General features: G+C 40.0%; 2 protein-coding genes across 2 annotated transcripts; both read left to right on the top strand.

The window, feature by feature from the left end:
• Positions 1-32,526: 32,526 nt before the first annotated feature.
• pfdn4 (prefoldin subunit 4) lies at positions 32,527-36,308 on the top strand. The gene is made up of 4 exons (XM_080535339.1): positions 32,527-32,566; positions 33,327-33,434; positions 33,527-33,667; positions 35,356-36,308. Exons 1-4 carry the CDS (start codon positions 32,540-32,542, stop codon positions 35,485-35,487), a joined length of 408 nt encoding a protein of 135 aa, XP_080391465.1. The 5' UTR covers positions 32,527-32,539; the 3' UTR covers positions 35,488-36,308.
• Positions 36,309-50,703: 14,395 nt separating this feature from the next.
• Positions 50,704-51,947, top strand: LOC308159847 (N-acetyltransferase 8; the record flags this gene model as incomplete). The annotated part of the gene is made up of 2 exons (XM_080533665.1): positions 50,704-50,722; positions 51,184-51,947. The coding sequence occupies 2 exons, from the start codon at positions 50,704-50,706 to the stop codon at positions 51,945-51,947; spliced, it is 783 nt and encodes a 260-aa protein (XP_080389791.1).
• Between the last annotated feature and the right edge of the window lie 20,142 nt (positions 51,948-72,089).

The raw sequence follows: 72,089 nt of genomic DNA, 5'->3' as shown, positions 1-72,089 counted from the left end.
TGAAATGGTGAAAGTGACAGGTGCTGATAAATGAGACCCTGAGACCAAGAGAGGTGTGGGGAAAATGAGACACGCCAAGAGAGTTCTTCACTAATTTACCTGAACTTCTACTGGTGGTGCCGCCTCCACTATCTGTTGGAGAGCAGAATGATGTTTAACAGATATGGGCTGCATGGTAAGGTGTGCAGAATCACAGTTCCTGCACAAACTCAACATGTATGAAATGTTGAAATGAATTGAATGGTAGGTTCTGTGGTTATAATGACAGTTTCCTTGTTTGGTAAGAAAACAGATGTGATTGAAATGACTGAATTAGTTCATTGGGTTTATGGGAAGTGTGAACATGCTGTTATGCTGTTCATGTTTGAGAAAGTGAATGTTTTGTATTGTTGGTAGAGGGAGGTAGTGGTACATACATATATTTACACCTTGCACTTGAAAAAAGAAAAGAAAAACAATACTGCATGATTTTGTTGGTGGTACAGTAAAATCCTTTTAAAAGTTATCATTCTGACCCAAAAAGGTCATAAATAACAAATAAAGCGGGCCAACAAAAACAAAACAGTAAACAAAGCATAAAATATTCAATAAAAATGTGCAAGCCATTTACAATGTTTAAATCTCGTGGAGACCTCATAAGAATTGTTTGATTTCAAATTCAAACTTTTGGAGTATAGAGCCAAAAGAAGAACACATGAGCCCATTCTCAACAAGCCATACTGTACAGTAACATAGTCCCTTTGAGGATTGATTATATTAGCTTGTAAGAGGTACTGTACAGTAACATAGTCCCTTTGAGGATTGATTATATTAGCTTGTAAGAGGTACTGTACAGACATTAGTGTTTTCTAGTATGAGATGATGTCACATTCTGGTATAATACCAGTTATAAAACAGCATGGAATCACACTGTGTACAAAGTGTAATCTCAGGACAACCTCAAAAGCAATTTAAGAGTGAAGAGATGTGGGTGTCAACGATGTTCTCTTCTCGTTAGGTCTCTCTATTGTGGTTCTGCACATGTGAGCAGTCTGTGCAATGGTTGGTATTAATAACGTTAAGTGAAATGATTGATCTCACAGAGTGAGGTATGCTCTGTTAATATCATAATGGCTGACATGTATTTTCATTTACCACTGCAGCAGGCTTGACAGGGGCACTGGCTCCACTTGTTGCGACAACCTTGGCTTTAGAGGCCTTGAAACCTAGCAGTACCTCAAATTCACATCAGTCTGTTATAATCTGTTATATAAGACACATTACATTTACATTAGCAGACACCTTTATCCAAAGTGACTTACAACAAATACAAGTACGTAAGTATTATATATTATATTTATTATTTATATGTATTCTTTTTACATTTATTTTTAGATTTATAGTAGATTATACTAACCACATACTGTAAACCAGACCTGGGTCAAAATAGTATTTGATTTGAGTGTTTGCTTGACCTGGGGGGTTCCATCAACGCCGCTAAACGAAAATCCAGGATTATTTTGACAAGTCTCGCTAATTTAAGTGAGAGTTCCGTTCCATTAATGTGGCTTAAAGGAATCCCTGCTCAGTAACCAAGGTAATGTATACCTCAGAGGTAACAGGTCTGTAGCAGGCTAACTGTCGAGCTTAATTTAGCTGTAATAAAATCACAAAGGACAGTTCCGTCTAATGTCTTTTCGTGATCCCATCACTTTTGTCATGCCTGTATTCATAAACATAAGGTCACACCTTTTTCTCACAATGTGACAAAGCATGACTGTATGTCTTTACTTAAGTTACAAAGAATGTATTAATGAAAATAAACAAGTTAAGAAAATTACCACTGTGACTGTCTTCAAAAGCCTATATATATATATATTAGAGAGAGAGAGAGAGAGAGAGAGAGAGAGAGAGAGAGAGAGATAGAGAGATAGAGAGATAGAGAGATAGAGAGAGAGACAATAGAATAAAATAATAACAAATAAAACACACATCTGAAACATGCGTTTCACCACAACCCCAAGGGTTAAACAGCGTTTACACCACCAGCCCCAAGGGTCTTCAGAGACAGAAGTAATCCACTGGGCTTCCCTGGTGAGTATCTGTGGGAGAGGTACAGGTTCAGTAGGCCCAGCATAGATTACCTAGTATGTAGTCTGTTGGAACCACACATAAAGGAGCACACTCACCGCAGCCACGCCTTGACCACTGTTCACTCTGCATGACTTTGCATGTGGGGCATTCTTGTACAGTGTTGGTGGTGCAGAAGGTCTTGTGAACGCTACTGTATTGCTCTGAAGCAGTTCCTGAAGCAGTAGGCCCTACCACACTGGGCGCTCTGACTGAAAATACGGTTATTCCGAGCTTCTGAACATTCCAATCTAAAAATGTTGGAGCAAGGCGTTGCAATATGGTTGCGGCTTGATTGGTAAAGTTAACAATCATGTTCATACATGGGATGAATTAACGTTCATTTGAATGATTTTTAAAGATGAAATAAATACCAACATTAGTTGTACGTTAGTTTTACTGTCAACATCAGTAAAGTAAAGTTAACAACAGAAAGCTACCTAATGTTAACAGTACCTAAAATTGTTGGCCGCCAGCAAAATGATGGTAATGTTATCGTTTGTGTCCGCCATGTTTACAGTTAGTTTGTAAAGATAAATTAACAGAGCGCTCTATGACATTGAAACCAGATTTCCAGAGCGTATTTACGAACGCTCCCTTACGACAAAAGAATCTGTCAGTCGTTTTGAAGTTCTTTATTCAGTCACTGAAATCATTTTCAATCTGTAAAGACAAAACATAAATAAACATTAAATACATAAATAAACCACGATCTTCAGCTGTTTGAATGTATACTTACATCCTTCTCCAATTTCTTTATTTCCAACTGCACCCTCTTAATTTTTAATTGTTTGTACTGAATGTCAAGTTTTTGACATTCAATGGCAAAAAGCAGGTGGCGCTTAATTGAACGGACATCCTGTGAAAGAGGATATGTGTCAAAGGGTAGCAGATTATTTAGATGTAATATGAATAGTTACTTACTTCATTCCTTGCTGATCTGATATTAGGCTATCTAGCCTGCTGATAGCCACAGTAGTGACTGTTCATTTATTAAAAAATGGAAATAAAATAATAGTAGGCTAGTATAACTTACGCATTTAATCTGTCAGCAATTTTCTGCCAAGCCATCTCCCTCGCCTTGTTAACTGCGGCAGTATTGCCCTTTTTGGTGATTACTTCTTTGTATTCTTCAGTACAGCTCCATCAGCAGGGTGTGTTCGGCTGCTGAGAAGAACACTGCTCTCGTTTTCGCTTCTTTTTTCGCCATAGTATCTTCTTTTCAATCGGCTCTTCTAGGCTGTTTGTGTACACTGTGCGTGCGCCCAAAGCCAGACTTTACAAGCCTAGCTGGAGTTAACGTTGACGAGACACGGCTGAATTGTGTTAATGGAACGGCTTGAACCTTAAGTCACAGTCGACGTTGATTTAGTTAGCGACGTTGATGGAATACCCCCCCGGAGTGGCAGATAGGTGGAGTATGGACTTTTTGGGCTATTCCATTGGTATCATTATCAAGCACAGCTACTGTATAATTTCAACAAGTTTGATCCCAGGTCTGCTTCATATCCTTATTATTATTATTATTATTATTATTATTATTATTATTATTATTATTATTATTATTATTATTATTATCATCATCATTATTGTTACTGTTGTTGTTATTATTATTGTTGTTGTTGTTATTATTAGTTATTATTATTATTCTTATTATTATTAGTTATTATTCTTATTATTAGTTATTATTATTATTATTATTATTATTATTATTATTATTATTATTATTATTATTATTATATACCGTGCCCTGCATAAGTCATGGGACAGTGAAGCATTTTTCTTCTTTTGGCTCTACACTCCAAACATTTGGATTTTAAATCAAACGATTACTATGAAGTTAAAGTAGAAATTCTCAGCTTTAATGTGCATTTTGTGTACATATTGGTTTCACTATTCAGAAAGTACTGCACTTTTAATCATAGTCCCCCTATTTCAGGGTACCCAAAAGTAATGGGTTTCACAGATGTGGTGGTATGCTGTAGATCCTTTTTCCAAATGTTCCTCTTGCAATCACTCATCTTATCTGTCCACAATACATTTTCCAGACCTCTGCAGGCTCCTTGTTAGCAAACTGTAACCTGATGTTTGGCTGGTGACGTATTCTGCGGATGGTAGTCTCTGACACCACTCCTCAGACACCACTCCTCAACAACATTGTTGATCTGTGAGACAGTTGTTTTGGGTTTTTTCTTAATTATGGTGAGCAATCTTCGATCATCCACTGTGGAAGTTTTCCTTGGCCTACCAGCCTGCTCTCTTATGCTTGCACACACCTGACTTCCAAAAACACCTTTCAAGCCAATTGTCCCATTACTTTTGGATACCCTTAAATAGGGGGGATATGCATAAAAAGTGTTGGTGAACCAATATGTACATCAAATTAAAACTGAGAATCACTACTTCACCTCATAGTGATTGTTTGATTTAAAATCCAAAGTTTGAAGTGTAGAGCTAAAATAAGAAAAATGCTTCGCTGTCTCATTGCATATACTGTAGGCCTATATACTTTTTTGGGGGGTTATTATTATTATTATTATTATTATTATTTTTACAACATCAATTGGATTAGCAAAACAACAGCCTCTTGTCACCTTTTAGTATAGGTGTTGGCTTACCTTTGGACTGAACAGTTTGCTGAATGGGCTGCCCTTTGCAGATTTCACCTTGGGGGCCTCTGTCTCCTTGGCAGCTTCCTTTGGCTCCTCTTTCGGTGTGCTCTTCAAAGCTGGAGCTGCTGGCCCTCCTTTGCTTTCCATTTTTGGTGGCTCAGGAGGTGGGGGTGGTGGAACAGACATTCCTTTGGGTACTGCTGGAGAATCCACTGCTTGTGTAGCCTATTGAGTTAAGCCACACAATGTTGAGTTAACTACCCATTACCACCCACATGTGTCACTGTAGACTAGTATGTTTGCAAGCATCATCACAGGCATGTGCTGGAGGTGTTTAAACAGTACTTTATTGAATATGTACTCACAGAAGTTGCTGTTGCTGTTGTTGCTGTTGGTTGGGGCTCCTTCTGGGACTGTTTAGTAACAAGAAACTGTTATTGTTAGTGTTCTAGTTTTAAAACAATATTGTAGTCATAATTACTATTCTAGTTCTGCTAAGAGCCTCTCGTAGATGTTTTATGAAAGACTGTATTTTGTGCATTATTGCGTGCACAGAATAAACAGTAGTGTGTTGAATTGTGTTCACTACATTGAATGACAAGTGGTGTGTTTTGTTTGGCCGTGTGCACCTGGTTTCTGACTGAGTTGGCCCCACCAGGCCAATTTTTGTGTAAATGACCCCACTGCTAAGAGATCATGTATCTTCTGTCTCAATAGGGGTGACCTGTAATGGCATTGTTTGCACAAACAATCTCTTTAGGATATGTAGCTAAGAAAGAGGCCCCCTGGCCGGCAGAGATTGTCTCAGCTGGGGCCTCGACCAGAAAATGGAGGCCAGTCATAGTAGGCACACTAGTACTGGCTCTGGTTCAGAATGCATTAACTGAAGGTGAAGTAAGGCTGCAAGAAGACACCAAAAGTATCGGAAATTAGTGAGGTTATTGGTTAGGTCCAGTTTTGAAGCTGCACCCACTATATTGCAGGAAGAGTCACATTTTTCATGACTTTTCAAACGGCACATAAATTGTATTGGCATTAAATTAGATGTTGTGCTTTTGAATATGTATAATTCATCAAAGTTTCATGAAGATGTGCTTACCTGATCTTTTGTAACATCTGGAATAGCTGTTTCCTTTTTGGGTGTTTTCGGAGTCACCTGTGTAACATATAATATATGAATATACAAGACAAAATCTTGGGTGAAACTAGTAATCAATTAAATTAATGTTAAAGTGTATCATCATTGTGTTGTTATGTGTAGCAAACAGCAATGTAAAAAAACAAGCAATGGATATTTTGATCAGACAGTGGCCTAAATGTAACAGGAAGAATGAATGTATTATTTTGACAAGACAGATGCCTTTCAGTTACATACTGTAGACATTGCCATCTATGATAGGTTAACTGAGCTACACAATGTACACACAGAGGTCTCTGGCAGAGCACATACAGTACATGCGCTCTCCAGTGTGATGACCATTGTGCTCCGGAGATGGCGTAGGCCTGCCCTCGCTCTATCTTCACACATCTCAACTTCCAATCGCACAGGCCTCCCTTGTGAGCTCACACTAAGGGCCGAACAATAGACCACCACATTCCCGCATGTTCAAAGGCTTGATTAGCATGGGGCTGGGGCTATGTTAACTCTTTAAAGAGGCATGATTCCAAAAAGAAAGGCATGATGAAGAGGAAAACACAATGGCTGCTTGTGTCGTCCTCTTCCTTCAGTCACGGTCACCATCGCACAGATTTCTTAGGGATGGCCTCGTTGCCCTGAAACTGCCTCTACACATACTTTCACATACAATGAGTGCAATCACTGGACAGCACTATAGCCTACAGCCTAAAGACAATGACCACTGATTAACCACTGTCCTATCATTTAATATCTATGGCCCCTTCCTTATTAATCTGTACGGCAAATCAAGCAGATAATGTCTCTCTAATTTGTCATGTACTGAATGTGTGATTGACACATTGATTGTGTCAATAGATTGATCTATGGCATACAGTACAGTAGGTGTATTTGTCAAGAATCTAGACACTTTCATTCATGGTTTCAGAGGATATGTAGGATTTTGACAGCAGAATCATATTCAACAATGGTCCTTCGTCGTCATATCACAATTAAACGTAAGTCATGAAATAAAAATTACAAATGACAAATTAGGATCTTCTGAAGTTCCATCTCTGAAATTCATTCACAAAACCCTTTGATAGCAGTGTGAAAAGCAGTGTGAAATGTTATATTAATACTAAGAAATAGTTGAAAGCATCTGAACACTGTAGCACAAAAATAATTGAAATATACTCACTAATGTTTTGAAGAAGTTCATAACTGGATTCTCTTCTGTCTCCTCTTGTTCTTCCACAAGGTGATTGATATCCTCACCAATGTCAGGTGTTTCGACTTCCTCGGGACTAGGGTTGATGACAGGCACACTATCTGACTCCTTGGACGTCTCTGTATCCCCCTTTACGTCAGCTGGAGACTCCTAAAGACAACCTCAAAGAATGAGCCGTTGGAAATGTTGGAGCTGTGGAGCCGATATGCAGCACTGAGTCTCTTAATCGCAGCATTGAGATGGCAGCACAATTCCAACCATGCCTCTGCCTACTCATGGCTCCACCAACAATCACCCTTTTATTAATGTCTGTGTCACCCCCCACACTCATTGATATTCAGCAATGTTGGACTTTTCTGGCTCTAGCCTCTGAGAAATGTCAGGAAACTTGATTATTTTATGTTTTGTGCTATGTTGATATTGTAATGAAAATCACCACCATTCTTAGTTAGCTGTATAATTGGATATGCCGTACAAGTATATGGCTAGAATTTAGCTTTCACAATGAGACAATGCTCATTCATCATTAAGGCTTGGTTCCAGTCACTGAACAAGATCTGTTCAACCGGAACAAGAGTTCACTCTATCCAATGTATTTACACATTCCATCACTCTGCATAAATCCTTATAACTGCACAGACCAGGAGTTCTAGCTTAGACATACAGATGTCCTACTCTACATATTAGATATAAAGGGAGGCCAGAGCTGGAGGTTGTTGTGAGTTGATTTTTAGCGAAAACTCTACTTGTGATCAGTTGCCCCATTTAATTTGCTTTATTTAAAAAAATGTTTCAGGCCATTTTCTGATAAAGTAGTTTATAGTGGCATCCAATCCAATATGATTTGCTAGGTCCCAGTTCATAGTACATGACTCCTATGTAATAAGAGTTACAAGAGCTGGTGTATATTTTAGTGCATTGGAAAAGTGAAGAATGGCCACAAAGTACTTACAGATTGGATGACATCAATCTCTGTCACAGGAGCTGTCTGATCTTCGGTGGAACTCTCCTCCACCGTCTCCTCCACTGTCTCCTCCACCGTCTCCTCCACCGTCTCCTCTTTTGGTGTAGCTTCCTTTTTCTTCTTGAAAAGTATGTCAAAGAAGTTAAACTTTTCCTCTGAAGTTTCCTTGGGTTCTTCTTTTTGGAGAGTTGGATCAGGGTGGAGGGTGGTTTGAGGCTCCTCTGTATTTTGGTTCTCTTGTTTCTCTTCCACCTTCTCAATGACAAGCATCTGATCCTCAGGCCTGTCAACGTGATTATTAGCACTGCCCTCTACCTCATCCAACCCTGGGTCTGTGGTGATTAGTGGCTCACTTTTCTGCTGCACTGCAACTTCACTGACAACTGCAAGTGAGAGAATGGCCAATTATTTGGTGTGACAATAAAGTATGAATTTATCATCAGGTTAATTGTGAATGAAATTACCTACTTGTCTAAAAAGTGTCCATGTCCTCTGCTAGGATTTAATATTTGTAGAGAGACAATGCTTTCCTATTATGACCAACTGGCTGTCTGGCATTAAACACGTCATTATTTCCTATCCGTACAGGTATGCAAGTGCAATTCCTCTATGCCAAAGGATTTCCTGATTGATATGACCATTGCAATGCTAGGATCATTCCATTAGCTGCAACTGTTTGGTTCTAGCCAATGATGAATGTAACAATAGCCTAACAGCAGATGGGTGACTTCAAACAACTTTCACCTCACATTAGTGAAAGTGATAATGTTAATAATAATGATACCTACCACCATTTTCCAAGTCCTTGGAAGAGATGACTACATGACCATTACATCCTTCATTTTGCTGCTTCTCAAGACCTTGCTCAGCCTATGACAAACAATATTATTGGTGTCAGTTTCCCTTGTAGTTGTTCATCAATCAACATAACACACACAACATACAGTAGGCTAATGTAAATAACACTGCTGTACCTTAGTTTTATGTTTTGTTGTATGTTGATATTGTAATGAAAATCACCACCATTCTTAGTTGGCTGTATAATCGGATATTGCTTACAAGTACGTATATGTGACAGGGTCTGGTTAAAAAGTCCTCAAGTAAGGCATGGTAATTTTTCAGTGTTTTCCAGATTATGAAAGTGCAGATTGTAAGCTTTCAAATGATGTGCCATACATTGAAATCAGTTGAAGAAGATATGGTTATTTGAATGTTGGTACATCTCAAACCAAATAGTGACAGAAACACACTCTGAATCAAAACACACACAAAACAGCAGCTAGTAGGCTAGCACTAAAAAGGAACATTGCTATGAACATCTAACTTCATGTTTAGCATATCACAACATGCTGCTGTTCTCCCTGAGTTAGTGTTGTGTTTTCAATCAGGGTGACGTCTGATTCCTCTGTTATTGTGACCTCTGCAATCACCTCAACTTCAGTCTGCTATGATTCTTGTGGGACACCAACAGAAACCTCAGCCTCTGTTACCTCCAACTCCACAGGTGAGACTTCACTGATATCCTGTACATCCTCAGCTGGGCTTTCTTCAACTGTGACTTCATCATCAATGGCAATGGTTTCTTCATCACCTCCAATACACTCCACCATCTCTTCAACACCTCAGCCTCTGTTACCTCCAACTCCAAAGGTGAGACTTCAGAATCCTGTACATTCTCAGCTGGGCTTTCTTCAACTGTGACTTCAGCAACAATGGCAGGGTTTCTTCATCACCTCCAATACACTCCACCCCCTATTCAGCATCAGGTTCCTCAGAGGCTTCTGACTTCACAACAGCCACTTCAGAAACATCTGTGTGGTCTTTCACTTCAGCTAGGTCAGTGTTTTCAGGTTCCTCCAATTGTTCAGCGTCAGTGACTACTACTATGAAAATCAACTTCAATGGATTCTTCTGGGAAATGTACAGGGACCTCAGAGTATGTTACTTTTAGCTCAATTGCCTCTGGTTCCATTCCTCCCACTGTTGTGATGGAGTCATCCCCAACACACACATCAGGCTCTTCAGAATGCACAGCATCTTCAGAAATATTGTCCTCTTATGTAGTTTCCTCTTGTGCTTCTCGTGGGGTTGTGTCTTCAGGCACTGCAACATCCTGCTCTTTGGATTGCGTCACATCTTCAGTTACTTCAATCTTTGTCTCAGCAGGTTCTTCTGTGGCTGTCTTAGTTGACTCTGGAGCAGTAGGTTCAGACCCCACTCCACACACTGCCTCTTCATGTGCTGGTTCAGTCTGTGTAGATGTTTCGACTTCTTATGTAGATTGCAACATTTCGAAGTCAGTGGATGATGCCAAGGAAATTATGTATTCCATAGTGGCATCCAATCCAGTATGTTTTGCTAGGTCCCAGTTAATGGGACATATGTAATAAGAATCAACATTCATGGTTACAAGAGCTGGTGTATATTTTAGTGCATTGGAAAAGTGAAGAATGGCCACAAAGTCAAACAACTTCTAACATGATCATTTGACAATGGCTTTTTATAACATAGTAATAAAGCTGAGTAGTTGTATTTATTACACAAGTGGAGAGAGGAACATTCCCTGTTCCATTTGTGTTATGGAAAAAAACACTAAATTCAATGATCATGTAGCTAAAAAGAAATCACTGAATAAACCCTATTAACAATGTGTTCTTACCATGTAATAGCTAGAGTAATTATGGTGGTACACAGATATAAAAAATAATTTTATGTGAAGAGGAACTAATGGTAGCCCTACGTATGTGGATCATGAGGTACTCACAGATTGGACGGCATCAGTTTCTGTCACAGGAGCTGTCTGATCTTCGGGAGAACTCTCCTCCACCTTCTCCTCTTTTGGTGTAGCTTCCTTTTTCTTGAAGAATTTGTCAAAGAAGGAACTCTCCTCCACCGTCTCCTCCACCGTCTCCTCCACCGTCTCCTCCACTGTCTCCTCCACCGTCTCCTCTATTGGTGTAGCTTCCTTTTTCTTCTTGAAAAGTATGTCAAAGAAGTTAAACCTTTCCTCTGAAGTTTCTTTGGGTTCTTCTTTTTGGGGAGTTGGATCAGGGTTGAGGGTGGTGTTCAAGTTCTCTTGTCTCTCTTCCACCTTCTCAATGACAAGCATATGATCCTCTGGCCTGTCAACGTGATTATTAGCACTGCCCTCTACCTCATCCAACCCTGGGTCTGTGGTGATTAGTGGCTCACTTTTCTGCTGCACTGCAACTTCACTGACAACTGCAAGTGAGAGAATGGCCAATTATTTGTTGTGACAGGAAATAGTGAATTCATCATCAGGTTAATTATGAATGAACTTGTCTACTTGTCTAAAAGGTGTACATTTCAATGTCCTCTGCTAGGATTTAATATTTATAGAGAGACAATGCTTTCCTATTATGACCAACTGGCTGTCTGGCATTAAACACGTCATTATTTCCTATCAGTACAGGTATGCAAGTGCAATTCCTATTTGCCAAAGGAGTTCCTGATTGATATGACCAATGCAATGCTAGGATCATTCCATTAGCTGCAACTGTTTGGTTCTAGCCAATGATGAATGTAACAATAGCCTAACAGCAGATGGGTGACTTCGAACAACTTTCACCTCACATTAGTGAAAGTGATAATGTTAATAATAATGATACCTACCACCATTTTCCAAGTCCTTGGAAGAGATGACTACATGACCATTACATCCTTCATTTTGCTGCTTCTCAAGACCTTGCTCAGCCTATGACAAACAATATTATTGGTGTCAGTTTCCCTTACAGTTGTTCATCAATCAACATAACACACACAACATACAGTAGGCTAATGTAAATAACACTGCTGTACCTTAGTTTTATGTTTTGTTGTATGTTGATATTGTAATGAAAATCACCACCATTCTTAGTTGGCTGTATAATCGGATATTGCTTACAAGTACGTATATGTGACAGGGTCTGGTTAAAAAGTCCTCAAGTAAGGCATGGTAATTTTTCAGTGTTTTCCAGATTATGAAAGTGCAGATTGTAAGCTTTCAAATGATGTGCCATACATTGAAATCAGTTGAAGAAGATATGGTTATTTGAATGTTGGTACATCTCAAACCAAATAGTGACAGAAACACACTCTGAATCAAAACACACACAAAACAGCAGCTAGTAGGCTAGCACTAAAAAGGAACATTGCTATGAACATCTAACTTCATGTTTAGCATATCACAACATGCTGCTGTTCTCCCTGAGTTAGTGTTGTGTTTTCAATCAGGGTGACGTCTGATTCCTCTGTTATTGTGACCTCTGCAATCACCTCAACTTCAGTCTGCTATGATTCTTGTGGGACACCAACAGAAACCTCAGCCTCTGTTACCTCCAACTCCACAGGTGAGACTTCACTGATATCCTTTACATCCTCAGCTGTGCTTTCTTCAACTGTGACTTCATCATCAATGGCAGGGGTTTCTTCATCACTTCCAACACACTCGATCGAGTCCCAGGGCTAGTTTCTTCTTCGAGAGGGCTGACACTCTCCTCCACAACCTCTTCAGCATTGATGGGGCTAGATTCAGGTTCCTCAGCTGTGGTTTCTGACTACACATCTGCCACTGCATCCGTTGCCTCTACAGAAGATTCCTCTTGTTCTTTCTCTCTTACTGTTGTGTTTTCAGTCAGGGTGACGTCTGATTCCTCTGTAATTGTGACCTCTGCAATCACCTCAACATCAGTCTGCATGATTCTTCATGGACCACCCTGGTAGGGCTTATCTCCAGGGGGGATGAATCTGCTTACAGGAGCGAGATTGACTTGGTGGTCTCCTGGTGCACCCGGAACAACCTAGAGCTGAATGCTCTTAAGACAGTGGAGCTGATAGTGGACTTCAGGAGGAACCCACCCCCTCCCTCTCCAATCATACTGGGAGGCACTCCAGTCACCACCGTGGAGTCATGCCGCTTCCTTGGGGTGACAGTCTCTCGGGACTTGAAGTGGGGGCCCAACATTGACGCCCTCACAAAAAAGGCCCAGAAGAGACTGTTTTTCCTGAGGCAGCGCAGGAAATTCCACCTTCCAAAGACCACACTGGTGAACTTCTACACGGCCATCATTGAGTCCATCGTCACCTCCGCCATCATCATCTGGTTCCCCGCTGCAGCGGCCAAGGATAAGGCCAAGCTGCAGCGGGTGATACGCTCGGCGGAGAGGGTGATTGGCTGCCCTTTGCCCCCCCTTGAGGCCCTGTTTAAAAGTAGGGCTATGGGGAGGGCCAGGAAGATCATGGCTGACCCCGCACACCCAGGACACGGTCTCTTCGCCCCGCTCCCCTCAGGCAGGAGGGTGCGGTCCCTAAAAACTGTGAAGGCCCGACATACACACAGCTTTTTCCCCACAGCCATCTGGCTACTAAATGCCGCTGGGCCCCCCCCCCCCCCCCCTGACCTGACCCCTATCTATCTACCCTCCCTCCACCCCCACCCAGAGAGCTTTGGACTGTCTGGACATGAACACTTGAACACTTGATCTCTGCACTTTATATTTATATTAATTATGGCTCTTGCACTTTGATGTTGGTTTGCACTGTCTTGTCCTGTCTTGCACCTGTCCTGCTGTAAACCGTGCTCCATTGTCCCAAACCAAATTCCTAACATGTTTACATGTCATGGCAATAAAGTCTTCTGATTCTGATTCTGATCAACAGACACCTCAGCCTCTGTTACCTCCAACTCCAAAGGTGAGACTTCACTGTTATCCTGTACATTCTCAGCTGGGCTTTCTTCAACTGTGACTTCAGCAACAATGGCAATGGTTTCTTCATCACCTCCAATACACTCCACCCCCTATTCAGCATCAGGTTCCTCAGAGGCTTCTGACTCCACAACAGCCACTTCAGAAACATCTGTGTGGTCTTTCACTTCAGCTAGGTCAGTGTTTTCAGGTTCCTCCAATTGTTCAGCGTCAGTGACTACTACTATGAAAATCAACTTCAATGGATTCTTCTGGGACATGTACAGGGACCTCAGAGTATGTTACTTTTAGCTCAATTGCCTCTGGTTCCATTCCTCCCACTGTTGTGATGGAGTCATCCCCAACACACACATCAGGCTCTTCAGAATGCACAGCATCTTCAGAAATATTGTCCTCCTCTTATGTAGTTTCCTCTTGTGCCTCTCGTGGGGTTGTGTCTTCAGGCACTGCAACATCCTGCTCTTTGGATTGCGTCACATCTTCAGTTACTTCAATCTTTGTCTCAGCAGGTTCTTCTGTGGCTGTCTTAGTTGACTCTGGAGCAGTCGGTTCAGACCCCACTCCACACACTGCCTCTTCATGTGCTGGTTCAGTCTGTGTAGATGTTTCAACTTCTTATGTAGATTGCAACATTTCGAAGTCAGTGGATGATGCCAAGGAAATTATGTATTCCATAGTGGAATCCAATCCAGTATGTTTGGCTAGGTCCCAGTTAATGGGACATACAGTATGTAATAAGAATCAACATTCATGGTTACAAGAGCTGGTGTATATTTTAGTGCATTGGAAAAGTGAAGAATGGCCACAAAGTCAAACAACTTCTAACATGATCATTTGACAATGGCTTTTTATAACATAGTAATAAAGCTGAGTAGTTGTATTTATTACACAAGTGGAGAGAGGAACATTCCCTGTTCCATTTGTGTTATGGAAAAAAACACTCACTTCAATTATCATGTAGCTAAAAATAAATCTCTTAATAAACCCTATTAACAATGTGTTCTTACCATGTAATAGCTAGAGTAATTATGGTGTTATTACACAGATATAAAAATAATTTAATGTGAAGAGGAACTAATGGTAACCCTACATGTGTGGATCATGAATGAGGTACTCACAGATTGGATGGCATCAGTTTCTGTCACAGGAGCTGTCTGATCTTCAGGAGAACTCTCCTCCACCTTCTCCTCTTTTGGTGTAGCTTCCTTTTTCTTGAAGAATTTGTCAAAGAAGGAATTCTCCTCCACCGTCTCCTCCACCGTCTCCTCCACTGTCTCCTCCACCGTCTCCTCCACCGTCTCCTCTTTTGGTGTAGCTTCCTTTTTCTTCTTGAAAAGTATGTCAAAGAAGTTAAACCTTTCCTCTGAAGTTTCTTTGGGTTCTTCTTTTTGGGGAGTTGGATCAGGGTTGAGGGTGGTGTTCAAGTTCTCTTGTCTCTCTTCCACCTTCTCAATGACAAGCATATGATCCTCTGGCCTGTCAAAGTGATTATTAGCACTGCCCTCTACCTCATCCAACCCTGGGTCTGTGGTGATTAGTGGCTCACTTTTCTGCTGCACTGCAACTTCACTGACAACTGCAAGTGAGAGAATGGTCAATTATTTGTTGTGACAGGAAACAGTGAATTCATCATCAGGTTAATTATGAATGAACTTGTCTACCTGTCTAAAAGGTGTACATTTCAATGTCCTCTGCTAGGATTTAATATTTATAGAGAGACAATGCTTTCCTATTATGACCAACTGGCTGTCTGGCATTAAACACGTCATTATTTCCTATCAGTACAGGTATGCAAGTGCAATTCCTCTTTGCCAAAGGAGTTCCTGATTGATATGACCAATGCAATGCTAGGATCATTCCATTAGCTGCAACTGTTTGGTTCTAGCCAATGATGAATGTAACAATAGCCTAACAGCAGATGGGTGACTTCGAACAACTTTCACCTCACATTAGTGAAAGTGATAATGTTAATAATAATGATACCTACCACCATTTTCCAAGTCCTTGGAAGAGATGACTACATGACCATTACATCCTTCATTTGGCTGCTTCTCAAGACCTTGCTCAGCCTATGACAAACAATATTATTGGTGTCAGTTTCCCTTACAGTTGTTCATCAATCAACATAACACACACAACATACAGTAGGCTAATGTAAATAACACTGCTGTACCTTAGTTTTATGTTTTGTTGTATGTTGATATTGTAATGAAAATCACCACCATTCTTAGTTGGCTGTATAATCGGATATTGCTTACAAGTACGTATATGTGACAGGGTCTGGTTAAAAAGTCCTCAAGTAAGGCATGGTAATTTTTCAGTGTTTTCCAGATTATGAAAGTGCAGATTGTAAGCTTTCAAATGATGTGCCATACATTGAAATCAGTTGAAGAAGATATGGTTATTTGAATGTTGGTACATCTCAAACCAAATAGTGACAGAAACACACTCTGAATCAAAACACACACAAAACAGCAGCTAGTAGGCTAGCACTAAAAAGGAACATTGCTATGAACATCTAACTTCATGTTTAGCATATCACAACATGCTGCTGTTCTCCCTGAGTTAGTGTTGTGTTTTCAATCAGGGTGACGTCTGATTCCTCTGTTATTGTGACCTCTGCAATCACCTCAACTTCAGTCTGCTATGATTCTTGTGGGACATCAACCGAAACCTCAGCCTCTGTTACCTCCAACTCCACAGGTGAGACTTCACTGTTATCCTGTACATCCTCAGCTGGGCTTTCTTCAACTGTGACTTCATCATCAATGGCAGGGGTTTCTTCATCACTTCCAACACACTCGATCGAGTCCCAGGGCTAGTTTCTTCTTTGAGAGGGCTGACACTCTCCTCCACAACCTCTTCAGCATTGATGGGGCTAGATTCAGGTTCCTCAGCTGTGGTTTCTGACTACACATCTGCCACTGCATCTGTTGCCTCTACAGAAGATTCCTCTTGTTCTTTCTCCGTTACTGTTGTGTTTTCAGTCAGGGTGACGTCTGATTCCTCTGTAATTGTGACCTCTGCAATCACCTCAACTTCAGTCTGCATGATTCTTCATGGACATCAACAGAAACCTCAGCCTCTGTTACCTCCAACTCCAAAGGTGAGACTTCACTGTTATCCTGTACATTCTCAGCTGGGCTTTCTTCAACTGTGACTTCATCAACAATGGCAGGGGTTTCTTCATCACCTCCAATACACTCCACCCCCTATTCAGCATCAGGTTCCTCAGAGGCTTCTGACTCCACAACAGCCACTTCAGAAACATCTGTGTGGTCTTTCACTTCAGCTAGGTCAGTGTTTTCAGGTTCCTCCAATTGTTCAGCGTCAGTGACTACTACTATCACTTCAACCTCAATGGATTCTTCTGGGACATGTACAGGGACCTCAGAGTATGTTACTTTTAGCTCAATTGCCTCTGGTTCCATTCCTCTCACTGTTGTGATGGAGTCATCCCCAACACACACATCAGGCTCTTCAGAAGGCACAGCATCTTCAGAAATATTGTCCTCCTCTTATGTAGTTTCCTCTTGTGCCTCTCGTGGGGTTGTGTCTTCAGGCACTGCAACATCCTGCTCTTTGGATTGTGTCACATCTTCAGTTACTTCAATCTTTGTCTCAGCAGGTTCTTCTGTGGCTGTCTTAGTTGACTCTGGAGCAGTAGGTTCAGACCCCACTCCACACACTGCCTCTTCATGTGCTGGTTCAGTCTGTGTAGATGTTTCGATTTCTTATGTAGATTGCAACATTTCGAAGTCAGTGGATGATGCCAAGGAAATTATGTATTCCATATTGGCATCCAATCCAGTATGTTTTGCTAGGTCCCAGTTAATGGGACATATGTAATAAGAATCAACATTCATGGTTACAAGAGCTGGTGTATATTTTAGTGCATTGGAAAAGTGAAGAATGGCCACAAAGTCAAACAACTTCTAACATGATCATTTGACAATGGCTTTTTATAACATAGTAATAAAGCTGAGTAGTTGTATTTATTACACAAGTGGAGAGAGGAACATTCCCTGTTCCATTTGTGTTATGGAAAAAAACACTAAATTCAATGATCATGTAGCTAAAAAGAAATCACTTAATAAACCCTATTAACAATGTGTTCTTACCATGTAATAGCTAGAGTAATTATGGTGTTACTACACAGATATAAAAATAATTTAATGTGAAGAGGAACTAATGGTAACCCTACATGTGTGGATCATGAATGAGGTACTCACAGATTGGATGGCATCAGTTTCTGTCACAGGAGCTGTCTGATCTTCAGGAGAACTCTCCTCCACCTTCTCCTCTTTTGGTGTAGCTTCCTTTTTCTTGAAGAATTTGTCAAAGAAGGAATTCTCCTCCACCGTCTCCTCCACCGTCTCCTCCACCGTCTCCTCCACTGTCTCCTCCACCGTCTCCTCCACCGTCTCCTCTTTTGGTGTAGCTTCCTTTTTCTTCTTGAAAAGTATGTCAAAGAAGTTAAACCTTTCCTCTGAAGTTTCCTTGGGTTCTTCTTTTTGGGGAGTTGGATCAGGGTTGAGGGTGGTGTTCAAGTTCTCTTGTCTCTCTTCCACCTTCTCAATGACAAGCATATGATCCTCAGGCCTGTCAAAGTGATTATTAGCACTGCCCTCTACCTCATCCAACCCTGGGTCTGTGGTGATTAGTGGCTCACTTTTCTGCTGCACTGCAACTTCACTGACAACTGCAAGTGAGAGAATGGCCAATTATTTGTTGTGACAGGAAATAGTGAATTCATCATCAGGTTAATTATGAATGAACTTGTCTACTTGTCTAAAAGGTGTACATTTCAATGTCCTCTGCTAGGATTTAATATTTATAGAGAGACAATGCTTTCCTATTATGACCAACTGGCATTAAACACGTCATTATTTCCTATCAGTACAGGTATGCAAGTGCAATTCCTCTTTGCCAAAGGAGTTCCTGATTGATATGACCAATGCAATGCTAGGATCATTCCATTAGCTGCAACTGTTTGGTTCTAGCCAATGATGAATGTAACAATCGCCTAACAGCAGATGGGTGACTTCGAACAACTTTCACCTCACATTAGTGGAAGTGATAATGTTAATAATAATGATACCTACCACCATTTTCCAAGTCCTTGGAAGAGATGACTACATGACCATTACATCCTTCATTTTGCTGCTTCTCAAGACCTTGCTCAGCCTATGACAAACAATATTATTGGTGTCAGTTTCCCTTCCAGTTGTTCATCAATCAACATAACACACACAACATACAGTAGGCTAATGTAAATAACACTGCTGTACCTTAGTTTTATGTTTTGTTGTATGTTGATATTGTAACGAAAATCACCACCATTCTTAGTTGGCTGTATAATCAGATATTGCTTACAAGTACGTATATGTGACAGGGTCTGGTTAAAAAGTCCTCAAGTAAGGCATGGTAATTTTTCAGTGTTTTCCAGATTATGAAAGTGCAGATTGTAAGCTTTCAAATGATGTGCCATACATTGAAATCAGTTGAAGAAGATATGGTTATTTGAATGTTGGTACATCTCAAACCAAATAGTGACAGAAACACACTCTGAATCAAAACACACACAAAACAGCAGCTAGTAGGCTAGCACTAAAAAGGAACATTGCTATGAACATCTAACTTCATGTTTAGCATATCACAACATGCTGCTGTTCTCCCTGAGTTAGTGTTGTGTTTTCAATCAGGGTGACGTCTGATTCCTCTGTTATTGTGACCTCTGCAATCACCTCAACTTCAGTCTGCTATGATTCTTGTGGGACATCAACCGAAACCTCAGCCTCTGTTACCTCCAACTCCACAGGTGAGACTTCACTGATATCCTGTACATCCTCAGCTGTGCTTTCTTCAACTGTGACTTCATCAACAATGGATATAAAAATAATTTAATGTGAAGAGGAACTAATGGTAGCCCTACGTATGTGGATCATGAGGTACTCACAGATTGGACGGCATCAGTTTCTGTCACAGGAGCTGTCTGATCTTCGGGAGAACTCTCCTCCACCTTCTCCTCTTTTGGTGTAGCTTCCTTTTTCTTGAAGAATTTGTCAAAGAAGTTAAACCTTTCCTCTGAAGTTTCTTTGGGTTCTTCTTTTTGGGGAGTTGGATCAGGGTTGAGGGTGGTGTTCAAGTTCTCTTGTCTCTCTTCCACCTTCTCAATGACAAGCATATGATCCTCTGGCCTGTCAAAGTGATTATTAGCACTGCCCTCTACCTCATCCAACCCTGGGTCTGTGGTGATTAGTGGCTCACTTTTCTGCTGCACTGCAACTTCACTGACAACTGCAAGTGAGAGAATGTCCAATTATTTGTTGTGACAGGAAATAGTGAATTCATCATCAGGTTAATTATGAATGAACTTGTCTACTTGTCTAAAAGGTGTACATTTCAATGTCCTCTGCTAGGATTTAATATTTATAGAGAGACAATGCTTTCCTATTATGACCAACTGGCTGTCTGGCATTAAACACGTCATTATTTCCTATCAGTATAGGTATGCAAGTGCAATTCCTCTTTGCCAAAGGAGTTCCTGATTGATATGACCAATGCAATGCTAGGATCATTCCATTAGCTGCAACTGTTTGGTTCTAGCCAATGATGAATGTAACAATCGCCTAACAGCAGATAGGTGACTTCAAACAACTTTCACCTCACATTTGTGAAAGTGCTAATATTAATAATAATGATACCTACTACCATTTTCCAAGTCCTCGGAAGAGATGACCGCATGAACATTAAATCCTTCATTTTGGTGCTTCTCAAGACCTTGCCTAGCCTATGACAAACAATATTATTGGTGTCAGTTCCCCACATATTACAGTAGTTAATCAATCAAAATAACACACACAACATACAGTAGGCTAATGTAAATAACACTACTGTACCTTCATTTGATTTGTTATGGTATGTGATATTGTAATGAAAATCACCACCATTCTTAGTTGTCTGTATACCGGTAATTGGATATTCTTTACAAGTATATGGCTAGAATTTAGCTTTCACAATGAGACAATGCTCATTTATCATTAAGGCTTGGTTCCAGTCAACTGAACAAGATCTGTTCAACCGGAACCCGGATCTGTTCAACCTGTTACAACTTTGCCCCCCCTTGAGGCCCTGTTTAAAAGTAGGGCTTTGGGGATGGCCAGGAAGATCATGGCTGACCCCGCACACCCAGGACACGGTCTCTTCGCCCCGCTCCCCTCAGGCAGGAGGGTGCGGTCCCTAAAAACTGTGAAGGCCCGACATGCACACAGCTTTTTCCCCACAGCCATCCGGCTCCTAAATGCCGCTGCCCCCCCCCCCCCCCTTAGGGTTGTTGTGTGTTGATGTTTCATTAATTAATGTAATGTTTTATTGTTTTATTTATTTTTATTACCATTTAAAAGTTGCAGGTATAATACATTAATTTGTAAGTATTGTTGTTATTTTAATCATTATTAATCATTATCGTGATATAGAAAAGAAAGGAAATAATACTAAATAATGAAAAATAAAATAATCAAACAAATAACTACTATGTAACTACATAGTTTATACTAGCCATTAGTTGCCCCATAACCTTTAAGGTTGTTTTAGTGGCTCAGTGGGGGAAATAAGTATTGAACACATCAACATTTGTCCAGTAAATGTATTTCCAATGAGCCTATTCAAGTGAAATTTGCACCAGACTTTGGTATTAACTCAAACGATCCAGACAAAAAATCGTTGTAAAGTCCGTTGTAAAGTCCATATGTAAATAAAGTTATGTGGAATAAAGTGGAATGAAACAGGAAAAAAGTATTGAAAACACTAAGAAAAGCAGTACACCACAGCAAGGAAAGGCAAGGAAACAAACTGAAACCGTAACTAATTAGGAGGCAACTCTACCTTCAATCTGTGCTAATTAATGTCAGCTGGGTTAGAATATATTGATGGGCTATAAAAGGTTTTTTTGTTACCAAGGTGCCACACAACAAACATCTAATGATGGGTAAAAGCAAAGAGCTGTCTCAAGACCTTCGCAACCAGATTGGTGCAAAACAGGAAAATGGAATTTTGAAATATGCAGACATATAGCACAACTTCTGAATCTTCTGAAGCTCCATTGGGGGCATTATCTGTAAGTGGAAGCAACATCACTCCACCATCAACCGGCCACACACACAAGATCCTCGCAAGATTTCTGATCAAGGAGTCAGAAGGATACTTTGAAGAATAGCCACAGAGCCACGGACCACTAGGAAAGAGCTCCAGAAAGACTTGGAGGCAGCAGGTACAACTGTGACAGAAAGGACAGTAGGCAATGCACTCCACCACCATGGCCTCTGTGCACGCTCAGCCCGCAAGACTCAACTACTGAAAAAAATACACATTGTAGCTTGTTTAAGGTTTACCAAACAAGATGAGACCAAAATTGACTTTTTTGGCTGTCACACAACACACCATGTTTGGAGGAGAAATGGCACTGCACATCACCCGAATAACACTATACCAACAGTCAAGTTTGGAGGTGGAAGTAACATGGTGTGGGGCTGTTTCTCCTCTCGTGGTACTGGCAGACTTCATATCATTGAAGGAACAATGAATGGAGCCATGTACAGAGAGATTCTTGAGATGAACCTGCTGCCATCCACCAGGATGCTGAGGATGTGGGTAGACCTTCCAGCAGGACGATCCAAAGCATACAGCAAAGGAAACTCGCAATTGGTTTCAGAGAAAGAAAATTCACTTGTTGGAATGGCCCAGTCAATCACCTGACTTAAACCCAATTGAACATTTGTGGAAGCATCTGAAGATCCAGATTCACAAGAGAGCCCCCCACAATCTTCAAGATTTAAAGACAATCTGTGTAAAGGAATGGACCAAAATCACACCTGAATACTGCGGGCGAAGTATTGAATTAATTTCAGTTAGTGTGTTCAATACTTTTTTCCTGTTTCATTCCACTTTATTGCACATAACTTTATTTACATATGGACTTTAATGTTTAGATTTGTTGTCTGGATTGTTTGAGTTAATACCAAAGTCTGGTGCAAATTTCACTTGAATAGGCTCATTGGAAATACATTTACTGGACAAAATGTTGATGTGTTCAATACTTATTTCCCCCACTGTAGAAATTTGGCAAAATACCTTAAACAGGTTACAATTGATTGAACAAAAACTATTCACTTTGAGTTAGTTTTTTGTTGTGTTGTTGTGATTGCATGTTTCAGGCCATTGATAAAGGAGTTTACAATGACTTACTTTTTATACTTTTTACACTTTATTTGTAGCACACAGAGTTGCATTAAAGATAGACTCAGTCTACTATATTCAATTACAATGATATAGAAAAGAAAAACATACCTAAATGTTTAAACAGCTTTAAATAATGTTAAATAATATAACTTCTCAAATGTCTTGTTTGTTTTCAGTGTTGAAAGAATCACTCAAATCGTCTGGGTTTTCAGACTGATCTGATTCAAATTGATCTGTGTTTTCTGCCTCAGATGGCTCAGTGTCCACTTCTACCACCATGGTAGAATCGACATACTAGGTTTTCCATTTTCAATCATCTCAGTGGTCTCCTCTGTTGTGTTTTCAGGTGTAGGAGTAGTTTCAGTTGAAGTGATGTCCACCTCCTCCACAGCAACAATGCTCTCCTCTACTGTCTCCTCCACTATTTGATCAACAGTGGGCTTTGTATCCATGCTGACAGGGATTTCTTCATTAGATCCAGATTTTGGCTCGACACTTGCCTCTTCAATACGAGAATCACCTTTAACACACTCGTTCTTCAACACCACCTGAGCGGTCATCTCCTCTTCAAGAGGGCTGACACAGACCTCCACAATCACCTCAACTTCAATCTGTCCCAATTCTTCTGGGACACCAAGAGGGACCTCAGGCTCTGTTACCTCCAACTCCACAGGTAAAACTTTACTGTTATCCTGTAGATCCTCAGCTGGGCTTTCTTCAACTGTGACTTCATCCTCAATGGCAGGGGTTTCTTCATGACCTTCAACACACTCCACCTCCTCCTTAGGGCTGGTTTCTTCTTCGAGAGGGCTGACACTCTCCTCCACAACCTCTTCAGCATTGATGGGGCTTGTTTCAGGTTCCTCAGCTGTGGTTTCTGACTCCACATCTGCCACTGCATCTGTTGGCTCTACAGAAGATTCCTCTTGTTCTTTCTCTCTTACTGTTGTGTTTTCAGTCAGGGTGACGTCTGATTCCTCTGTAATTGTGACCTCTGCAATCACCTCAACATCAGTCTGCCATGATTCTTCCGGGACATCAACAGAAACCTCAGCCTCCGTTACCTCCAACTCCACAGGTAAAACTTTACTGTTATCCTGTACATCCTCAGCTGGGCTTTCTTCAACTGTGACTTTATCAGCAATGGCAGGGGTTACTTCATGAACTTCAAAACACTTCACCAGCTCCTGAAGGCAGGAAGTGATGTCCACCTCCTCCACGGCAACAATGCTCTCCTCTACTGTCTCCTCCACTATTTGATCAACAGTGGGCTTTGTATCCATGCTGACAGGGATTTCTTCATTAGATCCAGATTTTGGCTCGACGCTTGCCTCTTCAATACGAGAATCACCTTTAACACACTCATTCTTCAACACCACCTGAGCGGTCATCTCCTCTTCAAGAGGGCTGACACAGACCTCCACAATCACCTCAACTTCAATCTGTCCCAATTCTTCTGGGACACCAAGAGGGACCTCAGGCTCTGTTACCTCCAACTCCACAGGTAAAACTTTACTGTTATCCTGTAGATCCTCAGCTGGGCTTTCTTCAACTGTGACTTTATCAGCAATGGCAGGGGTTTCTTCATGAACTTCAAAACACTTCACCAGCTCCTGAAGGCAGGAAGTGATGTCCACCTCCTCCACAGCAACAATGCTCTCCTCTACTGTCTCCTCCACTATTTGATCAACAGTGGGCTTTGTATCCATGCTGACAGGGATTTCTTCATTAGATCCAGATTTTGGCTCGACACTTGCCTCTTCAATACGAGAATCACCTTTAACACACTCGTTCTTCAACACCACCTGAGCGGTCATCTCCTCTTCAAGAGGGCTGACACAGACCTCCACAATCACCTCAACTTCAATCTGTCCCAATTCTTCTGGGACACCAAGAGGGACCTCAGGCTCTGTTACCTCCAACTCCACAGGTAAAACTTTACTGTTATCCTGTAGATCCTCAGCTGGGCTTTCTTCAACTGTGACTTTATCAGCAATGGCAGGGGTTTCTTCATGAACTTCAAAACACTTCACCAGCTCCTGAAGGCTAGTTTCTTCTTCGATAGAGCTGACAATCTCCTCCACAACCTCTTCATCATTGATGGGGCTAGATTCGGGTTCCTCAGCTGTGGTTTCGGACTCCACATCAGCCAGTCCATCTGCGATCTCTACCGAAGTTTCCTCCTGTTCTCCCTTGGTTACTGTTGTGTTTTCAGTCAGGGTGCCGTCTGATTCCTCTGTAATTGTGACCTCTGAAATCACCTCAACATCAGTTGGCCATGATTCGTCTGGGATATCCTGTACATCCTCAGCTGTGCTTTCTTCAACGGTGACTTCATCATGATTGGCAGGGGTTTCTTCATGACCTTCAACACAATCCACCATCTCTTCAACACCAGGTTCCTTATTGGCTTTTGACTCCACAGGGACCTCGGCTTCCGTTACCTCCAACTCCACAGGTACAACTTTACTGTTATCTTGTGAATCCTCAGCTGGGCTTTCTTCAACTGTGACTTCATCCTCAATGGCAGGGGTTTCTTCATGACCTTCAACACACTCCACCTCCTCCTTAGGGCTAGTTTCTTCTTCGAGAGGGCTGACACTCTCCTCCACAACCTCTTCAGCATTGATGGGGCTTGTTTCAGGTTCCTCAGCTGTGGCTTCTGACTCCACATCTGCCATTGCATCTGTTGGCTCTACAGAAGTTCCCTCTTGTTCTTTCTCTCTTACTGTTGTGTTTTCAGTCAGGGTGACGTCTGATTCCTCTGTAATTGTGACCTCTGCAATCGCCTCAACTTCAGTCTGCCATGATTCTTCTGGGACATCAACAGAAACCTCAGCCTCTGTTACCTCCAACTCCACAGGTGAGACTTCACTGATATCCTGTACATCCTCAGCTGGGCTTTCTTCAACTGTGACTTCATCAACAATGGCAATGGTTTCTTCATCACCTCCAATACACTCCACCATCTCTTCAACACCAAGTTCCTCAGAAGCTTCTGACTCCACAACAGCCACTTCAGAAACATCTATGAGGTCTTTCACTTCAGCTAGGCCAGTGTTTTCAGGTTCCTCCAATTGTTCAGTGTCAGTGACTGTTATTATCACTTCAACCTCAATGAATTCTTCTGGGACATGTACAGGGACCTCAGAGTATGTTACTTTTAGCTCCACTGCCTCTGGTTCCATTCCTCCCTCTATTGTGGTGGAGTCATCTCCAACACACACATCAGGCTCTTCAGAAGGCGCAGCATCTTCAGAAATATTGTCCTCTTCTTTTTGAGTTTCCTCTTGTGCCTCTGTTGGGGTTGTGTCTTCAGACTCTGGAGCAGTTGATTCAGACCCCACTCCACACATTGCCTCTTCATGTGCTGGTTCAGTCTGTGTAGATGTTTCGACTTCTTCTTCATAGTGCAATATTTCAAAGTCAGAGGATGATGCCAAGGAAATGATGTCTTCCCTGGTGGCATCCAATCCAGTATTTTTTGCTAGGTCCCCGTTCATGAGACATGACATGATGTCTTCCAGACATGACTCCTATGTAATAAGAATCAACATTCATGGTTACAAGACCTGGTGTACAGTACAGGCCAAAAGTTTGGATACACCTTCTCATTCAATGCGTTTCCTTTATTTTCATGACTATTTGGTACATTGCAGATTCTCACTGAAGGCATCAAAACTATGAATGAACACATAGGAATTATGTATTTAACAATAAAGTGTGAAATAACTCTGAAAAATATGTCTTATATTTTAGATTCCTCAAAGTAGCCACCCTTTGCTTTTTTGTTGTTAATAAAATATATAATAATAATATTTAATATAATATGTGTTAATAATAATATGTTATTATATATACGTATATATTTAATATTATTATTATATATTTTATTAACAACAACAAATATATATTTTATTAACAACAAAAAAGCAAAGGGTGGCTACTTTGAGGAATCTAAAATATAAGACATATTTAGAGTTATTTCACACTTTTTTGTTAAGTACATCATTCCACATGTGTTCATTCATAGTTTTGATGCCTTCAGTGAGAATCTACAATGTAAATAGTCATGAAAATAAAGGAAACACATTGAATGAGAAGGTGTGTCCAAACTTTTGGCCTGTACTGTATATGTTTCATGCATTGGAAATGTGAAGAATGGCCACAAAATCACAACAACTTATAACATGATCATTTGACAATGGCTTGTTATAACATAGTAATAAAGCTGAGTAGTTGTAGTTTTTACAAAAGTGGAGAGAGGAACATTCCCTGTTCCATTTGTGTTATGGCAAAAACTACTCAATTAAATTATCATGTAGCTAAAAAGCAATTACTTTTTTAAATTCCTATTAACCATATGTTCTTACCATGTAATAGCTAGAGTAAGTATGGTGTTATTACACAGATATAAGAACAATGTAATGTGAAGAGGAACTAATGGTAACCCTACATGTGTGGATCATGAATGAAGTACTTACAGATTGGATGGCATCAGTTTCTGTCACAGGAGCTGTCTGATCTTTGGTGGAACTCTCCTCCACTGTCTCCTCCACCGTCTCCTCCACCGTCTCCTCCACTGTCTCCTCCACCGTCTCCTCTTTTGGTGTAGCTTCCTTTTTCTTCTTGAAAAGTTTGGCAAAGAAGTTCAACTTTCCCTCTGAAGTTTCCTTGGGTTCTTCTTTTTGGAGAGTTGGATCAGGGTGGAGGATGGTTTGAGGTTCCTCTGTATTTTGGTTCTCTTGTCTCTCTTCCACCTTCTCAATGACAAGCTGATCCTCTGGCCTGTCAAAGTGATTATTAGCACGGCCCTCTACCTCATCCAACCCTGGGTCTGTGGTGATTAGTGGCTCACTTTTCTGCTGCACTGCAACTTCACTGACAACTGCAAGTGAGAGAATGGCCAATTATTTGGTGTGGAAGGAAATAGTGAATTTATCATCAGGTTAATTGTGAATGAACTTGTCTACTTGTCTAAAAGGTGTCAATTTCAATGTCCTCTGCTATGATTTAATATTTGTAGACAGACAATGCTTTCCTATTATTACCAACTGGCTGTCTGGCATTAAACACGTCATTATTTCCTATCAGTCTGATTCCATTATTGTCAGTGCAAGTTAAATCTCTCATTATACATGTAGGTAATCTAATAAGGTACTGGAGACAGATACTGTGAAACAAAGATAACTTAACCTGTTATGGAAATATTGGCAGTACAGACTCAACTAGTACAAAATCAATATTATCTCTTTGGAAAACGATCCTCAAATGGTGTTGTGAATACTAGTACATGACTGTTGATACAGTGTGACAAAACAAAATACACAAGGATAGATCAAACAGCTGTTCCTCATCCATGTCTGAGGATACGCCTATAGTTTACATTGTAGTTTGGTACACTATCCAATACACCTACTGTATGTCATGCTACTGTATTTACTGAGAATTATGAGACTTATAAACTGATCCAAGTCCAAGTCCAAACAATGAAAAAATTAAGAAGTACTTTCATGTCATTTAACTTATCTACTGTATTGAGAAATGGCTAAAACAACAAGGGGGACATAGAGGAGCTGCATCTCTTTGGTTCTAGCCAATGATGAATGTAACAATAGCCTAACAGCAGATGGGTGACATCAACCAACTTTCACCTCACTTTAGTGAAAGTGATCATTTTAATAATAATAATACCTACCACCATTTTCCAAGTCCTCGGAAGAGATGACTGCATAACCATTCAATCCTCCAAGACCTTCCTCAGCCTATGACAAACAATATTGTTGGTGTCAGTTTCCCACATATTAGGGTTGTTCATCAATCAACATAACACACACAACATACAGTAGGCTAATGTAAAGAACACTATTGTACCTTAGTTTGAGTGTCCTTCTTCTTAGAATTCCGATTGCCCATCTTGATCACAGTTGATACCTTCAGAAATAGGTGACCCAGTGCCATATGTGAGTTAGATTTGCATAGTTTGGAAATGTTTGTGTGGTTAGGAGGTACAGTATATCCCTCGTGTGTCAAATAAAGATGTGTTCCCTGTCACTTTGTAGCAATTATTGTAAAACATCCACCTTTATATTAGCCGATAATTGCCACATCAGAGCAGGATCAATATCCACCTTTATATTAGCCGATAATTGCCACATCAGAGCAGGATCAATAGAAATGTGATGATATAAAGAATAGCAATAAACCACTCAACGTGAAAACGTTCATAAACAAGTAAAACAAACATACACAACAGCATATTTGATTTGGTTATAAAGAATACAAATGTACTAATATTCATCCTGAATAAACTAACATTTGAAGCAGAGCTAATAGTATAGTATAGTTTGTGTGATTATTATTTCTTACCTTACCTTATGCCACCTAGAAGATAGATCTCACAGCTCCAGCTCAGAAGTTAGTGTGGACTACTGTAGGTATCCTTCTGTAGTATTCCAGTCACTGGGGAAGTGAATCCGAGCTGCCTTCCAATCCGATAAACTGTGTATATATACCTTAAGTGCCTAGCTCTTCTTTTTAAGAGGCGGAGCTGTCAGTCACTAATCAAGGGGATATCTTCACTCCAATAACAATGATCAATCTCGCAACTGTTGGAGCATCTTTGATTAATGCTAATCTCCTCAGTTCTATGAGAATGTAGTTCTATGAAGCTTTACTTTATCACATCATTATAATATCTGAGTCAGAGAAGCCCTGAGAAACTCCAGAGGGTGGGGAACTTGCTGAGTAAGGTGTGGCTGGGAAGAAACAGGATGTGTGTGTATGACACACATGGCTCAGGTAAACAGCATTTCTTATTAGTTTAGTGTGGCACTCATCCAAACACATGACAGATGGATACTACACCGTGTTCTCTGAAAGCTGCTTGGCACAGCGTATCAAACAACAAAGAAATCGATGTAGAATTAGACACAGGGACTTATATTAACTTGATGTCTTTTCATAACTGATGTGATTATGAATAAAGACAGAAGACCACCAAACAAATCCACTATAATGTATTTAGATAGGACATCATATGTAGTTATTTATTTGATTTACTTTGTGGATCATTGACCATGTCTGTAGCAATGCAATACAGTACATCACTGTCAATCAACATAGACAAAGGGTTCTGTAATCCAATCATCAATGGACTGTAGGCGTAGATTACTGTCGTGAAGATCAATTAATCAGGCAAATTGACACAGAGGTGCTCCAGGAAATAACTATCAATAGACTAAGATTGCCATCCAGACTGAGTGTATTACAAAAGATGCATAAGAAACTAAACTGAATACTGAATACCCTGAATACTGAATACCCTAATAAAACAATAAAAAAGTGCAAAATACTTCTCAAACCAATCCCAAGTTACCTTAAAAAGAACATAGCTCAGTTAAATTAAAACACAGATGGGATCCCAAACAAACTCAGTCAAACAATGACAACATAAAAAAAGAAAAAAAAGAATGTTGTCCTTGGTAACTTTTCAATATTGTGGTACAGTTCTGTGGGAATAATACTGCCACTTGTGAGACATTTTCTTTCAGCTGTGAGTGGCCATGAACAATACACAGACTTTTCAGAATTCCATGGTGTTACTGGAGACATGCCTTATCACTCCCACTACCGTGGCTGAATAAATCTTTGAAAACGTAACCTTTTAAGAATGAGCTTTGTGAATTCACCATACTGTAAGGCTGAAATAAAAATGTGTATTGTCATGAAAACTCACTATCGTGTACGTTCAGGTATGTTCATGTGAATAGAAAATACAGAGAAACACCAGTTACCATAAAATAATAATAATAATAATAATAATACATTGAAATAACAATTGAACTCTTAAATAGACATGTTGAATCTCCCTGAAAATATATAACAATAACAGGAACATTATATCAGAATAATTAATCACAAATCTACCTACTGAATATGTCAGTGTCATGTGTGAAAATACATAGAATTCGCTAGATACAATGTCACATTGTATATGTTGGGGGTGGTAGTTGGATTCCCCAGTGGTTGCACTGTGAACTTTGATTGACATCATGCAAGGCAGGCTTGGGACAGGACACAGATGGGTGACCTCAAACAACCCATATTCATTATAACACTATACCACCAAAGCATTTCAAACATCAAAATATGTTGTCTTGTTGGGGGGGGGGGGGGGGGGGGGGGGGCAAGAAAATGTCTTAACGAGTGCTCTTCTAGTGGAGTAAACGTGATACAGTGTCCTATAAGGTGCACTTACAATGGTCTAAATTTGATGTTCCATATGGGTGCCCTTCCAATGGAAAAGGGTGCCGTTATGAAGTGCCCTCTATGCCGCACCTACATGACAGTGTCCCAAAGGGTGCCCTTTTATGAAGATAGATATGGGACTAAACCCTTTCCAATAGAGAAAATGGGTTGCAGTGTTCAATAAGGTACTCCTACAGGTGAGAAAGCATGATGAAGTGCCAATTAGGTGCTCCTCTAATGGAGAAGTGCCCCTCCAGTGGATAAAATGTGATGCAGGGATGTAAAGGGTGTCCATACATGCATGAGAATGTGGGGAAGGTTAATGAATGCCCCACCATTGGAGAAAATGCCATGTCGGTGCCCTTACAATGTTAATAGTTCCCTCTGTGTTTTACTTATGGAGGTGTTTGTGAAATAAACCATAAAGGTTTATTATTCCCTATGTTGTTTTATCATAGAGGTGTGGTTTAATCTGCATGTTGGTGGGGGTCCCTTGTCATGCAGTAGGTGCTCTTTTTATTTCCTCGCCCCTGCCCGAGTCTGCCACTGATATGCACTCTATAAGTTTACATGTCAATAAACATACAGGCTAAGAACATCTTACTGTACAAGAGGGAAGCTTTGAGGCATCCCATAAGCAGTTGTCTTCAATGGTTCAATGTAATCATATGATGGATCATGTGCTATGCTCTCTGAACACACCTTACCGTAGGCTTATGTGTATAATTTTTGTCAACTATAATATTTACTTGTGAATCTTCGTTACATAAATCTGAGTGAGAAGCAAATAGCCCTGACTGTAACGGCTCATGCATTCAGCCAATATTTAAACTTGGGAGCAGCTCTGTTTGTGTTTGGAATATTTACATAGCAAAAGTTCCGGTTCCTCCAGTCACGTGTTGTGCAATTGTTCTTTGGAATGCTTGGCATATATCCTACAGTCAGGTCAAAGCAATATTTATTATGTCTCTATAGTTCACACAGAGGCTCTTTCACCTTTTAAACAATGCTTTGGCATGGAATTTATCTTTTGGACCAGGCAAAAGGGTGTCAAAATGAGATGATCCCCTTGAATACCTAAGGCATGGCGTTATTTTAAACTATAGTGTGTATAGTTTGCATTGTATGCGAACAAATAAATAGGCTTAAAAATGTGCATAATGAATCAAATTGCTGACCCTGAGAGCAGTATGCTCTGACTCATTGCATGCAAAATCCGACAATGCGCCAGGTGGCGGTAATGAGTGGTTAGGCTACCCAACGTCTCATCTTGCAAATCTAATCCACAGAAGAAGAAGCCAACGTGTTCTGAAGATGGCAGCCACCATGAAGAAGACCGTTGTAAGCAAGCATCTCATTGAATGAGTCACATTCGCCTCTACACAGACACACACACAGTTTGCTCAGTATTTTTAGAACGCACTTCACCTGCAATTGTTGTTGTAAACAAAAGTGATAAAATAGATCAAATACATTGGGAATCACACATCTGACATATGTGGGCTAGCTGAGAGGTGTGGCTAGCTAGCAGCTTGCTACCGAAATAATTCACCATGTTTGATATAGCCTATTAGTCGTGATTTGGGCCTTTGCTATGTCCTAAATGAACATGTATATCAGAAGTGGTATCTCGAAATGACAGCTTAGACTAGAGTAAAGCAGGGACTAGACTAGCTTGCCTAGCTTTTCAATTTAGCAGCAGTTGCCATCTGAGAATCTTTAGTCAGGATTTCCTGTCAGATCAATAGTTAAGATTCCTGAATATTTCTCCCATGAGAGCTCAAAAAGGCTACTCTTAATTGGTATTTGGATAACTAGCTGCTTGCTGTGTTGATTTATATTCATGTTTCATCATTATTATTATTATTATTATTAATAATAATAATGAATTTATTTTGTGCATAACTCCTCAGTACTCAATGACACTGACAATAAGAATAGATAGATACATAAAAAGTGAAGCAAAAGTACTGTCAGTAAAACAACAATACAAATAGTTAAAGTAAGTTTAAAAGATGGATTTTGAGGGAAAGTCTGAAGGAGGAGGCGTCCTGGATTCTTTTATGTGAGAGTGTTAACCTTCTTGATTTCTCCTTCTCAGGCTGTTGAAGATGTCAATGTGACATTTGAAGACCAACAGAAGATTAACAAGTTTGCAAGAAACACAAATCGAATGACTGAATTTAAAGATGAAATAGAGGCCAAGAAAGTAAGAATTGTTGATATGTTGGTGTTATGTGATCTGGTGTTCGTGTGATGTCACTGATTCAGACAACTACAATAATCTACTTCTGCCTCCAGAAATCTCTCCAGAACCTGCAGGACGCTAGTGATGACATCATGATGTTTGATGATGACGCTCTCCTTGTCCCGTATCAAATCGGTGATGTCTTCATCAGCCACACCCAAGAGGAGACGCAAGAGATGCTAGAGGCTGCAAAGGTATGTTGTATGGTGCAGTAACATTTGCATTGATCTGAAAAACACTAGTTCCCCAGTTCTGATGACAGTTAATTCAACCCAAACTTAAACCGTCTTTGATAAAGCTTCGTGTGTAATGCAGAACCTTCTTCCCCGGATGAACAGGGCATGTACGCCTTGGTATGTTTTTTGGTATATGAAATCCAAGACAATGTGTGCTCTTTTGACTACAGTTCTAAGTTAATTATTATTATATTATTACCGGTATTAATTATACAGTGGCCTCCGTAAGTATTGGGGGAAAAGAAGGATGTTTTCTTCTTTGGTTCTATACTACTATACTAACAGTTAATGTAAATATGCTCAGCTTGAATTCAATGTTATTTTTGTTCAGATTGCTTTCACCATTTAGAAATTACAGCATGACCGTTTAAAGTTCCCATATTATACTCTTTTGCAACAAGTTAATATAGGTCTCAGATTTTAGGCATGCTAAAGGCATTCTAGCATGCCTCTATACGTCTATTTTTCAGTCCTGTTCTCGATGGGCTGTTTCTGTGTCTAGCAAATGCAAATGAGCTGCTGCTCCCCACCCCCCACTCTGGAACTGGTTGTGGCTTTCCAGCCGTGCGTCCTTGATACCATGGTTCATTTATTCAATCAGTTATTAAAGAAGAAACTCATTACACAGAACATTTTACTTCGAGTGTACCATAATATGCTAACTTGTTTTTACTAGGTAAATGCTTTTGGTATGTCACATATTATGTGACATACCAAAAGCTTAAAATGCAGCATAAAGTCCCGGCATTTACCTAGTAAGTCTCAGTGTTCGCACTGGAAACTCAATGTGAGATTATGTGACTGCAACAGGAGAGACTGAGGGCTGTTGACAGTATTCATATTGGAGCTGCAGTAGTGCCACTAATACTAGTATTACAGTAATGCTAAGTGTGTCTGTGGATCAGAATGGTCGTATTACCCACACTGCCCAGCTACTACAGCTTTATGGTGTGAGCAAATTAGCTACTGGGAGCTAATCAAAGTAACACAACGTTTCCAAGCGAAAGAATTCCTGCAGTTAGACCATTTTTTTTCTCACAAGTGTATCCTTAAACTAATACCGTAAACGTTATTGTGGATCCTGTAGCCGTGGGCAGAGATACTCAGATGGGGAGCAGTATAATTTTAATGAGACCCCACTTTATGTAGGATTGTGCGAGTCTGAATGACTTGTTCAATCACATGTTTTCTAAAATAGACAGCCCACAAAAAACTGACTGGGTTGTTTTATTTCAGAAAAAGTGAGCTTTTCATAATATGGGACCTTTAAGCATGACATTTCAAACATGCTGTCTTAGGGTTCATTGTCTTGGGTTTTGGTTAAAAATTAGCTACAACAATTAGCTCTTGTCCAGATAAACAGAACCAGAGTGTGGACATTTGTCCTTGTTCATACACTCCTTTCAGGGTAATGTAATTTTGTACTAATTTCTAAATATTGAAACCAAAAAGACCGAAAAGAACATTGAGTTAAAGCTGAGAATCTCTACTTTAAACTCATAGTAACTGTGTGATTTCAATGAAACAGGGCATTATGGAGGGCATTGTATATCCTTTTGAGTTAACCTCTGAAGTCGTAAGTAATCTTCAGGGCCTGATGTGAGTAACATGCCATCCTTCTTAAACCTATGTTGTTCCACCCACAGGAAGGTCTGGAGCAGGAGGTTAAAGAACTAGAAGGGCGGGTTTCAGCAATACAGCAAGTGTTAGCTGATCTGAAGGTCCAGCTTTATGCCAAGTTTGGGAACAACATTAACCTGGAGGCAGATGAGAGCTGAGTGCTGCCATGGACAACCCCTCCTCACATGGACAGCCCCTCCTCAAATGGACAACCCCTCCTCACATGGACTCGTCATTCAGCTCACATATCAGACCCACAACGTGCCCACAAGATGTTTGCCAAACCAACCACAGTTTTTTCCATTATAGAATCTGACAGTCTGCACCTCCTCTTGTCTCTGTGGGATGTGTGTCTTAAGACCCTCAGTCCCCTTCTCATTATAAACTTGATTATGCCGGAATTCACTGCATATGTTTACCACTCGTATGCTCTTATATAATCTGTACTGTGTACGTCTGTACTCATGTCTGGTATCCTCGAGAAATATAAGAATTTTGGGACATAAAATAACTGGGCAAGAAAGTTAATTAAAATGATTGGAGATTGAATTAAAGCTAATGTTATCCCATTTCTATTGGTCATGTTAAGTTATGTATGTTAAGTGTAGTATGTTTGTATGTCAACTCATGATGTCTGTTTCTCAGATGCTGGGAAATGTAAACCAACACATTTTCATCGTTGTTTTGGGACAAAAAGTAGTAGGGCAAGAAATATAATTGAAGTACTTGATTGGAGATTGAATAAAGACACCATTATCCCATTTCAATTGGACATGTTAGGTATTTTGTATTCTGTTACTTTGTAACAATGAGTCTTTAGTTAATAGGATAGTATAATCTGCTTTATTTGGCATTAAAGTGTTGAAGAATGCCACACTTTTTTGAGTCAGACCCTACCTAATCTATTTTTGTCTGATTAACCATATGTCAATATTTCTGTAGAAAATAGATTGTAATCCTGCACAACTGAGAGCAGAGCACAAACATGAATAATTATGGGAGAGAAATAATATTCAGATGTACTGTATAATACAAAGCACCATTACTCTTGAGATTTTCTAAGAATACAAAGAATAAGTAACAATGACTGCAACCTCTAATGAGTTTGAAGTAGATTATCATTCTGGATTACAAAATGCAGAGGCAGAGTGAAGAATTGATATATGAATAAATAAAGGGTTGCCATGATGTCTCAGCAAATCTTCAAAAGTGTATCCAAAATCACTTAGTCATGCTCTGTGATCTTATATACAAGATAAGATTATTAGCAATCAGAATATAGTGGCTTTATATTGGAATCAAACAGTGATTAAATAAAAGCCATAATGCCCCCCGGTATTGACGGTAACATAATAACAAGAGTGGCAGATGCATAGTGGCATAATGGCTGATACATAGGGTTATGATGTTGTGTATACAGTATTTGGCCAATGATGGGTACCAGGCTACAGGATGTTGTAAAGGGTGTTCTACTGTATACAGTACTAAATTAATCAAGGTGATAAACAGATCAAATCAGGTGAGAAAGGTTGAATCTAATCTAATCTCATTTACAGACAGTACAGTAGCTCAGACAAATAAAATAATAAACAAAGAATACATAGAACCTCATTAAAGTATGCCTTCAAGTGTGGCAGGCCGCTTGAGCTAATAAAACATTAGTGGAGAGTTTTGAAGTTCTAGCAGACACCTCTGGAGGATAGAGATCTCAATTAACCAGTTCCTCCGCTCCGCCCCATGGGCTTCCTGTTCAACATTCAGCACTGAGATTAAGAGGAGCTCCGCCCACGTGAGCATGCCTCCTCTATGCACAGTTTGTTAAACCCTGGCTCAGAGGAACACATGGAAATGCCTGGATTTATTTCCCAGGTGGCCTTGTTGTCGGCTCTCTCTCTTTTTCTTTCTCTCTCTCTCTCTCTCTCTCTCTCTCTCTCTCTCTCTCTCTCTCTCTCTCTCTCTCTCTCTCTCTCTCTCTCTCTCTCTCTCTCTCTCTCTCTCTCTCTCTCTCTCTCTCTCTCTCTCTCTCTCTCTCTCTCTCTCTCTCTCTCTCTCTCTCTCTCTCCTGACCCTCCCCCTCCCTGTACTTGTAATTATTAGTTGTGAAATGCAGATGTATAATTGTCATTGCAGGTCTGCGTTCAGGCAGGGCCAGTTTGTTGTCAGACCTATAGCTCACTAATTAAGATGTAAGTTAGGCCCACAAATAGTCATGTTTACAACTACAACTAACTGGTACTCTAACCCATAGTGATGACAGTAAGTAAGTAAGTACTGTACCAATTAGTTGTTAAATTAATTCAACCTTTGTTGTAACAGCAGACTCTGTCCATAAGGTGTCTCTGTCTCTCTATGAATACAAGCACCACAGTCACTCAATACCTCTCCGACTTCTCTTTCTTTCATGTCAGCACAGCAGACAACTTTCTGTTCTAAATCTAGATGAAAGACATGTAAAATCACTGTACATTGATCCCTCCAAAATGCAAAGTCTCAATTATAGAGATAAAGAGGTGTATCCAAGACAGCAAGCTGAATAATTTAAAGAGAAGAGGGGGTAGCACATATTATCTACAGCTGCTCTGTTCTCCTGTAGACACAGAGGGGATTGTCCTGGTCTAGATTTATGACAGTTTCACAACACCTAAACTGCTTCTCAATCCCACATCGTCCTCCCACTGTACTTATCTTGACAAGCTACAGTAACAGTGAAATGAGTCTGATACTATGCAGTGATATGTACCATGCTGTAGGCTTTTTGTTGTGTTCCTTTGTGAGTTTGCGCACACCTCATAATTTTAGAGAACAATGTTGGGAGAAATTGCTCACAACTTCAGTACTGTATGTACTACATACATCTAAATGTCATGAAAATAAACCACCCCCAGTTTGAATAATTCTTCACCATGGAGTCCTCAGATAATTGACTAGTGTAGCTGTGAGGGTGATGTATTAAGACTCCGTGGTTCTCACAGACTATAGGCGGCAGGTTGCATGCTATTCCATTCATATTCTGTATTCCATTGTGAGGGATATGGTCTTAATATAATGCAGTTGATATTATTGTATTTTATATTCACAACTCTGATTATACTTTATTATGGTGGCCCAGAAGGGCAAATCAATGTGTTTGAGTTGTATGATTGTATTTTATTGTTATTTCCTATTTGAAAAATAAAAGGAGCATTTATTAGAAGAAAAACAAAACGTCTGGGTTCATATTTGTGAATAAGAGTCTATCACTCACAAATGGATTATGTTAGTGGAGCCTCTCATTAAAGATGACAAAATCCTTGATTTGAAAGTAGCCACTTGATTTGAAAGTAGTACCACTTTTTCTGTGGTAAAATAAAAAGTGCATAAAACTGATTGCTCATTGTAATAGCTGAAACAAGAGACTATATATCCTGTAAGGACCTTAGTTTTGACAGTTCAAGTGTAAGAGATTATGGGGGTATGTAAGTAAGTGACAGCAAGGGGATTTAGGAAATATTATGAGCCTTAACCTAAAATACACAGAGCAAGATGAAGTGAAGCAGAGAGCAACTCCAGGGGGACCAAATACACAATAACTGGGAATCAACAATGTGAATATGTTGAATATGGAATGATTCAGGATGCGGCAAAAGGGGACGTCGCTCAAAGTCCAGATGGACCATAAGCTTAAGAATAATTATTGCCTGAGACTTTTGAGATGAATTAATTTGCCGATAATTACATTTCCATCACTTCCCATGGCCGGGGGCCGCAGGATTTCTCCTCCTCTATCAGCTCTCTGTGTAAAGTGATATTAGCTGGCTGTAGGGATAGATTCTCTGTGTCATTCATTTCATTACCGTCCATCTCAATGATGGCCTAAGACAATAAGAGCATACTAAACCACTGTGATGGTTTATATAGCAACATACTGTATCAGGTTCATAGCCTGAAAACATACAGTCCATGTGATGGCTACCTGAAGTAAGCAACTGTACAGCTGATTGTGTCAAATGTCATAGGAACAGTTCCATGCAAACAAGATAAAAGTCATGTTAGAATATATTATTTCAATACATAGAAATATGAGTATTCAAACTTGAAACATGCACAAACTAGGCCTACTGTTGCGCCTCACATTTCCATATCCACACAGCACAATGCACCAAATACCTCACCAAATTAAATACATTGGAATGCCTCCAATTGTTTCAATGAATATCATTACCTAAGGCTGGGTGGAAAAGACCTTGGTTATGCCGACACATCCAAGGGTTTTGAATACAATTTGAAGTATATTAAATGCTTTTCTAGAAAGTGATGGAAAACAGTATTTGCATGGAAAAGGTTTGACACTAGACCCCAGTGGAACTGTAAGGGCAATTATCTGGTACAACCAATTAATGGTAAACCAGGTTACAGTGTGTGGATAAATATCTTAAGTGAAATTCAGTTCTAGAGAGGTTTGTATGATGATCTGTGTTGTATGATTGCTTTAATCGTGTTGCATCGTGTGCATTTAAAGATTCTTGCCCCTCGTCTCCTGGATTGAACGTAATACCCAATTCGTAAAATTGGAAGAATTATTATGAATTTTGTTGTCATCATTGGTCAACACCAAACCAAAAGGGATAAAATAAATAATTGTAAAAGAGTTCCATCAAAGTATATTGGTACTCATCATAATTACAGTAATCAGGACAGAAAAACATTGTTGAGTTTGAAAGAATTTCAAATGACTACAATTATGAATAATTTTACCAAGGTATTCTTCTCCTTTCAATCACCACTGGTTTGCACTGAAGCCTGTTGTCAATGTCCTCTGACAGATGATGTCATTGCTTTATCTGACGTATTGTAAGACAATTATCCTGACATAGATATTGCCCCTGCACTGCAGTTTATATATTCTACTATCTGTGCCTTACTGCCTTTTTCAATACATCTATGTATTATTATATCCATTTATTGGTCTTGACAGCCCAATGGGGTTGGGCTGGCAAATGGGATTTTGATAAGACCCCAAATACATCTAATCAGATCACTAGGTCACCTCATTATGGCTTACTATAAAAAGTGCACTGAGTGAGGGTGATATCCGATTACTATGACAGCAGAGTTGACTGAGATGTAATGCTGATTACAGTATAGACAAAGTGTCTATTACAGTGTCACTGTAATATATGTAGTGACCTATTGATCAACTATGTACCCGAACAGTCCCAATTTAATTTGTGTAATAACAACAACTATTCAATTGTGTTACTTGCAGTATAGTTTCTAAATTACAGTATGTGGCTATCCTGTTACCAGAGTTACTCAAATTATGAGAGACAGTTAGCATACAGTATGGGTTAGGCTACTAAAGCTGGTAATGTTGTTAGCTATGCTAAATTCTTTGGTGATAGGATTATGGGGGATGCAAGTATACTAGTTTGTTACAAGTTCTACCTTTCCTTCCTGATCCTTCATCATGATAATCACCTCATTTTGCAGGAGGTGATTAGTGCATCTCACAATGAGTTGTAGGCTACTATACTCTCATACTGTGCAGTAGGTTATATACAGTATCTAATTCTGTTTTTCTGGTCTCTGGAGATGATCTTTAAACCTATTGGATATGGCACTCACTGTTACCTCCAGGGAAAGAGTTACAGCAAAGCAATGAATGTTTAATTGACCTTTACATACAGTACTTTGAAAGCTGAGAAATGCATTCTCCATAAGATATATCCCTCTAGAGAAGTTTGAGGTATAAAGAAGAAGACTTTATGATTTGTCCTATAGGTATTGTAACAGTTACTGTATGTGAAGTATTTAGATACACCCAGAGGTTTGATGCCCTCTTTGCACCAAAATGCACTAAATCCATATTGTCAAATGGATCTCTAAGAACGTTTGTGGAATGCATTTAACTCTGAGGAGTCAGTACTGTACAGTACCTGTCTGTGTCTAGGAAGTAAAGGTGATTGTGCTGCATAGGACTACCATTCTGTTATTCTGAAGGCCATTGAAACACTCTTCTGAAAATAAGAAATAGCGGGTAGAATACTGAGTAGAAAACGAATAGCTTAACCAAGAACAATGGACACAACATGGGCAAAGTCAGAGTGACGGATCAACAAAATCACGAGTATAGTCAGGTATTTAGTATTGGCTCAGCCTGGTGTCTTCTCAACAAAATATAGCAAACTTTTGAGTTTGGCCATGGTAGTTCCAAGAAAGGGATATGAAAGATAAATGCTATCCACCGCGTCATCGGTTTTGCATGTATTGTCACATACCTATGCATTGTTGTATTTCATATGCAATCTTGATTATTATTATTTATTTATTTTTAAACCATAGATGACCATGTGAAAATACTGAAAGGCCTTGTGACCTCAATATTCAAAAACATCTGACAAAATGATGCAACAGCTGCTGCCTCATCTGCTTTTCTAATTATAATTTCAGTTTATTAAAAATGGAGGGACGCTGTCCTAATTGGCTTAAATAGATTCACACCTTCTATGAGTCATACCCGGAAACTTTACTTTACTATGAATGATGCAACTGTGATGTCGTGCTTCATAACACACAGTCAGAAATATGGCATGACATGTGTACAAAAGAAATGATTGATTTTTCGAAGGCCAGGTAGATTTTCAGACTGTAAAAGAAAAAGGTTCTTTGTTCAGTGCCTGCTTTTTAATTTCGATTCCAAAATTGTTCTCGGCTACTTTCTTGTTTAAAGGTAAATAATTGCATTCGTTATGCATACTGCAGACTGGGTCTGCATTTTTGATGCATGTCTTATCAGCTAGAAGCAATTCATGTAAGGAAATATATAATGCTGAAATAATCCTTTTCCCAAACCAATTCTGGGACACAATTTAGCAGAATCCTTTTAAGATTCCACTCTCAGTCTCCATATGGGTTCCATTATAAAGGCACACTGCCATTAATGGATAATAAATAACTTCCCATCACAATAACACTATACTTCCCCAACAATCTAGCAGTTTTAGACTACTTTAATCTGATTTGAAGTAAAAGGTGGGCAGTTCCTCAGTTTGTGTTGCATTAGTGTGGGACTGGTGTGGGAAGGAAAAGAAAGATACTGTATTGGCATCTGTGTTATGAAACATTGGGTAGAAAATGTGCTGAAAAATAATGGCATACAACAACAAAAAATATTAATAAATTTAAATGAATGAACCCTGATCCTGTACAACAATTACCACATTAGCTGGGGATGGATAGTCTAGTGAGACACAGTCAGGGACCTTGAGAGGCTTCCTATTTAAGCGGTGTTAAAGCTGGTGTCAGGTTATGTCAAGGTGTCAAAGCTATGGTTTACGTTGAGGCTGGAGATGGAGCTATACAATTGTTTTGGTCTGGGTTGGAGATCATAGTAGTGTTGGAGATAGGAGGTTATGTGTATGGTTTTCATGACGAGATTGAGTGTAGTTAGGTCTACACACTGGTCACTCACCTCACTAGTCAATATGGGTTTCAGCTGTGCTGTTTGCCCACCTGGGGTGATTAAGACCTGCTAGCCCAGTGCTTCAGTTGAAGTCAAGCTACTATGAGGATAATACCTCTGGTTACTTCCTGCTACTGGTCTGAGTGTTTTCCTCTTAGTTTCTTTCTGTATTGGTCTGGTTTCTACGGCCCTAAAATGGCTGCCCAATGTCTGGTCATAGAGTTGCTATACATTAATGAACACAAAGATCTCACTCTTGAGAAAGCTGCAGTCCTTGCAGATGAGTTTGTGTTTGAGTTTTGTTAACATTTTCACAACAAGTACCAATCCCTACACAAAAAACCCCCACTTCAGACACTTCATGTCAAAAGCCGGGGGGGGGGGGGCAGCAAAATAATGCAGCCATTTTGTCAATACTGGAAGGCTGTATGATGACATACTACTATTGCTGCTACCCACTATTGTTGTTGTGTTCCTACTGCTTTTAATTAATATTATTACTTCATTGCATTGTTGAGGAGCTAGCTTGCCCTAAGCATTTAATTTCACTGTCTAAGGCTGTATTATGTATAGACGAATAAACTTTGATTTGATTTTATGTGTTTTGTCTTAAATTGAAGCAGAAAAATAAGAGAGAAAGTGTGTTGCTCTGATGCAATGAATGCAATGATTTGACCGGTGGGAAAGTCCTGCCAAATCTCCAGTGTGTGCTGTTATACATGATCATCTAAGAAGATTTCTGAAAGCAACTCTGCCTGGAGGAGGATGTCAATGATCCCACCATGTTTGATCTGTCTGAGATGTTTATGTGTTATCCTGAGACATCTACTATCCCCCTGTACTGTTTCTCCTGAGACATCTACTACCCCATGTACTGTTTCTCCTGAGACATCTACTACCCCATGTACTGTTTCTCCTGAACCATCTACTACCCCCCTGTACTGTTTCTCCTGAGACATCTACTACCCCCTGTACTGTCCCTCCTGAGACATCTACTATCCCCCTGTACTGTTTCTCCTGAGACATCTACTATCCCCCTGTACTGTTTCTCCTGAGACATCTACTATCCCCCTGTACTGTTTCTCCTGAGACATCTACTATCCCCCTGTACTGTTTCTCCTGAGACATCTACTATCCCCCTGTACTGTTTCTCCTGAGACATCTACTATCCCCCTGTACTGTTTCTCCTGAGACATCTACTACCCCCTGTACTGTTTCTCCTGAGACATCTACTACCCCCCCTGTACTGTCCCTCCTGAGACATCTACTATCCCCCTGTACTTTTTCTCCTGAGACATCTACTATCCCCCTGTACTGTTTCTCAGTCCTGAGACATCTACTACCCCCCTGTACTGTGTCTCCTGTGACATCTACTATCTCCCTGTACTGTTTCTCCTGAGACATCTACTACCCCCCTGTACTGTTTCTCCTGAACCATCTACTACCCCCCTGTACTGTTCCTCCTGTGACATCTACTACGCCACCATACTGTTTCTCTTTTTTGTTTTTTTAAGCACGGCCATTGACAATGGACTCTGAATTGAGCTTAGTTCACTTTTTCCTACTAAAGACTGATGGATAGATGATTCACTTACTTAGTCAAATGTATTTGTAAGTCGCTTTGGAATAAGGCGTCTACCAAAAAAACAAAAAATGTAATCCTGACTTTGGTAAACCTCCTGAATTGATCTCTCTTTTGAAACCTCACAGGTGAGCAAGTTGGTACAGTAATGTCAATACTGTCAATGTAATACAGGTCAATGTTTTATATATACATCTCTAACGACGGCAGAGCACGACAACCACGCCAGCTGCAGTGAGTCTATTTCACTTTTTCTCTGGATCTGCACTCGCCTGGTTTGCATCCTACCTGGCCGATCGCTCTCAACATCGCTGTCATCTCCACGAGCCCTCACCACTGGACTCCATCCAAGGGCCCTTACTGTACTCCCTAGCAAATGTGACACGGTCTGGTAAAAAGATGTTGTCAATCTTCAAGTCGTGCAAATGAGCAAAAACCTTCTTCTTTTGAATGTGCTTTAAGTTTTTTGGCATATTACTAAAGTTAAAGTGTTGAAGAGCCCACTCAAGAGCCCACCTTTCAGATTTCAATGTATGACACATCATTTGAAAGCTTATCTGGAAAAAACTGAAAAATGTGCCTAGTTGAGGCCTTTTTTTTACCAAATCCTGTCACAAATCTCTTGGCTCTGTATGAAAAACCTCATATGAAAAACCTCATATGGTTTCTCCTATGCAGATGTCAATCAAACCTCCCCCCCGCCCCTCTGACTCAAAGGTGGCGACACGTGTCTCTGCGTGTCTTGCAGACTTTTCTGCTTGGATGTCAGCCCACCACCTCAAGCTCAACCTTAATAAGACTGAGCTGCTCTTCCTCCCTGTAAAATCCTGCCTTCTCCCAGACATCTCCATCACAGTAGAGAACTCTACTGTAACCTCCTCCCAGACAGCCAAGAAACTTAGGGTGATCCTTGACAACCACTTAGAAACGCCCCCTACTGTCCAGATGGAACCGTGACATGTTTAACCATTGAGATGGCCTCACAAAAATGTTGGTTTGGCTGCACATAATATTTGCAGTAGTTTAAGATGGCTATTTAGTTTTCGAAGAGTTTCGATTTGCTTTATTTCCACCTTATTAAAATATGCAAACAATACCTCTACTGCCTCGTGTGGAATGTACCCTCAAGTACAGCCAGGAGAGCAAACCTACTAAAGGGAGGGCTTCACTCTTCATTTAACTCAGAATTCATTTGTTAATCACAGCAGGAGCCAGAATTTCCTATAAATAATTCCCAAGATGAAACTACACAAGATGCAGTAATTCAGTTATGCACAGTTTGCCTGGCCTCATAATTCATCTTAGCACAGTGATAGAGGGTGTTGTTGTTCTGGCCATTTCAAAATTCAATTCCTAACACCTGTTTCCTGCTTCTGCTTGTTCTGTGTTGTCTCTAGAGTGTGCAGATTATCCGTGAATTGATTTTAAGTATTTTAAGTATTTTACATCTTATAAATCTTATAAATCTTGTAAATGTAATAATAATAACAACTTGAATTTATATAACGCCTTTCAGGGTATCCAAGATCGCTTTACAGGGATATAGGAAAATAACAAAAGCAGTCAGACAAACAAACAAAAACAATAACAGAACTAGGGACCAAAGGCCAAAGGCGAACAGGTGGGACTTGAGGGCCGTTTTCAAGGCATCCAGGGTAGGGATGTTGCGGATCACTGCAGGGAGAGAGTTCCAGAGGGTAGGGGCTGACACACACACACACTGAGAGTGACGGTCAGAGTCTGGCAATGTTCCTTAGGTGGAAGAAGGCTGATTTGGTGACGGACTTGATGTGGGATTGGAAGGAGAGGGTGGAGTCAAAGATGACACCCAGGTTGCAGACTTGTATGTAAATGTATACATTATTTACTGTCTAATCTGTGTTGTGTAGGGAATATTTTAGGATTGCTATTGCAATACAACATGCAGAATGCCTTACAGTATATTCTAAATAGGCATTTCTGGGTTGTATTGTGAGCAGAGCCTACCTTCTCTCCTTTATTGTGTTGCAAAGAGCCACTGATGAAAATTCCATATGGAGCAAGCCTTGTCTTGAAAATATCACTTGTTAATGCAACATACAGCTATTCAGGGACCTCTCAACCTCTCAGCCACGTCCCAAGACAATAATTAACCTGAAACAATAGCAGCTACTTCTCCTTATGAAAAAAAGGGAAATGATAATTCACCGCATTGTGCCACTGTAAAACCTCTCTTTAATCTGCAGCATCTCCAGGCATATTGATGGTTAGGTGGAAGTGGGCAGGTTTTTAAGTGTGATAGATGGAGTTTAGTTTCAGGCTGCTGCTGTCTTATTCTTTGTCCCATCCATCCCCCCAGGGAGCTCTGGATGAGCCTGAGCTGCAATATAGTTCCTCTCAAAACCTTTTGTTCCTTTCAATCCTGATAAGAGGATACACCGCTCATTTATTTGTATTGTATTCCCAGATCATGCTAGGGACTTTTAAAGAACCGTTTTATCCAAGCAACATTATTTGAGTAGATGTATGTATGTGAATTTAGATGTTATGTAGGTAGCGATTGTTGTTGTGTAAGTGTAGTGGAGGTGATTTGGAGTCATGCTGAGACTTGGCTCAAATTTTTCCCGCAGACCACTAGGATGTCCTCTTGATCAGGGGAGGCTGGTGGAGGCAGAAATTGGAGGACGCACTCATTGTAATGCATGGAATGGAATGAGGAATGATATCATGGAATGGAATGAGGAATAGTATCAAACACGTGTGTGATACCATTCCTCATTTCATTCCATGCATTACAATGAGCCTGCCCTCCGATTTCTACTTCCACCATTCTCCATTGCTCTTGGTATAATGTTATATGCTTGGGCTTGCCATGCTGAATACCCAGGTTCGATCCCCACTTGTAACATAGGTCTATAGTATATTATTGGTTGTCTAAGGAGGATTCTAGGGGGTTTCTCTGGGATAACAGTAATAGCTTGAGAGATTAGTCATTATATCTGATGATATCATTTCGCAATGAAGACAACAGCACATTAGCCGCTTGGTTTGGCATCCAGCTCTTTAGCAGGTCTCCCTAATTGTGTTAGTGGTCAACAGCAACATGATTGGTCACCCAATAGCAGAGACGGCACCAGAGTCAGTTACTCGATACAAGGCTAGACAACTATCCGCTACTTCTCAAAGGTATCACTTACAGTATGTTTAAGAAAACACTGATACTTTGGTTTCTTGTTTGTTCCTCGATAGGCAAAGCTGTTATTCACTAGGCAAAGCTGTTATTCACTGTGTTTGATTAAAAGTGTCTGCTGCTCCCATGTTAAAGTGCAAGTATCACCTTTGTATGCACAGGTAAAGCCTCTTGACACAGAGTCATGGTGGTGGTGCAATGATAATTCTGCTGACTGCTTTGGACGGTAGGATGGTTGGAAGTGGTTGGATGAGGAGTACAGATGCCTCTCTGGTTCCAGACACACAGTTTACCATATATCTAAAAAAAAATGTTGAAGCAACAAAAGCTGTGGTTTTCTCCCCAGGTTCAACTTCACACTCTCTCAGTGATAATGGGGATATGGTTGGTGAGAAAACAACAAGCTATTTAAACAATGAAAAGGAATAATTGACATGCAGGTTTTATTTTAAAAAAAACTACAGTATCATAATGCAGTGCTATCCAATTGAGTTCCTGCACCCATGACACTGCTGTTGATTGCCAAACAATGTAGAAATTCAATGGTAACTGTGTCTAGCACTTATAGGTAAACATACTTAGCTTTTCAAAATGCTGAATACCATGAATATATTTCGGTCCTCCTACTCCAACTCGTGACAGCAATTAGCATTGCTGAGAATGTTGATGCAATAAAGGAGGCAGGTGAAATTTGAAGAGTTCAGTATCTAAATTGAAAGTACAGTGGAGGAAATGAGTATTCAACTCACCAACAATTTTTTCATTCAACATTTTTCTATTGCAGCTATATTCACATCAAATTTAAACTAGACATTGGTATTAACTAAATCAACTACACAACTAAAGAAACTGTAACACTCCAATCCATAAAAAAAAGCATGTGCGATAAAGGGAATTCGACTAGAACCGTATCATCTTGAACTACAAAATTGCAGAAAAGACTATGTCATGGTGCTTTTGCCCAATGGGAGCAAGGCAAGAATGGCGTAGCAGGGAATGCATAATGCAGTTATTAAAGGCAGTCTTCTGAATTATTTATTGTCACTTGCAGTTTTGCTCAATGACAAGGTCGCCTTGGAAAAGTGGTATTAAACTTTAATATTTCAGTTTCCAGATTCAAGGAAACTTCAACAAATGTATTATCCATTTAAGAAAGAAAAGGCAGAACTCTAAAAAATGAATATTTATTTACAAAGGGAAACAAATGTATTAATTGGAACGGTAAATGAAAACGTCTGTATTTTGTTAACGACGTGTGCTGTAGGTTTGCATCTGTTCCGTCTGTTCAGAATGTGATTACAGGCTGGGGTGGTGGGAGAGGTTCACTGATCTTCACAAGAGAATTCACAAGAGCACTTCAGAATGGCTGGAGAAAGTTCCAGAGTTCCATGACCTTCCAGTGCTCTATGATTCATGAGATGGTCCTATTGATTTAAACAGGTGTAGGGGACCTCCTCCAGCAGAGAAAATGTAATCTTGTCAGAGAGTCACTGGGATATTGCAGCAGACACTGTCACTGAGGCCACGGGAGCTCAAACGTCAAGGGAAAAGACATTATTCATCACACTTTCACCTCATATTGCAGAATAAAAGCCACAGTTGAAAGAAACACACACAGCGATACAGGGGACTGAGATCACAACAAAGCAATGACTTACAACCGATTTAATGAGAAATGTTAATGAATAGACTACATTTAGATAGATAGATAGATAGACTTTATTTGTCATTGTTACAGTACAGGTACCAAACAACGAAATTTAGGAGGGGAGGCTCCCCTGGTGTTTAAGAAAGGAAAAAGAAACACATTTTGGAAAAAGCATAGATGCATAAAATCACAAGAAGATAAGGAGCTGGTTTACATCAATAGAGGCTATGTACACAATCCACTGTACTATACTGCACAGATAGTCAACTAGGGTTGTCATATTGCACAAGAAAGTATTTTTTCACATTTTTTTAAAGTGTCACAGTTTGCAGGCTTGAAAATGTACATGTTTGTGCCTCAGCACTAGCTGCCATTACAATCCGTCCGGACTTGTCCTGGGCCCAGAACTTAGGCCTTTTCTGTGTTCAGGGCCTTGACGGCCCTGTGGTAGAAGCTGTCCTTCAGTCTGTTTGTCCTAGCGGCCGGGGTCCTGTACCTCCTGTTCGAGGGCAGCTTGACAAAGTGTTCGTGCCCAGGGTGGGTCGGGTCCTTGGAGATCTTGATTTGTGACACGGTCTGGTGAAAAGGTCCGCATGCCACAACGATTCTATATATTCCTTTTTTTTTTCATATTACAAAAGTGTTTAAGTGTTGAAGAGCCCACTCAATATAACAAACAACAGTTTTAGGATCACTAAATACTTATAAGTTGTGAATTGGATTCACTGTATCGTCTGCTGTCCTGCTTCTAACCTACTGGGTTAGTGATACATGGCTTGTAAACAAACGTACGTTTTAGGATGTGTTCAAAAGCAAGGACTGTGTGATCATCTAATAATGTGTAGTTATGTGTTTTTAGCATGTTGATGTTTTATCAGCGTGTTGTGATGAGCTAAACATGCAGTTAGATGTTCATAGCGATGTTCTTTCTTAACTGCTAGCTAGCTACCAACACAATGGTACCAAATGTGTCTGTTTTGATTCAGAGCTATTTTTTCCGGTATTTGGTTTGAAGTGTACCAACATTCAAATAAGCATATCTTCTTCAACTATTTTCAACTATGTATAACACGTGTTTTGAAAGCTTATAATCTGCACTTTCGTAATCTCAAAAAAAAAAAAGAAAAGACCTTGCCCTACTTGGGGACTTTTTCAAATAAGAATGGGTCCTTGATTAAAGCAACACATTTAATTGTGTACTTTTACACAATTTGAGATCATCAAACATCTTCCTGATTTTGATTTATTTCAATTAAAACATTTTCACCAAATGTTATACAAACACATTCCTTAAGGGCAAAGATTGCACCTAAGAGAGAGTGTGAGAGAGAGAGAGAGAGAGAGAGAGAGAGAGAGAGAGAGAGAGAGAGAGAGAGAGAGAGAGAGAGAGAGAGAGAGAATGAGCATGCCCAGACGAATTTCAAGCTGCTTTGTGAAGGGGTACTTAACACATGCTTTGGCTTAAGTTCACAGCAAAGAGAAGGTGAGGCAGAGGAGTTGTTGCAAAGTGTAAAGAAGAAAAAGGAGGAATAACATGGCACAGAAAAATAACTGTAAGTCAATTAGTGTTTTCATCTGTGTTATATACCCTATTAAAAATTGGCTTTGGTTGCACAGACATACTGTAGTAACATACTTACTTATAGTGCTTTCATTAGGACTGATGATGTGATAAGTGACAATTTGCATAATTTAAGATTTGGTTCTAGGTCTGTTTTCTGTGATCTATAGTTATTGTTAATCATAGATTTTTTTGCTTTTACCTCTGATTGATGCTTAGGGCCTACTTTGTTACTGTATCTTACTGCTGTTTCTCTAAGTTATGTGCAAATTGTTTTGTTAACAGGATATGTATTTTACATAATCTTCCTAGTGTAGTGCTGAAAAAAAACCTTGTTATGGGCTATATTTACCTCACTGTTATGTGAGCCCATTGTGAAATCCAGCAGGATATTCTAATTGCAAAAACAGGCAGATTAGCCCCATTGAATTACCACCTTCTCTCACACCACAGTGCAGTGTTTCATCAGGGAGTACACAGCCTCCGACAGAGACGTCGTCATCTCCCTCTTTCGCAATGGGATTCTGGAGCACGTCTATCCAGCATTCTTCAAGGCCATGAGCCATCCAGACCACATTGGTGTGACCTTGAGCATCTGTATGGCAGGCTATGTGCTGGGAGGAAGTTCCTATTTCCAAGCTTTACTCTTTTGTGGAGCATGGGCCGGTCTGGTGTATTTCTGCTGCCATGAAATCTACAATGGCTACTTGAATAGAAGATTGGGTACAGAAATGGCCGACATTCAGGCAAGCTTCCTGGACAACCCAGACAACTGTTTCTGGGTTGCAGAGATAGAGGTCAACGGCAAGTCCAAGGTGGCAGGGGTGGTGGCAGTGTTGGGGAGGAGAGGAGGGGATGGGGATGTGGCTGAGAGTGAAAGAGGTGACAACTGGAATGGAGGGGCAATGCGAGGGGCTCAGGAGATTGGCCAAGATCTGGGAGATCGAAGCTATGGAGAGGTGCCCTACATGGTTGTCTCATTTGCATGCCGCCGCAATGGCCTCGGCTCCGAGCTTGCTCAGAAGGCCATGGATTTCTGCAAGAAACGCAATTACTCTAGAGTCATCATGGACACTAGCTCCCCACAGGTGGCAGCCATCTCCCTGTACCGTAAACTGGGCTTCATTCAAACCGCTTCCCACAGTAACACGCATGCTAACCGCTGGTTCTCCAAGTTGGCCAGGATCAATGTGATGCGCATGGAGAAATTCATCTAAGAAAACGTTTATGTACCACAGACATCGGCACCATTGCACGCACCCGCTCCAAGACAGGACTATACATTACCATGTCACAAGGCAGGCTTTAAACATGGGATTACAATTATAGTCTAACTAGAGCACATGACAAAATGTCCCCCATGTTTACACACAATTTCAAAACACACGTGATACTACTTTTCATTTATTGAAACACTGCTTCACCAGAGGGCATTGAGAACAATAAGGCATTTATTCCATCTCACCTGACAAGATTAATTTATGTTTCCTGATATTTACTGAGAAAATTAAATCTCATATGAATGTTTGTGAAACAATTTATTGGAGATAATGCAAGAAAAATAAAAAACAATATTCACATTAAGTTACAGATTGTCCTCTTGTCCACTGAGAAATAAAACACCTGCATTAGGAAATTTGAGATATTAAATCACTTGGAAATACAAAAACATTTTTAAGCTTCTTTCCAGAGAGAAGTTGAGTCCCTTTGCCTCAGAGGGATTAATGGCAGCTGACTTGTAAGACCTCAAAACTCAGCTTAAAATACCAATATAAGATGCAATAGTATGGGAATGTGGTGAGGTTTAAAATTATTTCAAGAACTGTGTGTGTGTGTGTGTGTGTGTGTGTGTGTGTGTGTGTGTGTGTGTGTGTGTGTGTGTGTGTGTGTGTGTGTTACTTAACAGACTTGCTATAACTACTGTACCTGTACAGTACTGTACTGTAGTACTGTACTGTACTGTACCTCATACAATTCTGAACCCCACCAGGCTGCCCCTCACTGGACCTGTGAATTATTGCACCACACAACACCACATTCCACACTAGTTTACTGTTCAACACCTAATCAGCCAGAGGAGGATGGATCACCCTTGGAGTCTGGTTCCTTTCAACTCCTCTGGAGTTTTTCCATGCCATTGAGTACCCTTGAGTTTTTTGCTGCCTTGCATTTTTGGAGGTCGATGGTTCAGTGTTAGTTCATATTGTTTGTATTGTATTTATTGTTCATATAGTTTAGTATTGTTTTTGTTGTATAGCACTTTGAGAAAATTGTCTTTTAAAAAGCGCTATACAAATACATTTTAAAAAAAAGTGTGTGACGGACAGGCAATATTTATCCCAATGTGAGGCAATAGTTATCCCAATGTGCGGGATGGATGTGAGGAATAATGGAACTGGAAGCAGAAAGAAGGAAGTGCTAGAAAAATAAAGGACAATCACACCAACAAATGTTTGTTTAGTACAACATTGCCAGAATCACTACATCTTTTTATCTTGACAGTGTACCCCATGTAGGAGGTAAAAACAACGTTGGATGTTGATCAGTGAGATGGCAGGTGTGTCCTGGCTGAATGAGTTCAAAAAACAAGTTCAGCATGGCATTGAGATGCACACACCATCAGAGGCATCCACACATCAATCACTACTCCTGGGGTTGTCAGGGAGGATTAGGCCGATGGCCAGACAGCAGGTGCTCAGCTAGCCAGAGGACTCTGAGCCGTAATGCAGTCAAGCCTCTTGTCATCCATTCACAATTACACTTGGCCTCAGGTAATAATGACGCGGCCTGATTGCGATTCTTCTCATGCACAAACATGGTTGATACAATCAATTAGCATATTATGGCTTCAAAGCATGCTACCGTATATGGGGACAAGAATTAAATCACATAGAGGAGTCCATAAAAGTAAACATCACAAAGGAACCTAAAGTATGTTTTAACTTAGATGGGTGATCATATGCAGTTGCCATTGCAAATGAACAGCATATTATTGCTTTGCATGCAGCTCAAAATGTTGTCATTCACAGCTTTCAGAATGCTAGGTCTATTATTAGAATGTTAGATAATGCTATTATGTCCTCTTCCTGAAATAATTTGGTTTGAAAAACAAACATCCATCACAAACTGGGATTCAGTCACCTATCGTTCGGATTCACAAAGACAGAATTTCAACCAATTTGAGATAAAGTATGAGATCGATAGTAACAGGAGACTTTCACTAAAGAATGAGCTGAAAAATCCAATTGGAAATTCAGGCAGTCTTTGTCCAGTAGCTTTTCAGGATTATGTTGTGTTAATGTGTTTTCCCCTGTGTAAATGAATTTGTAAAAAATATATTTGATCAAATCTCCTTTTCTTGTTCTCTTTAGTTCAGTATCAATCTGCCGGCTTTAGCCACAACATTTGCAAACTCATTATCCTTAGAAGGACGTAATACTGTATATAACCGTATGCCTTACTTTGATGGCTGCAAATTTATTTATTTTCAAAGTAATCCAAAGACAGACATAGTCAATGTCAAAACACATTCCTGGTCTGTAGTTCCTATACCATTCCCCTTTTAGTCACGCAAATCTTCTCCCCTGTTTTTGTGTGCATTTTGTTCATATTGTACTACAAGATGATTGAGATTAATTGCACCTGTATAATGAAACAGTGTTTTGCTGTTGTTTTGGATCACTACACTCTCAATAATGACTTTCCATCTTCGTTCAGTAGACCTGTGAAAGTTCTTGTTGGCTTTGCAGTTGAACTTTACTATAGAAGATAGCACCTGGCCAATTACTCTCAATATTAAATCACCCCTGAGTAACAAAGGCTTGCCAAATATCAAAGTAAATGGATAGCTCATCCAGCAACAGCCAATTCTGCACATTTTAGGAGCTGACATTATGCAGAATCTGCACTTTCTTTTTCTGAATAATTGGTCAATTTGGCCATTCCCGGCATGGTTCAAGAATGATGAATATGTTTTTCTCTAAGAGGAACACATTAGACAACGGAATACACTGCGGAGACCCTAACAGGTAAAATATAAGAAACAAGGGATATCCCACAAACTGGATTCTTTGCATTAATTATTAATCAATAGGACAGAAAGGGACTATTACTGTGCCTTACAAAGTGAAGCAGAACTACAATTACGAAAAGGTCTAAGGCCTAATTTGTCTTCACTAGATTACATAAATAATAATAGAAAATATACGTTTATTAAAGGAACTGTTAATGAATCATTAGTATATAGAGTGTTCACCCAAAAGTAAACCATTGTGTTATGGATGAATGTTCCAGACAGCAGACTCGTTTGCTGGGTTTTGGCAGTAAGAGGGCTTTGGAATTTATGGTCAAGGAAGTAATTGGTCTCAACAACAAAAATTGATCACAGCTGTTGTAATTAGAGAGAGATATTCAACAATTATAATTTATGTGTCTCTATGATGTGTGTCCTACATAAGCATTTCAAAGTAACAGTATCATAATGATAGTGAAGTTAAAGTACACCAGTTCTTTAAAACATTTTCCTGGTTTGGCCCTGATCTTGGGTGTAGTTGATTAGCCCAATATTGTTTTGTTACAGTACATATGTTGGTTCCTTAGAGACTTAATAGTCATATTCAGAAAATATGTCCAAAACACCTAACAGTTGTTAGTGTGGATTAAAGGGTAATAAAGTGACTTTTCAATAAAGCAATGCAAAGTCTTCAGATGGGGATTTTGTCATACTATTAGTTGGTTCTAAGTGTCTGCATGGTGTTTTGGACATATTTTCAGAATGAATAGGGCCCTATGCGGCCCAAAATACGGCCCAACATGTTAAAAAGATGGAACATTCTGTACGGCCACAGTACTTTTATTGCATTATCAGTTGTACTTTTGTTGCACTTAATATACTATAGCCAATGGACTAGAGGGCATATACATGCAGTCGAGTGATGATTTTTATAAAGGTCAATGTCCATGTCTAGCCCAGCCCTAACCCTAATGTTAAACCTACAGTAGTCTTAACCCTAAACCTCAGGCTTTACCCTAACCATAGCCCTTTTTGTCAAGACTATCATATGCGGTATCAATCTGTACCTTGGCTTGTGGAGAACAATGTAAAACCATCAAACCTTTTAATTAGTTTTCATCTAGCCCATGGACTAGTATTATTGTTGGAAGATTGTGACAATGGACCGATGAACGTTCCACATCTTTGTATAACAGCAGTAGTTTTAAACATTATCAAAGTGCTGTTTCACAAAAGTTTCATTTTCTTTTGTAAACATTTTTAAAATGTCAACACCTGGGGTTAAATGTGATCAAAGAAAACATTCTTGTCATGGCCCGAGGCAACCATTAAGCTACTGTAAGAAATAGGCTCAAGTAGGAATAATTGTTTCCATTTTTAGATAGGAAAAAAAAATCACTTGTCTTGATGCAAATGGTGCTGGTAAGCATAGCATGATAGTCCACCCCGTAAAATGTTGGTTCCCTGATTGATTGATTGATTGAAAACTTTATTAGAAGATTTGCAGAAGTAGGTACATGAAAGTACATATTACATACAAGGTCAACTAACAGGATAAAAACCCAAGAAAGCCACTGGCTTATTTCAATTGGGGTCCTTGATTCTCAATTCATCGTTACATGTAAGACCGACAAAACAAACTAGTACTATCTACAAGATAATACAGACAAATAACTATTACTATCTACAAGATAAAAATACATCCATCATGGGAAGAACAATACAACAAAACATCAGGTATGTACAGCGGGTAGGACAGGTGGGGACATACACCACAGGTGGGGGCGGGGGACAAAACACAAAGTATGTACAGTGGGTAGTTCGGGTCTTTTAATCTGATTTTTGATTTAGAGGGTCCAGTTACGGATTGCAGCCTCCTGTAAATGTTTTTTGAGAGTGGTTTTGAAGGTGGGCAGTGTTTTGCACTCCTTTAAGATTATAGGAAGGGCGTTCCACATTTTTACTGCATAGTTTGCAAACGAGTTTAACCCCTTGTTTGTGGTGCAACGCGGTTGAACGTGGTTCGTGGAGCTTCCTCTGGTGTTGTATGTGTGGACGTTGTTCACTTTTTGGAAGTATGTTGACAGGTACTTGGGTGTCTTTGTGGTGTAGCGAATCTTGAAGACCAGGCCCAGTGCAAGCTGCTGCACTCTGTCAACTACTCGTAGCCAATCAAGGCTCAAAAAATGAGCAGCGGTTAGATGTGTCCTAGGGTTGAGGCCTAGCAGAAGCCTAACCAGTTTATTTTGGGCTGTCTGGAGTCTTGTTTTATGGGCCTTTGTGGTTCTATAGTACCATGATGTTACGGCATAGTCGAAGTGACATTGAATGAGAGCTCCTGATAGGGTCCTCAGTGTGTTTTTACTGACAAGTGAGGATATCCTGTACAAGAATCTAGTTCTATGGTTCACTTTTTTGATTACTTTTGCTGCCATTTTATCTCCGGAAAGATTTGCCTCTAAGATGGAGCCCAGGTAATAACTCTTTAACGACACCTTATTGCCATTTTTTATAGTTTATTATCCATAGTTGGATGGCTTAGTTTTATACATAGAACCCTTATACCATCACGTCTGTGTTTAAGTTTTATCAAATCTGCCTCTTTGTGGCAGATCTAACCTTAACCCTAACCCTACCCCTGACCCTAACCTAAATTCTCTGTAGCATCCGCATCAGTAATCATAATCTTGGTCACATTTATCAAACAGTACAAATGTATGATCATGTTGACTGCAGTTGTTGTGATCCATAGATATACATATCAGACAGTTCGAAAACATTTTCTGGAATAGAGCATTATTTAGTGCTGTAGGAAGTGTTGTCTTATTGGAGTCCCTCCCTCCCTCCCCACGTAGGTTTGCGCTAGCAGCACTCAGAAGAAGACATACTGTATGACTAGAGCATGTGTCAAGGTGAACCACTATTTCTAAAGGGATTCTAATGGGAGCAGAGCAAGAGTATTGACTGCTTTGAAAGCTGGATAGAAGATGTAATGGGTCTTGACAGAGCAACAACTTACATTTTTCATGATGCCATTTGTCAAGGGTATTAATAGTTTCGACAGGTTGACAAAGCTAGATGATATTTAACAATCTAGGGTGCCAATGCGGTTCAACAGCCCCAGAAAATCATACTTGGTGTATCAAGCACAAAAGGCTGATAAAACAGATTATTTCAATTATTTCTCTCTAACCAAATCCAGCAATGTCGTTTCTGTATCCTTGTCAATCTTTTCAATCGTTCACCATTTTGTGTTTGTATTATACCCAGTACCGTACTGTCCATAATACTGGCTCACAAATCATTTATAAAGACAATGTCATAATATACAAAAGGTGGAGTAAAGATATTGCCATCAGACCAGAATGGACCTATTCCTCTTGGCATTGCCTGTACGTGATCTGTAAAATATTACCTGTAATACATTCTGCCCTGCAGACTTGTAACTCTCTGACATTACAGTGTTGTCTCTTTAGTTTCATACAGCATCTTCTGGGAACGGATTTAGCTGGCTTTTTAATGATCAGACTCTGATTTCTAAATGTTTTTTTTCTTCTATATACTATAACTAATAATAACAATAGACAGTTATGGATCTAGAGAGAATTTAATATGGCGGGGGGTAGAAGTAAAGCCTGTTGTATATTAAACTCATTGGAGATTACCACCCCCAGTTAGGGTAAGGAAGGGACTAAGGAACTAAAAACATTTGTAAAGCAATTACATTACACAATCAAGCCACAGTGTTGACAAAATATCCTCAGGAAAATACCTAGCTTAGCATAAACAGTTTAGTTAATTTCCTTCTAGAAATGTAGAATAAAATTGGTATTTTAATGATATCAAAATGTGATAATAAGTCATTTAATTACTGTCTTATTAGGCTACACTGTTAAAAGAAAGTGTTGCGAAACCCAAAAACCGGTAGTGACTTTTTTCCCCCTAGGGTTTATGTACTGTACATTACATTACAGTAAATAAAGTGTTGAAACATTGTGAGGTATGTTTTAGGAGGTATGACATGGTATGTGCTAACACCATTAAATCATGAGTTGAGAAGCACTTCTCAGACATTCAGAACCCTATGAATGAATGTATGAATGAATGAATGAATGAATGAATGAATGAATGAATGAATGAATGAATGAATGGTCTTTATTGTCATTGATATAGTACAGGAACCAAACAACGAGATTTGGGAGGGGGGGCTCCCCTGGTGCTAGGAAAGAAAAAAAAGAAGAAGGGAAAGGAGCTGGTTTACATAAATAAAGGCTATGTACACTATCCACTATACTATACTGTACAAATAAAACACTGTGCTGTACTCTATGCTATGCTATACCTATTCTAACATTTCCTATTCTCTGCAACCTTATGTACCCTAGGGTTGTCATATTACACATAGTGTTATTGCACATTCATTTAAAGTGTCGCAGTTTGCAGGCTTGACATGTACACATTCTAATCTAGAGGTGTTTAAGCACCCATAGGATGGTGAAACACTCCATATTTAGAACATCTAAAAAAAAAATCGCTCCAAGACACCCTGAGGTTTCCAAACACTCATTACCTGTCGAAATCACTTCCTCCAGTCAAACTTGTATCCTTCTGATCCTTCTTCTCCAATACTAGGTGTTTGGATTGGCTTGAATTTGTGCAGGCCTGGCTGAAGTTGGGAGAAGGTGCTCTTATCTCCTACAGTATGTCCTCCTACATAATAATCCTCCTATTAACCCTCCTGCCTTGCTATTACGCCTTATTTGGCACAATGTTTTTTTCACAGTTCCAATATGAGTTCCGATGGCATTATCATCAGTGAGGAGAGTCAGATTTCCACTTGGGGGAAATCAATGTTCTAGTTACTTGGCGTTAAGTTCGCAGTCTCTTTGTATTTTAAAAATTCTAACAATGCTTTAATGTAAAAATAACAGGCTAATGTAATAGGCAGGATTACAGAGGAGAGAATGTTTATTAATTTCAAGTCATCAATGCTGTTGGAGCTATTCTGTCTACATTAATATGGTTTGTGTTGGAGGTGCTCTGCCACTTTTGACCATGTTCCACTGACTACGGAGGGGGGTCGTTACCACTGTCTTGCATTAGCGTCAATTCACTTAAAAAGTTTAGATTGCCAGGTATACCACGTGACACAACCATTTTCAGCCCTCTGGAGGGGGGCTTTAATGATATGTTGACACTCCTTATCAGGACTCCCTGCTCTACTAGGGGTTTTTGATCTCCAATAGGTTGGGATGATACATTATTCTGGAGTACCTACTGTACTCATTAAAAAAGCTGGGCATAAAAGTGTTTATAAACTAGGAACAATCAAGTTTTTCATTGGGAGCTGAGTTACATTTGATCACTAGCACCCACTGTTTGCTCAGCCAATTACATGCAATAGGAAGCATTACAAGTAAGGACACACCTCTGCTACTGGTGCTGACAGAATGCAGTTGTAGTGTACCCCTCTTAGCTTCTTTATGTTTTATATACACTGCTCAAACAAATTAAGGGAGCACAGTATATCACTGTCAATTCGAAGTCAGATTAAACGTCTGGGATATCGATCTGTCCAGTTAGGAAGCGTAAACGATTGTTAATCAATTTCACCTGCTTTGGTGCAAATGAAAGCGACAACAGGTGGACAGGAGAGGCAACAGCAAGACGACCCTCATGACAAAAACCATGTCATTATGGACCTCACTTTGTGTATGGGGGTATTATCATGCTGAAACTGGACAGGGCCTTCCCTAAACTGTTCCCACAAAGTTGGAAGCATACAATTCTCTAGAATCCCATTGTATGCTGTAGCATTAAGATTTCCCTTCACTGGAACTAAGGGGCCTAGCCCAAACCATGAAAACAGCCCCAGTCGATAATTGTGTCCACCTTCTTTTGTCCATATAGTGTGTATGCATATACAGTGCCCTGCATAAGTAATGGGACAGATTCATATAATGTCAAAATTAAGCACTAAGCAAAGTTTATTTGGACAACAATGTACTGTAGCCATCTTCAGTTGCTGTTTGTTTTGAGGTCTTTTTGCCTGAAATCTTCAGGAAAAGATGGACATGGCCAGTAAAGACCTTTTACATTACATTCTGCTGCTGCCGTCAGCAGTTACATAATCAATTAAGTTAAGCCAGTTCTATTGGCTTTTTAGGTACTTTTTAGCAAACTGTTGGTAACCATCCTTTCTGAGGATAACTAGTGATTTGCACCTTGCAGTGAAGCCTCTTTAGACCAGCTGGTGACATTATTCTTTGAATGGTAGTCACTGACACATTCATAACAACCTTCTGCAGAGCGGCACTGGAGTGCCATCTTGTTCACTGTATGGGTGTGGTTAGACAATGTTAAGTCCTCAGTGATGTGGACACCAAGAAACCTGAAGCTGCTGTCTCTCTCCACTGCAATCCATGTAGGCTTTCATCGCTGTTGGTGATCAGGTCAACCACAGTGGTGTCATCAGCAAACTTGATCCCAGGTGGCAAAGGGAACAGCCCCTCCCTACTTGCAAGCAATGGTCTGCCCCCAAACCCCTGCCCAATCTCTCCACTCTTCCACCTCGGCTGGCCGCCAGGGCACCGCTGGCTCTATGTGGATGCAGCAGTCGTGTTATTGGGTCACAGCTTTTCACTGTCCTGGCCCCCTGCTGGTGGAACGAGCTTCCCACTGCTGTCAGGACTGTGAGTCAATAACTATCTTCCGCCGTAGACTGAAGACCAATCTCTTCCCTTTGGATAAAGGCGTCTGCTAAATGTAAATGTATTTATTAATCCAAATACTTACTGGTTATGTATGCAATCAAACATGGTCACTTGCAAGTACAAGCAGTATTAAAGCCTAAAAAAAAATACATTGGTGGGGACTCCTTGACCTCACACTTCAGTGAGTGTCCATACTTGTAATGCTTCCTATTAATGTAAATGTACCTCTGTAATAACCACAATATCAACATGATATTATGAAAACATACCAATGGAAGGATTCTGACAATAATGGTTGTTTTTGCTTATGCTGCTACACTCCTCAAACACCAAACTGTAATAATAAGAAAAGCCAGGTAGGGATTTGTTTACTGGGTTATCATGCCAATTAGGTATTCAAGGTCTGAGTGTGACACTGAGTTTAAGGCAAAGCTACTGTGTATTATCTTTTGTCTTATGAATTATTCCCAGCACAATATAGTTCAGACATCACAAAGCCCTCTATAGTCATCTTTTCCATAATCTAAATATGTGTCTTGTATCAATAGGACTCAGGCTTTATCTCAATGGGATCCACAACTACTCTTCTATACTGAGATCCTGGGTTTAAGTCTTAGGTTTTACAATTTACTAGATGACTGACCTCCAAGTTACACCAAGCTATGGCAGCACATCACCCCCACCCTCATCCACTGGCTTTCGGTCAAGTCCCGCATCTCATACAAAATCCTCCTCCTCACGTACAAGTTTCTCCATGCCCCCCCCCCAGTACTTCTGACCTCCTCCGCCCCTCCCCAGATTTAAATCATGAGGATGATGGTGGTGACGAAGATTAAATGTGTCGGCATTTTGGTCTAAAATCTCTTCATAATCACACCTTTCACTCTAACTCTTCCATCGTGATGAAAATCCTAGTGACTACTCCGAGAGAGTAACCTTCATCCCTCATTTACTGACTGGCTATGCGTACAGTTATGCGTTCTGTACAGAATAGGCAGCCGAACTACAATACCAGCAGTGACTGGCTGACTACCATGATAGTCCTTGGAGCTGAATCCCCTTGTCCTCCAGTGGGACATCCAGGGTGAAAATGCATCATTATTACCCACAGAGAGAGGAGCACAGCTGCTTGGACACCAGCTACAGAGGAGACACACAGATGGATAATAACTAATCTGTGTGCTTCACATACTGTATACCAGAGCTGCTTGGAGTGCACTGTCTCTGAGGTTTGGCAGCAATTCCCAGGCCCTTCAGAGGAATAAGAACATCTTTTCTATCTCAGGAGACTTAATTGTTGGTGGACAATCAGAGCGTTTCCTACCAAGTCACCATACAGCATGCTCTCTGCACAGCCTTTTTAAACCTCACACAGCAGGTTTTCTTGCACTTTTATTCCTCCGATCAACAGATTCATGACTATGGAAATGCTGCGAAGAATAAATAAAAACATGCTCCGTATGGTTGAAGCATTATCCATCAAATAGCTTCCAAGGGGACTAACACGGCGCCAAGACTATGGTAACATGCTATATGCAATAAATCTAGTCCGCAACTTTCATAACTGTCATAATCTTTGATTTGCATTTTAGAATGATGCTGTTTATACTTTATAAGCCAGTCAGATCCTGACTTGGGACACTATTTTGTTTTAGATGAGGAGATAATGCAATCAATAAATCAATAAATCAATGTTTTAGATGAAGAGATTATGCAATCAATAAAGTATCTAATGAAAGAAGCATCTGCTAAGTAATCAATGAGCTACCACCATTACAAGCAATAGTAAATTGCTACACTGAGTGGGATTACTTTCTACCACTGTCTGACAGAACTGCTGGAAAATATCCTGATTAATAATCCTACAAGGGTAAAGCAAAACACATGGACAGGTAAATATGATTCATTCAACAAGATAGAACTCATGAGCTAAAGTTGCTTGAAAGCTTTTCAATTGCCTCCGTGATCTTGATCAGTATTTCAGCTGTAGAATGAGAATGGATATACTGGAAGAATGATCTTGCTACAACAACAAACAAACACAGCCTTATCTCTGGTCGTGTCATAAACATACTGGTGGACAGCCGCTACACTAGAGAATGAACTCTCAAATTCACTGTAAATTACAAAATGGCAAATGAAAATGTCCTCTCTGACTTTCAGTCCTTCCTCAGACCTGGACCAAAGATGAAGTTATTTGGACGCCCATTTTCTGGTACCATTGTTATGCAATGGTGATAATGTATATTCATTATCATCATCATCATCATCATCATTATCATCATTATCATCATCATTATCATCATCAATGTGTTGATTAATGTTATGGTGTGTGAGTTCATTAAGTGTACTGATCACCAATATTCAACTAGATACCAAGAACAACATGCACATTGCATTCACTGTCAGATAAAGGTGATTGTCCAGTTCTTTGACACTAGTCCTATTCTCATTCATGTATCTTAATACTGTTTATCACATATCTTAAAACGCCATATTGCTTGATGAGGATGAAATGAGAATCTCAATAGTCTTAAGAAGGTTCTGATGTCTCCTCAAGAGGATGATGAAAGGCAATTGGTTGAATCTGCCATTCTGTCTAAAACATACAGTGGTGTAGCAAGCATATGAATGTTTTGTTGTTGTTGTTGTTGTTTCTCTTGATCACAATGAAGTCATCCTAATTGTTTTTGCAGATTTTACTTGTATGATTATACAGAACATCAGCTTCGAATCCTACTGATAATAGATAGACCATAATAGCCCCGCACCCGGCTAGCCGAACCAGGTGCCCCAGCGGCAGAACAGACCAAGCACGCGAGGCGGCCTGGGGTCCCCAAGGAGAGGCCCGAGGACCACCAGCGCACAGCAAGCAAGGGCGAAAAACCTGTACACCGTGTATCCAGGAAAAATTCCCTGCATCTTATCAGTGTACACACTGTCCACAAATAATTTTAAATAATTTCTACGTCGTCGGAACTGCTTTGTCCAGCACGGGGCACAGATCCTGGTACAGGTCCTGGCGCTGGTACAGCCTGGTACTTCAGCACCCAGGTACTCTTTCCTGTCAACAGAAGATCTCAAGCGCAATTATGATGCAACAACACAACAACAATAACAACAATACAACCTGGTGCCGGTCCTGGTAAAGCCTGGTGCCGGTCCTGGTCCAGGTGCTATCAGTGCCCCATCAGCACCCAGGTCCTCTTTCCTGTCAACAGAAGATCTCAAGCGCAATTATGATGTAACAGCACGGTAATCCTAGTTCTATAATCCCCAAATTTGCCAGCTTTCTCCCTAGTTTCAAAAGGCGAGATTGAATAAGTATGTTTTAAGGTCTCGCTTTAAAGAGTTTGGACAATCTCAGGCTCTCAGGTAGGGTGTTCCACAGTCTAGGAGCATATATACTAAAGGCTGACCCTCCATATCTCTTGGTCCTGGCTTCTGGTACCATCAGAAGTTCAGTGCCACTGGACCTCAGGGGTCTACCTGGTGTGTATCTTACGAGCATGTCTATGATATATTTGGGTGCATGGCAGTGGAGTGATTTATAGACTAATAAAAGTCTATTCTATAGCTGACAGGGAGCCAGTGCAGTAATCTCAGGACTGGTGTGATGTGTGCTCTTCGTCTGGTCCTTTTTTTGGTAGACCTGTCAGGAGAGCATTACAGTAATCTAGCCTGCTAGTGACAAACACATGCATTAGTTTTTCAGTGTCTGCCTGGGAGAGAAAAGATTGTACCTCAGTAATGTTTCTTAAATGATAGAAGGATGTTTTTATAGTATGGGTTTCAAAGTTAAGATCTGAGTCAATTATGACACCTAGATTTCTGGCCATGAGAGGCCGACCCAGTTTTCAAGTCTCTCAATAAGTATGTTATGGTCCACCGTATCAAAAGCTGCACTCAGGTCTAAAAGTACAAGGATCGAGAGTTTTTTGGAATCCGCATTAATTCTAAGGTCATTTGTTACCTTGACCAATGCAGTTTCTGTGCTGTGATATGAGCGGAAGCCTGACTGGAATGGGTCATAGCTATCATTTAAGACTAGGAGTTCATGAAACTGTTGGTACACAACTTTTTCCAGAATTTTGCTTAGCAAAGTGAGATTGGATATTGGTCTAACATTTTTGGGGTCAAAAGGATCGAGGTTACTTTTCTTCAGAGTGGGTCTAACCAGGGCAGTTTTAAGTGAAATGGGAAAATGCCTGTAAGTGGGGCGTGATTTACAATAGCTAGTATGTCCTCAGATACAGAGTTGAAGATTTCCTAAAAAAATGTGGTGGGAATAGGATCAAGGGGACACGTAGACGGTCTGAGCTGTGACACTACTTTGCTTAACGTTTCGGTATCAATCACGGTAAACAAACTCATAGTCATGTTATGTGGTGGTGGATGTTCAGTGCAAGACAAACCTAGTCTTGCCTGAGTAATACACATTCTAATATGAATATGAATGAAAGATGAATGACCATAATATGGTCCATTAAGTTCCAACAGAATCAATTACATCAGAACATATCTGCTGCTAATGTAACGGGCAGGGTTCGAACCCAGGTTTTTGGGGGGAAAAACACAAACATTTAGATGGTGACATTCTTCAGGATGGACGGACATATTCATGCGGCATAGCCGTGTGCATGATCAGCAAGTCTCCTCATAATACAGGGAATTTGTTATTGTGACAAGCCTGCTAGAAAAGTGTGACTTGCTAATGCTATTGGTTTGCACATGACTGACAGGGAGTTCAGTGAGTGAAATTCCAATGGAGAAGTAAGGGTCAGACAAGGTATATGAATATTAATCACATCAAATGTTCTGGATTGGATCTTAGAGGAGAGGTACGGATATACAATCAATGTATAGAAAGTTGTTCAAAAAGACCAGAACAAGAACTTCTCTGTGTTTGAAAGGATTTAAGGGATTGCCGCCAATCCCAAAATGGCCAGCACGGTGGTATTTGAAAGGTCACTGGTAGAACAGAGAGTCTTGCTGCTGTAATACGACACAAGTTCAGAGCCATTTGGGGTTTAGCTTTTGTCATGTCAGGATGTTTCCCCCTGAGGCACAGAGATGTCCTCTGAGGCTGACAAATACGACAAAACAAAAACAAAAGAGGCAACAGAAGAATAAGAAGTTTCCTCTACATACTGTACAGTATATGTCAACTCTGAAGTGAAATGTCTGATACAAGTTTGGCAATTCAATTACGAGCCACTTGTGTGTTAGGCTTAAGGCGGCAATGCATGTGCATCCACACCCCAGACAGTTAGCAACATTGCTTAAGTGATTGAAATCCTCCTATGAGCATTGTTAAAAGAGAAATGTATATGCACTCTGGGTTTTATAAAGTATATAAAGTATTGTGAGTACAGTATTATGGGTCTGCAATGTACAACAAAAGTATCAACACATGCTTTGAGTGGGGGTATGTCTTCCTCTTGGTGCTGGCAGATGGAACGGCAAGAGAGAAAAATCCCTGTCCCGAAGGGTATGCATCATGGATCATATGCTGAAATGTGAGATCCTCATGTCCCCTTGCTTGCGGAATTAATTTCTGCATTTGATCATGTGTCAAGAGGAACATTGATTGATTCATGCACTCTAGTGGATTTGTAAAATCTGAATGTAATCAGTCTATTCATTTTTTAAGTGATTAGATAAGACGACTGGACATGACTGAAATACATGTGAACTTCATATTCTGGTAAAACGTTTGGTGACACTTTATGTAACAGTAAGTCTCTCTTATAACTGTATAATACTGTAATTAATCAAGTCACGACATTGTGTCAAAATGTGTTGCGTAGTACTACCGTAATAATTTCTTTATGATGTCATTGCAGCCAGCAGTCTCTAGGCTCTTACAGTATATTGGAATTGCAGTGGTTAAGTGAGTGCTGTAATTGTTTTCCATATAATGTAATGTAAGTGTAGGAAGAGGTTAACTGAGGCTTGTGAAATGACATGGTTATTTCAGATTTTTATTTGATTGCTGTAATCAGTTGAAGTTGCACAAGTGTTCTGAATGCAAAATGCATGTGTAATGGTGCTTAACTAATCACGTCAAGGACCCCCTGCACAGACAATAAAGAAACTCTCTAAGGTCAACACTTCAGAAAGCAAATGCCTGAAGTTACACAAAGATATTTAGAAATGTTCTCAAAGCTTAAAAATATAGTTATTAGAAGTCCTTGAACTCATAGGCACATTTCATGGTCTGATCAGGGTTAAATTGCAAAATCAAGTCAATATCTAGTCTATATGCATTGCTCAGTATCAAGTATCAAGGTTACATATTGTTAAAGTGATGCAAAAAACATTATTAATTATAATTTGATGATTTAGTTATTGGCAAAGATATGCACATCATCCGATTGGTTTATAGTTGCACTTTTAGCTGTGGTGATGGAGGCATAACCTTAGACCTTCCTCATTGACATCTTTCTTGTCAAACATGGTTGAACATTGTGGTGCAGTGCCACGTGTGAACGGTAGTTTAAACATACTGTAGTTGTTACACAACAGAAGCCAGTCTTATGTCGATTTGACATGTGTGATAGGTTGTTTAAGGTCACACACTCAGCTGTAGCCCCATTTGCCTGAAGACAGTATGAAAGGTCATTGACTATTATTATTGCTATTGGCTTCCTCATCCATCATCAAACTACTGCAGTAGCCTGTATTGTTGTGCCTATTTCTGAGTGACAGATGCTTAGATATTCAAACCATCACAGATGACATGCTCATTTCCCATCAACTCAACTAATGCACTTTTGATTTGAATTGAGCTTGAGCTGCCATGTCCAAAACGAGTTTCTCCCCTCCTGCTCCTGTTATATGGAGACAAGGCAGGAGAGACAATGGGAATAGCCGTTCATAATACCAGGTCAGGTCACCAATAGCTAAGAACCCATTTCCAGTGGATAATGCAAGGCATCTCAGTCATAAATGCATGCTACAATATCTTAAGAGCTTGAGATGTCATTTGCTGTTAATATCATCGAAAGGGGCTCCTTTGCCGTGGATGAACTCGGTAAAGGAGTAGGTGAGTGAGCTGATTTTGACCAAATGTTCATATACCATCTCTTTGCTTGTATTTATTGATCGATTGTCCAATTGCTTGAATATACTGTATAAAAAGTATTGTTTCAGAAGCTTATCAATTATTGATTGAACAGTTTGCCTTCAAAATGTCTCGTCTGAGAAATGCTGAATTTATTGAACATTTGGTCCCCTCTTGGCATTTGGCAACAGCTTGGCAAATATTAATAATTTTGAATAATGTAGTTCAATGTCATAACCAGAGGTGTCAAGGGCATGTGCCCCCTCTGATTTTGTCCTGTTAACTTTTTAGATTTTTACATGTATTGCTATACTTCAAGTTTATGCCCATGTTTTATCATATTTACTTAGAAATAGGTCTGGGAGGGGGCTCACTGGACTAGTCATATAGAATTTAACCTATCGCAGAAAATACTTGTTTTATATATCAAATTAGCCACAAGGATTATGGCTCTAGACATGAAAAGGTTGTTTCAGGTGTTCGAAAAAATGCTAAATACTCCAGTTTTCACCTCCCCCCTCTTTCCTCATGCAGTTGTTGCCCCCTCTAAAATATTGGATGTAGTCCCTGATTGTAACACTGCATACTAAATAAATAAATAAATAAATAAACAACAACAACAACAAACATATATATATATATATATAAAAATATATGCAAATATCTGCACGCTGCCTTCCATACCTGCAGTATCTTCTTCACTATGCCATATGCCTACTCTGTTATCTGAAAGTTTACTTTTGCTAACAGATGCAAGCAACTAGCGTGTTTTTGCATCTGTGTGTATGGGCCTAACTGAGACAAATCACTGTTGTTGCACTATATGGGGTAGTGCATCTGTTATTTAGAACAGGCGATAAGGTTATTCTATAACACTGAAAAACACAGCTTGGAAAAGCTCCCACAGTGCACCAAAAATATAAATCACAGAAGTATGTACAGTACCAGTCAACATTTTTGACACACTTCCCCATTCAATTGGACTGCACTTATATAGCGCCTTTATCCAAAGCGCTTTACAACGGCCTCTCATTCACCCATTCACACACACATTCACACACCAATGGCGGCAAGCTACCATGCAAGGCGCAGGCCCGCTCACTGGGAGCAATTTGGGGTTCAGTGTCTTGCCCAAGGACACTTCGACATGTGGCCAGCCGGGGCTCAAACCGCCGATCTGCCAACCTTGCGATCATTAGACGGCGGCTCTACCTCCTGCGCCACAGCCGCCCCAATTGAATGGGAAAGTGTGTCCAAACTTTTGACTGGTACTGTACGTAGATGTGATATGCAAAACAAACATGTAGATTATGCTCTGTGTACCATCTATTTTTATTATCATATAAGGATACAACTGAATCAACAACAATATAAAAAGTTGTTTCATTGTTGTATTATAGTAAACAATAGTAGTATTATGTTGTATGTAGCTAATCTACAACTAGGTATCTACATTTTTATGAGAGACAACAATTGTTTGTTAGTGATTTATCCTCTTGTGAATATCTCTGAAATATAATTGTGAGATGACCACCAAACTCCTCTAGACACCTGTAGAGAGCCTAAAAAGCCAAGAATAAATCATGAAGCTTCCGTATACAACTGCAACACCAAAAAACAGCTAACCTCCCCATCCCAGAAGCAAGTCCCTCTGGACATCAAGATGCATGCCTGGAAGCAAATAACTGCCAATGTGATAAATAAACTGAGCTGATCATAATACACTGTAGTTCGCAGTTACCTCAGGCATGCCAGTCACTGAGTCCCACCAAATTAGGGTTTCATTTGCCATTCAGAAATCAGTTCTTGTCATGTCGCAGTCGCAGAGGTGTTCTGAAAGATTGCACTGCATGCAAACTTGGCTTCGTATTCCCCAGGCCCAAACAACCAGCCATGCTGTCTCATGCTAATCTGCATATTTCATTCTGCATTCTGGCTATGTGCTCTTTGTGCAAAAGGAAGGCTTTTTCAGTGATCTAGTATACAATAATGCTCTGAATGCTTTGAACACAATAGGAACATTTAGTGTCTAATGTTGGATGTGCACTTTAGATTTTATTAATGGAAATGTTTTTTTTATTATCATGGAGCAAAGTGTCACGTTATTATTTCATGACCTATGTGAAATGGTTGATTTGACTGAAATATGGATGCAAGCATTAAAGAGCATGCATTGCAGAGCTAATGAGAGTTGCTATCTTTAAAATGAAACCAGATTAAACTGTAAACACAACATCATTATTTTTTGTATATATACTGTATATATGGAGAGCAGGGACACAAGTTCTAAGAATATAAAAAATAAAGACATGGTAAGTCTAGAAAAACGTTATGTTACTCTTTTATGAAAATAATGCGGATTGAAATGGATGAGAGTGAAGCAGCCAGCAGGGCTGGTACAATGAAACTGTAGTATAATCAAGTGAGCTATAACAATTAATGAATGAATGCTGTGTTTTATGCTTTTACTGAATGAAGATACTCAAGTCTAATTCCCCTTGAAATCCTGTAGTGTAAAAGTAGCCCAGAGCTGTTACTCTGATTTTTATTTAAATAAAAAATTAATGTCTGCCAGACCTGGGTCGAAAAGTATTTTATTTTTGCTTGAGCCTGCCTGATGAGCCAGATGGGTGAGGGTTTGCAGTTTTGAAATTATTCCATTGGTTCCATTGTGCAAATTCATTCATTCAAATTGAGCACAGCATGTATACGATTTGAACCCAGGCCTGATGACTGGTAACACTTTACACGCCAACACAATTGACCAACTACACAGACTGGTCTCGTACTGAAAAACATGTACCTAGACCAATGCAGGCTACATGAGATCAAAACCATGGTGCCTAACTGTTGGGCTCCTGTGCACCATCTGTCTAATGAGCTATGGCAGTGCGCCTTACCCAGGCACAGGCCGATACCATGACAACAGCTGTCAGGCACAGCTCCGACACTGCTGCTTCACTTCAGTGGCGGGTGAAATGAAAGGCGTCCTAGCCCATGAGGGTCCTGGAGGGGACCTTCTCAGCTTGCCCATGAGGGTCCTGGAAGGGACCTTCTCAGCTTGGTAAACACTTAGCTGGGGGGCTGTTGCTCAGCAGTTTTTTCAGAGAGTATGTGGAAAGCAAAAGTTACTCTTTTCTCAATACCATGACCAACTCATAATTGTGTGGAGCTTGTTTAGAGAAGAACAAGAATAAAATTCCTGCTGTCAGAAAGTTGGGGGACTGGTTATTTTTTCAGTACATTAAGTCAATTGTCCAGAGCTTGTGCACTCTAAAGTACAGTATTATCCATGGTCATGGCACCTCACCTTCAAATTGCACAGTCTCCAACACCTTCATGTCTACCTGCATTAGGTGTACTGCCTACAGGCGTATTGTACAAGCAAATATATTATGAAGAATAAACACTATAAAAAAACACTATGGTGTTCTTTTTTTTTACTATTTGAATAATGTGACACACAGGGAAAATAAATCCTTCTCTCCAGATATGTAAGCACTACTGTAAATACATCTCAAGGCTTAACGCCTACCAAGCAGAGACATTTTACATACACAGACATTGC

The sequence above is a fragment of the Nansenia antarctica genome (genome assembly GCF_963989245.1).
Source record: "Nansenia antarctica genome assembly, chromosome: 6".
NCBI lineage: Eukaryota > Metazoa > Chordata > Actinopteri > Argentiniformes > Microstomatidae > Nansenia > Nansenia antarctica.
This window is presented reverse-complemented; position numbering and strand designations above follow the sequence as displayed.

Bases quoted from the DNA above. Each gene is read 5' to 3' on its own strand.
- pfdn4 (XM_080535339.1), top strand. From the start codon at position 32,540: ATGGCAGCCACCATGAAGAAGACCGTT. The intron at 33,435-33,526 runs GTAAGAATTGTT...TTCTGCCTCCAG, and splicing joins ATGAAATAGAGGCCAAGAAA to AAATCTCTCCAGAACCTGCA. The intron at 33,668-35,355 runs GTATGTTGTATG...TTCCACCCACAG, and splicing joins AGATGCTAGAGGCTGCAAAG to GAAGGTCTGGAGCAGGAGGT.